A 72,089-nucleotide genomic window follows, 5' to 3' on the forward strand; every position below is an offset into this window, starting at 1 on the left:
CATCGCAGTGGGTGCTGTGTCTACTGTGGGGGAGCTATTGCCGCAGTGACATCCCAGTGGGAGCTATGTCTATTGGGGTGGAGCTATTACTGCAGTAACATCACAGCGGGAGCTGTGTCTACTGTGGTGAAGCTATTACTACAGTGAGATCGCAATGGGAGCTGTGTCTACTGCGGTGGAGCTATTACTGCAGTGACATCGCAGTGGGAGCTGTGTCTACTGCGGTGGAGTTATTACTGCAGTTACATCGCAATGGGAGCTGTGTCTACTGTGGGGGAGCTATTGCCGCAGTGACATCCCAGTGGGAGCTATGGCTATTGGGGTGGAGCTATTACTGCAGTAACATCACAGCGGGAGCTGTGTCTACTGTGGTGAAGCTATTACTACAGTGAGATTGCAATGGGAGCTGTGTCTACTGCGGTGGAGCTATTACTGCAGTGACATCATAGTGGGAGCTGTGTCTACTGCGGTGAAACTATTACTGCAGTGACATCGCAGTGAGAGCTGTGTCTATTGCGGTGAAACTATTACTGCAGTGATATCGCAGTGGGAGCTGTATCAAGGGGGAGCTGTGTCTACTGCGGTGAAGTTATTACTGGAGTGACATCGCAGCAGCAGCTGTGTCTACTGCGGCGAAGTTATTACTGCAGTGATATTGCAGTAGCAGTTAACTTATTGAAATGACATGGCAGTGGGAGCTGTATCTACTGCGGTGAAGTTATTACTGCAGTGACATCACAGTGGGAGCTGTGTCTACTGCGGTGGAGCTATTACTGCAGTGACATCGCAGTGGGAGCTGTGCCTCCTGCCGTGGAGTTATTACTGCAGTAACATTGCAGTGGGAGCTGTATCTAGTGGGAGCTGTGTCTACTGTGGAGACGTTATTACTGCAGTAACATCGCAGCGGTAGCTGTGTCTACTGCGGTGAAGATATTACTGCAGTGACATTGCAGTAAGAGTTAACTTATTGAAATGACATGACAGTGAGAGTAATTATCATTGCAGTGACTTCATAGTAGGAGCTGTGTCTACTGCGGTGAAGTTATTACTGAAGTGACATCGCAATGGGAGCTACGTCTACTGAGTTGGAGCTATTACTGCAGTGACATTGCAGCGGGAGCTATGTCTACTGGGGTGGAGCTACTACTGCAGTCACATTGTAGTGGGAGCTGTATCTACTGCGGTGGAGCTATTACTACAGTGACATGGCTGTGGGAGCTGTGTCTACTGCAGTGAAGCTATCACTGCAGTGACATCGCAGTGAGAGCTGTGTCTACTGCGGTGAAACTATTACTGCAGTGACATCGCAATGGGAGCTGTGTTTATTGCGGTGAAGTATTAATGCAGTGACATTGCAGTGGGAGCTGTATCTAGTGGGAGATGTGTCTACTGCGGTGAAGTTATTACTGCAGTGACATCGCAGCAGTAGCTGTGTCTACTGCGGTGAAGTTATAACTACAGTGCCATCGCAGTGGGAGCTGTGTCTATTGCGGTGAAGTTATTGCTGCAGTGACATCGCAGTGGGAGCTGTGTCTATTGCGGTGTAGTTATTACTGCAGTGACATTGAAGTGGGAGTTAGCTTATTGGAATGACATGGCAGTGAGAGCAGTTATCATTGCAGTGACATCACAGTGAGTATGCATTTTCTTCAGTGATATACTGAGAACTACTGCAGTGATATCACAGTGTCACTACTATATCTACCTTTATTTACTGCAGAGACAACCTAGACAACCTCAGTGATCCGAACACCACCGCCCTCCTTGAGAACTTCACCAACATATGACTGAAGCAACTTGTCTCCACCCCCACACGGCAGAACACACATTCGACCCCATCTTCGTCAGAGGAAACAACATTTGCTTCAGCCGCACCACGGAACCGCTCTGGACAGACCACAATTGCATCCATTTCTCTTACTCGGAACCCACTGCACACAAGCGCACGCCCCGCCTCCCATGCAGAAACTGGAACAAAGGCTCCCAAGTACACCTCACCTCTATCCTCAGCTGCAATCCTCCCCACTACGAAAGACGCCAACACAGCTGCAAGTAACCTCCACCATTGGATCGCCAATTGCGCCAACACTCTTTCCCCTCTCCAGAACACCACCAGAAGACACAACACAACAGCCACCTGGGTCACCAGGGACCTCCAAGAATCCAAGCGCTCTTGCCGACGACTGGAGAAAACATGGAGAAACAGCAAAACCCCGGAAGCACGCTCCGCCTTTAAGGCCGCCACCATGGCACTCCACCATCTCATCAAATGAACAAAGAAAAACTTCATCGAAGAAAGAATCCTCTCCAACTTCCACAACTCCAAGGAACTCTTTGCCATCATACAAGAATTCACCATACCCAACAGTGAAACAATAAACAGCTCCTTCTTCCACCGCAAGATCAAGACGCTCTATGACAACTTCAACGACCAAAACCATGGCACCGCCCCAACACCCCCCTCCCCCCAGTGACGACATCCAACAGACCCTCCTCAACTGGACCCCGGTCACCACAGAAGACACTGCAAAGACAATGAAAAGCATCCACTCTGGAGCACCTACTGACCCCTGCATGCCACACATCTTCTACAGGGCCGCCACCACTATTTCACCCAAACTATGCCGAACTATCAACTGCTCCCTCGAGACCGCCACATTTCCTGATGACTTTCAATGTGCCGAAGCCAACCCCCTCCTCAAGAAGCCCTTTGCAGCCCGATGGATCTCAAGAACTTCAGGCCTATCTCACTACTCCCTTTCGTCACCAAAGTCATTGAGCAAGTCGACAACACCCAGCTATCACACTTCATAGAAACCAACAACATCATAGACAGCTCTCAATCTGGATTCCGCAGCAACCACAGCACCGAGACTGCCCTCATAACTGCCAAAGACAAAATCTGCACCCTCCTCAACCATGGCCACACTGCAGCTCTCATCCTCCTGGACCTTTCAGCAGCCTTCGACACTCACTCCCACACACACTAGCCGCCAGACTCCATGACGCCGGCATTCAGGGAACAGCCTTAGACTGGACTCGATCTTTTCTCTCAGGCAGGACACAAAGAATAAGACTCCTGCCCTTCCTTTCTGAACTAGCAGAGATCAGGTGCGGATCCTCCCTCAGCCCCACCCTCTTCAATGTCTACATGTCCCCCCTCACAACCATCGTCACTAAACACTAAACACGGACTCAGCACGGTCTCATTCGACGATGACACCAAGCTCATGCCAGGAAGACCATCACCCACACACTGATCACCCGCAGAATGGACTACAGAAACGCTCTCTGCTCTAATCAATAAAAAACTCATCCGCAATCTCCAGACCGTCCAGAACGCCGCAGCCAGACTTATCCTTGACATCCCACAACATGACCACATCACCCAGCACCTCTGTGACCTCTACTGGCACCCCGTCGAAAGAATAACCTTCAAACTGCTGACACACGCTTACAAAGCCCTCCATAACACCTCCATAACACCGGACCCCAATACCTCAACTAACAAATCTCCTTCCACGCCCCCAAGAGTGACCTCCGCTCTGCTGACCTCGTCCTAGCCACTTTCCCTCATTTCTACAGGACCAAAGCAGGTGGAAGATCCTTCTCCTACGTCACAGCCAAGACCTAGAGCAAACTCCCCGTCACCTCCGATGGAGCTGAACCAATCTATTATGCACCACAACTGTGCCAGGCATATCTCCTCCTTCCAGGTGTTCACAGTTCACAGCAGGACTGCAGTCCTACAGGCAACCACCAGAGGGCAGCAAGCGTCTGAAGCGAACCTCCAAAGTTAGTCCAACGCAGAGCAGCGATTCTTCACTCCAGGCCTTTCAACTGGCAGGCAGCGCCCCCTGTGTGAGCCCAGGCGAGCGGGCCGCCACTCAACACCTTCCTGGCTCTTGACCTTTGCGGTGAGTGTAGCCGCCGCCCTGTCTGCTGGTGTTAATGTGTTATATTACTGCCTGTTACTTTATTTCTGCAGTGTGTGCATCGACACCGGGATTACAGCGCTTTACAAGGAAGATGATAACATCGCAAGGTAAGTAAGAGATGCCGCGGTGGCACAATGGACAGCACGGCGAGTACACTGAGCCGAAAGGCGGCCACGCAGTTGTGAACGTCAGCAGCACAACACATTGTGGAAATGGCCAATGACAGGACAGCTCCAAATATCTGAGCACCCTTGCACGGCATGAGGTTCATACACTGGGGGCTGGGGGTCCAGAAGAGCTGGTGAACAGAGGGAGGGGGTCCGGATAATGGTACCCCAGAGAGGGACAGCGCCAAGAGGCAGCAGAGGGATTATGGAACAGGCGGAGGGCAGAATCTGATCAATAGGTTGATTGAAAACCTGTTGGGAGGGGGAGGAGTCCTTGAAAGAGGAGGAGGAGTTTAGGCGCTGATTTATAATTTGGCGGACAGATTGTAATCCGTTGGGGCGATGGAGTAAATTACTCCGTCACCCTGAAGGAGTACCTACCTGCCAACATTAGAAATGGCCGTCAGCTTGGTGGACATGTCTCTCTTTCACTGGAACTGCCGTCCCGGCGGTCTGTCTATGAGAATGCATTGGAACTTTGCCTACGGTTCCATCAAGCATGACAGAGCTGTATGGGAAACTTTCGATTTTTAAAAATGAAACCCCAAAGTCGGAGTTGTTTTTGAAAATAAAAAAACAATACCCCTGTCACCATGGGAGTCAACCCCCATGGGGTGCCCCTTCACCCCATGGGTGAGGGGGCACCCCATTTTTTCATTTCATTTTTTATTGCCCATTATGGCCAGGGTTTTCCTGGTGGTGACGGCAGTAAAAAAACAGCTATATATCCGCAATTCTAAGTTGGGGGGTTAGACATATAGTCATTTTACAGACATATAGCCATTCCTCCGACAGCGCTTACTCTGTCGGGTTGTTGGAGAAGTTCGGCCATGCCAAATATAAAGCATTTTCTTCCATTCCTAAATTATGGTCCACTCGCATTTAAATTCAGCGGGTGGACCATTATATAGGCATTAAGGATACTCCGTCGCGGTGGAGCATGCTTACCGCCAATATATAAATCAGGCCCTAAAGCTGTTTCTTAAAGGTGTCTAGCGAGGCAGTGGGGGAGACTAGAAGACTAGGGGGCATATTATCAAGCATGGCGTTAAAATTATCGACGCTTTAGCGCCAGAAAATGGGCTTGATAATATGCCACAGAGAGTTCCAATAGAAGCCCCTGTTGACACCAGAACATGGGCTTCTATGGGAATTCTCATGGGCATATTATCAAGCCCATTATCGCCGCTTTGGCGTCAGTTTTCTGCTGCTAAAGCGGCGATAATATTAACGCCGTTTCTTGATAATATGCCCCCTGGTGAGAAAGAATGAGGATTCTGCTAAGCATGACCTGAGAAGCTAGGTTGATTTAAAGACATGGAGGCTAGCTTTATGCATAAATCTTCAATGACACACCCCAGCCCCGCCTTTACAGATTAGTACTTGAAACTAAATAATCTTATAACTCCGGGGTATCTCTTCTATCAAGCCTCCCTTCCTTCCACCTCCGTTCCGCTTGAACGACTCCTCGACCATCGTCACCTCTTGTTTCATCTGAAATGAAACCTCTTCTTTACAGGTGCGGCGCCTCAGCGAAGACAGAGGAGCATCGCCCCGCTGCTCTCAGAGCAGTGGAAAAGGGAAAAATAAAAAGATTATAACAACGTTATGATCATTTTATTTTTTGTTGCTGCGGGGCTGGGTTAGGGCGGGGCTGGTGTCACAGGCAGGAGGAGCGGTTCATGCTCTTAAGTGCACAGGACGGTTTGACTGCATTAGAGCCTGGGAAGCAAACATGCACAGTCTCTCTGTCCCCGTTTGAGGACCGAACCACGGCGCTCAGACCAATCACAACGCTGCATTGCAGTGTTGTGATTGGCTTAGGGGAGCCGGTGTGCTTCCTGCTTCTTCCGGACTTGGAGTCAGAGAAGAGAAGCAGAGAGACGACGGGGGAGGTAAGTGTTGTTTTTTTTATATTTTTCAGCTCCTCTGCCCCGCCACCCCAATTCCCTACCAGCCGCCACTGCTTCTTCATGTATACTTTTCTGTTGATCTTTTCTATGATCCCTCTCCTAGCATGATAAAATATTAATCATTCATATATATCTTACTGCATCATAATTAAACTCTTGCTCACCCTCTATCTTTTTTAAGACAACCACTTCCATGCATCACATATCTTCCAAACCTAACTCACTTCAGTTCACCATGAAATAATTCTTTCTTTCCACTTTCATACTGGTGCACAGGACAGGCCTCCGTGTCTTTAATAAAGTCTTGATTCTTGTGTCATGCTTAAGAGAATTGTCATTTTATGGCAAGATCGGAGGCTTTCATTATGCATGTTTAAAGTCCCTCAAGGCCATGTTAACCTCATGCGCCACCCTCCTCAAATAAATAATTGCGGTCACACTTGCATTTGACCTCAGCCTTCATTGCCATCCAAGTTTCCCCTGCCAGAAAAACTTTACTCACTGTAAGTCCCCTTGAAATGGTGCCCCAAACCTTGCCATACCTACTCCATCACCTTCTTTATCTACCTAGCAAACTTTGATGTAGAAACTTCTTTGTAAGGCTTCACATACCACTTGATGGTCTGAAATCACGCATAGACCCCTCCTACACCCGCAGGCACCTCACCATGTTTTGTTTCTGGTGATCACCTAAATGTGTATAAAATGTTGACGCCCTCGTAGTCTTAGTTCTTCTGGCCACCAGAAAAAACTTCCCAACCGGGTTATAAAATACAGTACTGACCTGACTTGAAGCAGACATGCAAGCGTTGCCAATTTCCCAGTCAACTGTTTCAAACTCAAATTCCTATTAGACGTTCTAGCTGTTATTGATGTAAGCAAGATCACGGATGATAGATCTTTCTGTCAATAATATCCTGCCCGTCCACCACATTGTCAGTTATACCACATACAGACGATGTAGGCTTATGGTGGTGAAACAAACACTGTGGATGTCGGCTCTTCCATTTGAGCGAAGGAGCGTCAGCCCACTAAGGACGGGGCGGGGCCAGTGCTGATGAGTGGCAGCAGGGAGCTGTTGGGTTATGTTTAAAATGTGCATGTCCCTTTGGCCAGCCGTCTTGTGATGGCCGGCCAGGCATAGGCATTTTAAACGTCTCTAACCTGGCTGGCTTAGACAGCTGGGTTAGAGAAAGCAGAGGCCTCCAGTACTCTTGAGAGCGCTGAGTGAGGCCGCTCCCTGTAATCCTGGTGTTACTTTCATGCTGGTGAGAGCAGCGCCAGGGTTTGTTCGGGGAGTTGGCTGGGTCCTACGTTGAAGCCTGCCATCAAAGGCCGCAGGAGGAGGATGCCACGTTGAGTCACAGAGGAAGGTAAGTCTATTTTATTTGTATTTTTTTGTCACCCGCCACCACCCTTGGTACATGCCAGCCGCCACTGAACAAAGGACTCCTAAGTGGAGTCTCTACATACCTTTTCCATTATTCGCAGTCCTGCGTAGGTTACAATGGTCTGTGTTTGATGCAATCTGTCATCTGACGCGTACATGTATGTTGACACAATATTCCATCGCATTGGGATACACAGTTTTAGGGCCATTTTGTCACTTGCCTCACTTGCAGACCTCCTCAGCAGTTTGTGCTCATTTTCTGCTACTGGAGCCCACTATGGCTGAAGGATCGGGTGACAGGGCACCCAACTTCATTCCAGAGGAACTGTAAATACTTGTACAGGGGGCCCTGACCAACTACAGACAGCTATATGGTCCAGAAAACATTCATGTATGGACCATTTATTCAATTACATAAATATGTTGACTTCACAAACTAATAACCACTGTAAAAGTACTGCCATCCACCGTAATCGATGCTTATCATAAACAATTTTGGATTTAATATACATTGTAATCCGAGGTATGAGTAAAATCACATGTAATGCTGACCTTGTGTGTCTTTAATATAAAATATCTGTCTTACTAGAACTCAAATTACGCTTAAAAATGTTAAGAACCATATCACCCAGGGAAAACGCAAAGCTTCCCTTTGTAAAATCTAATGCATGAATTAAAAATGCTGTAAAAAAGCAAAAACAAGAAAGATTTATGTGTATGACATTATTTAGTTTAGATATCACTGATTTTTAAATGAAGAACATTATTAAGGTGACATTATTTTTCCCCATTATCATTCAATTAAAAAAATCTTACATTTAAAAATATTAAAAATTACGCTTTCCATCAAGATTTCTTATATTAGCAAATCCAAATACATTGCATTTTTAGGACATGCAGGCATACTTTTTGGCATGGGCAAGCAATGTGATAAACCATGCCAACTAATATTCCAGTGAACCAAATAATAGCATACTTGGTGTCACTAAGCACTTCATGTTTAAGGGGTTATGGTTTTACCATGGCTTATACGTTTTAGGACAAGGCAGTATGAGAGGCAAGGAAGTCCTTGCTTATTGTGCTTAATTTAAAACATAATATTGAAACTGCCTTTAAAAAATGTACAGTCAAGTTTACTTTCACAAGGGCCTTAAATGTTTTAACTTGTTGACTGTGTGCTTCTTGAGTTTTTGCAAATAGACATTTGTAAATAGAAGACAGTTCTCTAGAGGACTTTTTAGGCAGAATGACTACTTCATCACAATGTGACATTAAGCCCACAATTCTCAAAATAATTTCAAGTACTGAACAATACATTATTGGTATGGTGTTGTACCCAAGCATCACATTCCCATGGAGCATCATTGATTAAAAAAAACATATCTGAATATATCAAAAAATAACTTCAGACCACATTGATATATTGGCAACATGAATCCTGATTTAGAGTTTGGGGGACACGACTCCATCATAGATTGTACACTCATCCCATCTGCTTTATTACAATCCCATAGGATATAAGGTACTTGTAATAAAGTTAACAATATATCCGTCAGGTCTGTGATGGACTACCCATCCAATAAATCCTAAATCAGGCACACACATTTCTTTTTAAACAACACAATATGGTTGTCATTATTATAGCCTTATAGCCCGCCGTAGCGTGCTATACCGGCTATTAAAGGCCCGCTGCACCGTTAAAGGCCCGAGCCGAAGGCGAGGGACTTTAACAAAAGCAGCGGGACTTTAATAGCGGTATAGCCCTGCTACGAAGGGCTATAAGGCTATTAGAACATTCTGCCACTAGAGGGCAGAATGTTCTCACAAATTAAACAAAGCCTTCAGGGAGCGCGAGGGGATTCAAATCCCCTCAGGCTCCCTGAAGTTTTTGTTCACAGCCAGAGCTGTGAACAAAGAAGCATTGGAATGTTGGCGCTCCGGGCTTATACCAGCCATTATAAGCCCGGAGCGCTCCATTGTTTTCAATGGAGCTGCCAGCATTCCAATGTTCTAATTTAAATTATTCCACATTTGTTTGACTGAAAAGGTAACAGGTAATCAAGGCAACATTTAAAAGACAACATTGTGATCTGCATGATCTGCTTAGAATAAAGTGTATGGTATTTCTGTTACTGTAGTGAGTCATTAACACCACAAAAGGAAGAGAGAAATAATTGAACATATAGAGATGATCTATTTCTTGTGTGGTTTCAATCTCATACGTTATCTTTTTTTTTCTTTGTACTCTCACTGTGTGTAGGTCAGCCGCCATCCGATGATAAAAATCTAGCAGCCCATTGCCATTTGCCACTGCATGCACTTTAAGAAAGATAGGAGGACCTTCGGCGGTGGACATGCCTTATCACCCTAAATAAACTTGAATGTCCTCCTCACAAAAAACTGTTTGTGGCGCTCTCTGACCCCTATGACTGGTGCATTGTGGCCGTGGCCTACCCTGACCAGCATAGGGAAACAAAAGTCATGGATCAGCAAAAAGAGGGTAAGTGTATTAAAATGTAGCAATACATATGTTATTTCATATAAATGTTTTTAATAATTCAGGTTTTATTTTTAACAGATAAAATATCAGGAAATAATTTCAGCCATGATGTAGAGGTTTGCAGAAGGTTAACTCCATCACAAGCATAAGGAATATCCCAACGCCTTATTAGAAGTGCCATCGCATATAATGCAGATGCAAAAAAGACTGAACGCACATGCAACACATTTGTGAAGTTATTACCCACCAGCAATTTTTTTTAGGAATTTCAATTTTTGCAAATTGCTTTTTTTGTAAACAACTAGAGTTAGAATATATTCTTCTGCTGGTTATTTTTAAAGAAAAGCTATGTGACAAGTATTCCATTAACCATAAAATGTGAAAAGAGATATTTGACTCTAAATTGCAATAAGGGAGACAGGATACCTGTCACAGTTGTTTAAAAAAACCTAAGCTTCAAAGTTTAAAACCATCACTGTCAAAATCCTACAATTGTAAGTTTACAAAATCAATTCTGTCACAGATGTATTATGACAGTGTACACACACAAAGCTGTTTCTTTCTGCAAGTGGTTGATGAGACTCAAACTCCTTTGTTTCACGTAAAAAGTGTTGCAGCTGCACCTATGTATATTAGACATGATGTCTTCCAATGGGGGTACTTGAGTTTAATAAGTGTAACAGGTTTAGGATTTCTTGGCTATAGCTTGAACAAGAAAAATGTAATTAGCCCTCTAAGTCCAGGGCAAATATATGAACACACCGTTTACAAAAAGATCGCCATGCCCTATATAAAAAATGTTTTACAAACAGGATTTATCCATGTAGTTGTAGAAATCTAAGATCCAATATGTGTAAAGGTTAATGTTGGCCATGGCGTAACAGCATCCATCACGCGAAGGACCCTTTTCTCAATATCATTTGTATTACATAATGATAAATAATGCATATTTTCCATTTTGACAGACAGGAAATTTGTTCATAAAATGATAAAAATACCTATATGTTTTATAAATAAAAAGCCATCATTTTTCAATATCTTTATAACTTTTAAAAACGGTAACACCCAGATTTATAGATTGTTTAACTGGTTAATTCATTACAACTGTGAAGTAAATGACAACACTCTTATTGCAAATGTTGCATAATTTTAAAAACTTGTACCAAGGCAGACAGAATATAATTGACATTTCATAAGATGCAGTGGGTATAAAACTATTTATATGACTCTTGGTGATGTCCCTTTGTGTGGTGATGCAGGAAAGTGAATTATTATTTGCGGTGGACGATTGCCAATCTTAAGGAATAATATTACTATCCTGTCAGAATGAAGCACAAAAATTAAAATTATAAATAAACCAGAGTTCAACCCTTTTATAGCCATGGCACAGAGCAGACATGGTTAGCTAAGGGCAATCTGTAAAGTATTTATGCACTACCAAAGTAGTAATAAAGTTAAACAACCAATCAATAAAAATCAAACACAGAATTAGAAAAATATAGTAAATTCTTATAAACAAAATTCCACCAAAAAGAGAAACATCGAATAAGGGGAACCTGAGAACTAAGTTTTCAAAGTACGTTTAGCCTATCCTGTTTTAGGTTTAAACATATAATAACTGATAAAACCCCACCCAAGGGGAAATAACCCTCAACAGTGTAAACATACATATAAACACTGATAAGCACCTGTGCAACCACAACCTACATGCCACTCATAGAAAGGAAAAGGAGAGTGAAAGAGTCATTTTCATTTCTTCCTGAAGAGGCCAATACAATGTAACTTTGCTGTAAAAGGTAGCAGCAAGAAAGACTGGCCATTATTCTGCTTGAGTTTTGTTGTTTGGGATGTCACTAAAATATTGTTCCTTATTCCTTTTGCTTTTTTCAGTTTTGTGGTCTTTGGGTTAAAGATGCAGGGTTTAGAAGCATGTTTTAGGTCTTATTTAATTATTTTATAAACTGTAGAGAATCCGGAAATATCAAAATCATATTTGATATTTTGACTATGTTTGATTCTTTCACTGATAGGTAAAATGGCTGGTTTCATAAGAATCTTTCCCAGTATGTATCATTACTGTGACCCACAGACAGAGAATGGGTGAAACCCTTTGATACACCAGCCCCCTTTTCTATCGAGTTAGTGTTGATAGTAGGTGAATTGCCAAACATCCCTGGCGTTAAACATTCAATGCAAGATGTAGTGACAGGTATATGTGAAAAAAGTGCTGCCACCAAGCAGCTGGGATAGTGGTGAAAACCTGACACTGAAGTTTGGAAAACATAGAATGCAGTGTTACTTGAAATGCTGCTGCAGAAAGTTCATACCTAGTTCAACAAAGATTGGAGCGATATTGTTTGTATTTGCGGTGACTCAACTACATGTATGAAAAGGTTGTGTGCTGACCAGTCAAAATCGATACCTGAGCTGAAGTGCTTCCCTGTAAGACATCCTTGCCACTTGCTAGGTGGTATGCTGAAAGCATCTTAACAATCTTCAGAGTTAATGAAGAATGCTATTGACTTTGTAGTCCATTCTGGTGCACTGTTTCATTATTGGAGGTGTAGGAAAGTAGGATCTGCTTTCATGGTTACCCCCATTTTTTGCTGGTGTATGCTTTTCTTTACTAGTCTTTGCTAATCAGGACCCCAGTCACTGTGCTCTCTCCCTAAATTTGATTTTGTAAGTACTTCTGTACCTCCAGAATTGGCTACTGGTGTACCCCTGTAAGTCCCTAGTATATGGTACTAAGGTACCCATGGCATAGGTACACCAGGGGTCTCCCATGGGCTGCAGCATGTATTATGCCACTCATGAGAGACCACTCAAACTGTGACTAAATTCATGCCATTGCAGCCTGTGTTAGATGGACTAGCACCGCTTATGAGAGATATATAGTTTCTTTATATCTTAGGTCACTACACTTAAAACCTATGAGTCACCCCTAAGGCAGGCCTTTCAATCCTGAAGGTTACATGTGTGAGGGTGCCCTGCATGTGCAGGACGCCCTTACAAACCCCGTAGTCAATTCTCCAGGCTTTGTAAGTGTGGTCAGCCATTTTGATACATATTGTCGCCATGCGTCATTATGCAATGGCTAACTATATAGTGGCTGTGCTGAACCTGGGCATGTTTGGTATTAAACATGTTGGAATCATACCCCAACACTGGTAACAGTGTTGGGGTATGATTCCAATCACTGGGAAGCTTCTCTGGGAAGCCCACAGTACCCTCAGTAACAGCCTTCCAGGGTCTGCCAGCAAGCTAGTGCTGTTGCCGACCCCAGACACGGTTCTGCCCTCCTGGTGCTGAGCTGAGCTCGAGCAGGGGAAGGTAGAACAATAGTTTCCTGTCACAGGGAGATATGACCATTTCCCAGACAGGACTACTTTGAAGGGTACATTTGGTGCCCTCCAGGCATACTCCAGTTGGAACCAGTTCTGGGAGCCCTTGGCACCTGATCTGGCATGAAAGTGGACAAAGTACATGGGAGTATCCTCCCTTCTGTCTAGCCCCTTCTCTGGGAGGGACCCCAAGTCCTTCTAACCCACCTCCTAGGGTATTAAAGGGCTTACCTGTGGGTGGATCCTCAGATTCATCATGGGACAAGACTCAAGCCTGAAACCAATCACTCTTCGACCGTCTGGACACTTGGACCTCACTGGACTTTACCTGGAACCGAGACTGCATCATGGAAGACTCCTGGTGCTTCTCGTCTCGCTGTCCTGTAAGTCTTCTTAGTCGTCTGTGTCTGTGCTTCTACCAGGATCTTCAACAGACCAGTGGGCATCAAGGACACCTAAAGTATTCTCCCTTGGAGTGAAGGAGTCACTCCCCTGCATGTGCAGACACCGCAACAAAGCTGACTAGTCTGCTGCTCCTGACGTCCCACGGACTTCAAAAGGCTCAGCAACACAGGTGGTGGTTCTGCAACTTCCTTGAGGCCTGATCTGTCCTCTCTGCAATTTTGAGGCCAGCATCCATCTTCTGAAGCACTGGGACCAAACCCCTGTGCGCTGCGACAACTTGCCATTGCCTAGGCTTGTTGGATCTGCACTCCAGAGTTCTTCAGGCGACAAGAAGTTCCAATCTCCAGCATTTTTTCCTGCTAAGAACAGCATCTTCACCACATACTCTGCACCGTGGGCCTTCTTCGTTGGTGAGCTGCTCAAGGTCCTCTTCCCCCTCCTGTGCCTTTGGCTTGTGGGTCCTCTCGAGGGTCTTCTCTTGCTTCAGTGGGCTCTCAGCTTACTTCGGGCCTGCTCTGACTCTCCTGCACTTGATGCATCCCTTGGACCTTGCTGGTCCCAACATTGCTCCTTCATAATTTTCTACTTCTGTTGCTGCTGCCAAGGCTTGTTGTTGCTCCTGCAGGACACCGCCCCCCTGGTTCGCAAGTTCCGACATGGGACAGCTCGTGAACAGCTCCTGGTGTTTCTCAGCATCGCCTAGTCCTCACAGCTGCAGCGACAAGGTTACCATCATCACTCCTGCATCTTCCATCATCGGTGGGCTTTGCTCTTCCGTGCCTCCTGGTCACCTCCTAGTGGCATAGACTCTGTCCCCTATGCTTGCACGTTCTTCTCTTCAAGAATCCACCCTTGGATTCCACTGCACTCTTGCACAGTCTTTTGCCAGCGGCATCTTTACTGAAGTCCTCCATTGTGATCTACGGCGCTTTTCGGCGTCACTTCGCACCTTTGCCTCCAGGTTCTCTGGTGTAGGTATCCTGGTTCCTGGGGTATCCACGGGTGGGGTGACTCTCCAATCTGCTCTCTTTCACATACTTTCTTCAGGGTCCACTGGGAAGGCCCTTCTTATTCAAAACTGCAACCGCTACTTTCCTGTTGACTTCTATTGAGTACACAGCTGTGTTTCCACTTTGCACACAGCCTCCGTTGGGTTCCTGGGTACTTACCTTGGGTGTCTCCTTGTGTTCCCAGCTATTCTGAGTCTCCTGGTCCAAGTCTTGACTTTGGTCGCATTTATCATTTCACTTTCATAGTGTATGGCTTGGGCTCCCCCTGGAGACCACTGTGTATTGTGCTTTCTTACCTGTTTGCAATTGAAGCATTGTGTGCATTTGTGTTGATATCTCCAGGTAGGAGATATACTAATTGATATAGTAATGTATTAGAGAGTGTTGTGTAATATATAGACATATTTTTATAACTACACTGTGTGGTTCTTTTTGGTTTAACCTACACTACATGATAAGATTTGGTAATACAAGCTGCTTAACACTCCTTCTGGACTAAGCCTGAAGGAAATTCTCTATAGCTACCACTTAGAGAGCTTTCTATGGTTGTCTAAGACCTCTTAAATCACAAGACACAAAAAACGAAGCTATTGCAGCACAACCATTCAACCTAAAATGTTTAAATAACCAACAACAGTGTTGGTCATAGGTCAAAGTAATCCCATAATGTAGTTTTGAATCTCTGCACAACGAGGACGATGAAGAAACACAAATCAGTTCAAAATAATCCAATCAGATCATCAAAAGAGTTTTCTTGTCTCCTTTATTGAAGTCCAAAAATTAAAATTCCCAGCACATGATTAGCCAACACGTGTTTCGTCTGATACACAGACTTTTTCAAGGCAAAAATTGAGAATATTGGCGAACTGTAATATGTGGACAATCCGTCACTGCAGTGCATCAAATGAGAGTAGAACCAGGATCCAAATAAGGATACCGAGATACGCGTGATCAAAACATAGATATAAATACCAATACCAGCGCTGGCATTCAGCCACTTAGTAAAATCCCACACCCGCAGAGCTGTACTGGAACCCAAAATGGCCCAACACTAATGTCCCAATCCTTCCAATATAAGAAACGACACAAGTATAGTATTGATGGTCACTGTAGCAATAATGAGCATAGAAGTCTACGATATTACCGGTCCTGGGTGGATGAATATCACCTGGACACTAAGAGGTACCACCCTGGTAAGTTGACCCCTCCAAGCACAGAAGACTCCTCCGCAAACACAGTCGTGTGGGTAACAGCGAAAAAAATGAAGGCTCCTCTTAAATCACCATAAGGGTTATCCGGATTAGTGGAAGATGCTTCACTTAAATAAGTGTGCACGATATACTTAGCCAGCCTCCTACAGGCGGGTCCTAAAATGCAAATATTTCTAATTTTGTGCTTTGTGTGGCATCAAAGAAAGAGTCATCCCAACTGTGTCACTTAGCTGATGGTTCTCAATCCTAGAGGCAGTGAATGCTATATTATCCATGTGGCGACCGTTTACAAATTCTTGCTGTGTGATGATGCCAAAGGCAAGAAATGTGAGGGTCTTTGGTCGCATATTGATAGTGATGTTATAAAAAGAGTACACTCTGCTGCATTCTTAGATTTTTACATGAAAGCATGACTGATGTAGTGGATATAATCAAAACAACTAGAGTCTGGAAAAACCAAGTGTTCAGCATTAGTGAAGATGTGAAACATCTCCTTGAGAGTTGGATGGGCAATACTTTTAATGACCTTGGCACTGCAACATGTTCCATGTTAGAGTATTGCCACTTGGTAAGCGAAGAAATGTTGATGAGCAATTCAGGAAATTTTATTTTACAGTGCATGGGAAATGGCTTGCATGATGCATAGAAATGTCTCTTCACCAACCATGGCATTTGAAGTCAATAAAGCTTCAGTGTGGTTTTCTGCACATGTTCTAGTTCCCTTCAGTAAAGGGGAATTTTCTCTGGACTTTGAAAAGTACTACTTCATTTTAGACCGCTTCAATAACTCTGAGGACATATGCACTCAGTCCACGCATATGTTGCAAAAGCTGTCCCAGAGAATCGCAATCCTCAGGTGCACCATTGCCATGGAAAGCTATGTCAGTAGCCAGAGTTAGCAAATTGTGTCCTGGCTGTTTTAGCATTGCCCGTCTTAAGTCCCAATGTTGAGAGGGTCTTTTTACAGATAAAAGTTTACATAGGAAGGAAAGAGCGATCGCGCATGACCAAAGACTCACTGAAGAAGTATTGTATGGTTTACTCCAATAAGTTTGAATTGTAAAAATGTATTTGGACCTCATATATACTTTACGTTCAATGACTATATACCATGCACTATCACTGCAGAAAGAAAGGTATATTAAAAGCACAACCTTCCATAAACACGTGAAAAACACTGTTTCTGCTGTTTTCAATGGTGTGAAAATGTGTAACCACTGATAACCACTTTTTTTTTAAGGTATTGAAATCACTGGAAAACACTGAACCCCCCCACCCCCCACAAGAATTTACCCCAAAAAAACCTGAAAACAGGAAAGCATAATTACGTTTTACATGAAAATGGTGCCAAAAAGTGCTAAGCACAAGTGATAGTCTGTGTCATGGCAGACCAGGACATAGGCGTGATTTCAGTTTGACTAAGATAGAGCACAGATCGGATACTCCAAGCAGGTTCATCCCGATCAAATATTTTACCTTGGGCATAATCTCTTAAATGGAAGTCTAAATCATCCAGCAGGGCAAGGTTGCAGACTGTATCCAAGTAAGAGTTTCACAAGGTGCAGGAAAGTGGCTCTTTTGACATGGTGAGCCCCCCACTTTCAGCCTGATGTCTGATGGAATTTTGAACTATAAGTGCACTGAGTCCCTGTTTCCGAGTGCCAGATCTCCTTTCCCCAAAACTGTACCCCAATTGGCACAATGTTTGTTGCCTCTGTAAGCCCCAGTAAATGGTACCCTCAGAACAGGAGGACAGAAAGACTCTAGGTACCCCTCACCCGGAACTGATGGTGCTGCTGTCGCAAGCCACATGTCCAGGGGCAGGACAAACTGAAGAGTCAACATGACACACAGCTCCGTTTGCCATGCCAACCACGCACTGCATAACATATAGGTAAGCCACCCCAACATCAGGCCTTTAGCCCTAAGGGTGGGTGCACTATACCCTGCGTGATGGCCCATCAGCATGAGCAGATGGGTCCTTGTAATATCCAGTCCATTCTGGATGTTGTAAGTGAACATCAAAGCCATAGAGAGTGCATGGGCTGGATACTCGTACACTTGAGTTTCCTAGCTTTGTGATGATTTCTAAGATTTTTGGTACCAAACATTTTGTCTTATATCCTTGCTGATGCCAGTGCTGGATTTATTAATACATTCACACAGGAGACCCTTTTAGAGGGTCCCCTGAAATCTTATCAACCACTGGTGTGGTTCCTGTCTAGATTCAATCAGCCTGCCATCACTAGACATGTTTCTGGACCCCTGGGTAGAGATCCAGAGCTCTCCGGATCCCGAAAACAATGCCTGATCTGGATGAAGGTGGCCACACTAGCCCCCCCTGCAGGATCTGTCTCGTCAGAAGCAGGAACTTCAAAGGCCATGCCGCCTTTGAACCCTGCTCCCAATCTTTACTGTTAGAAGCAGATGGCGACTGTGGTAATGGAGTTTCTCAAAGTAAGATATGAGTAGAATGTGGGTGTAGAATTAGAAGGGTGTTTCCATTCCATGCAGTTAAGAGGTTGATTAAAATGTTTTTTAGGCGGGTATGCTGTACTTCCCCTGAGCTGGGACAGGTTCATGAAGCTGTATGAGATTGCTCAAATAAAGTACTTCTCAACTTAACTGGTGTCCTGGAAGATTACTACAGAATTTGGCAACGATCTGAGCAATCTCGTCGTACCCACGTATTTATTTGGGCTGCACTCGTGGAATGAAAGGACTCTTGGGTTACCTTTATTTTCTCAGCTTTTGGATTGTGTCTTAATGGTGGAAGATCGTGTGACTATTACCCGGACTGCGGTGATCTTATCAAGTGTTGCCACCAACTGCCCTAAATGCAGTGATTTTTTAGGGAATCTACATCTACATTGGCATTGGCAAATGGCAGTTGGCATTGGCAGTTGAAGTGTGCTCGAGGTTCCGTGAGCACGTCATACCTTTGCAAGTTGGTTGCGGCGCTGTGCGTTCAAGAGCTTTGTGAGCGGGCTGGACTGTCTGGAATGTTTGGAAATGTCGGCACCTACAATTACCGCCTTTTGAAACAAGGGCTTTGCTTGCAAAGCAAGCCCTAATTCCTTTAGAAATTCGTTCTTGGTTTTCTCATTGTGCTGAAGGCATTGGTCGCCGGGCAACCCAAGAAGGTTCCCCCGGAAGCCGTTCAAGCCCGGCCGGTACAGGCTGAGTGCTACGCGACAGGCAGTGTGCCCCTCCTACTTTATCAGCGAATGCGTGTCTGCAGTGACACGCTCACCAGTTTTGGCTGCCGGTGCACAGTGTTTCTCAAACGTCTGCAGAGGGCCCTGTAGCAGAAGGTTTGCACTGCTTTGACTGTACCGGAGAACGCGTGTCTGCTGTGACACGCTCACCAGTTTGGATCGTGAATGAAAGAATTAACTAAAATGCATTTGGATCCACGGTGATACACTCAACAATTTTCCCAAATGTTTTGTCATATTTTTATTTGCTGTTTATTCTCCAGTTTTAATAGTAGTGACAGCATACCTTTATTAATACTCTCACCTTTATCATTCATTTTTATCTAATTCAACTGCATTATTTGTTATACTATCCCAGACCCCTCCTTTGATGCAACTTGTTTTTTGGGTGGTGTTTCCTTTCAATTTATATGCGCATTTCATAGTTGTAGTGATATAATAGAGATATGTCTATGTCAACGTCTGAACCACCCCCAGCAGCAAGTCCTGGTCTGCCTTTAAGTTCCTCTAAAGAATTCTTGTCTTTGCCACCAGGAGAGCCAGCTATACAGAGGAATGAGTGGAAGGAGTATTCTTTCAATTTCATAGCCAATTTGGATGATTGTAGTGGAACGTTTGCACCGGAAAGGAAGATAATAATTTTAATGTATTGTCTGGGACCGGAAGGTTTGAGAATGTATAACCAACCGCAGAAGCGTGAAAGCAGCTCTGGGGATAATGATATTTTCAAATGAGCTTTAATAGATTTGGATGAGCACTTCTCACCCACAGTATGTGCTGCTGTTATGCGACATGCTTTCTTTCAAAGAAAACAGGAAAAACACGAATCAGTGGAGGATTATGTATCAGCACTCAAAAAACTTGCTATTACTTGTTGGTTTAGTTGTCTTAGAGATGTATTAAAGTCATGTTAGCTCAGGATAAAACAAATGGGGTTGACACTGTGGGTAAAATATCCGATGGAAAGAATACGTTTGCGCAAAACCCAGGACAGTCTAGCATAAAATAAGACAAAGATAAAAAGATGACAGAAAAGTCTTCTGTCTTCAAGAATGCAAATTAGGAGTGCCAACTGGTGTGGTAATAGTTCTCATTCTGCTAGGTATGACAAATGTCCTGCTAAATCAGCTAAATGTATGGAATGTGGTTTGACAGGATATTTTGCAGGGGTATGCAAATGCAAAGAAAAGTAAAGAGTAAAGGTAGTAAAGTAGCATTTGCTAAGGACAGCGATGAAGAAGATTCCACGCCGGAAGATAGTTTATTTATTTTATTTGTAGAGTTTACTATAGCGCAAACAAGACCCTGAGTAGGGTATCAGAGTGCTTTACAATACAAAGCAGAGCAGAGAAAGTATAAAACATTTTTAAGTATAAAACATCTTTAACAAGGTTCAGGAAACAGCAGAGACGATAATAGAGATGATTTGTTCGGTTCAGTTGGAACAAGTTCGAGTAAGAGTCACAGAGGCGAGGGTGTCATCAAGGGAAGTATAGAAAACAAGTTTGAAGTAGTAGACTAGTTCAATGCATTGCAAGTCGGTGAGATAGCTGGTGTGATAGTATGGCCCCAGAGGGTGAGCAATTTGATGAATAAGAGAGGAATTTGCTTATCAGGAATGATTTGGCTTTCTTTTTGGATAATGGTGTTGAGGAGATTTTTGTGAGGCACAGAGGTAGCGAGTTCCATATTCTTGGAGCAGCTCAGGAAAATGCTCTGTGTTAGACCTGGCACCATTAGCGTGGGTCTCCCTTCAATTTTTTCACTGTTGCCTCCTATGTTTTTGCTATGTTTTTGCTGGTCTAGATGCTTTGGGCACTTTGCCACTGCTGTTCAGTGCCAAAGTGCAAGTGCTCCCTGTTGTAAATTGTTGAATTGGATTAGTGACTCCATGATTGGCTTATTAGATTTACTTGTCAGACCCTAGTGCAGTGCACCATGAGTGCCCAGGGCCTTTAAATCAAATGCTGCTGGTGGGCTTGCAGCACTAATTGTGCCACCCACAGAAGCAGCTTGTAAAATATGGCTCAGGCTTGCCATTGCAGAGCCTGTGTGCAGTCTGGGACTGCCAAGTCGACTTGGCAAGTGCACGCACTTGCCAGTCCCTAAACCTTCCTTAGTCTACATGTTAGACACCCCTAAGGTAGGCTCAAGGTACACCTATGGTCAGGGTGCATTGTATGTGAAAGGTAGGACATGCCAATTTCGTTTTTTCACAATTGCAAGGCTATCTGTTCCTATATGCCAGAATGGGAAGTTAGTTCATAACACATTATAAACTCCAACTGACCCTAGGAACAAGATAGGAAAATAAAGTTTAGTATGCCTGAACTCAGAATGTTAAAATACATCTTTTAGTGTGGATGATTTTTACATTCTGTGTTTGAAAATACTTTTAGGAAGTATGTATTTTCTTGCATAACCATCCAGTATGCCTCTGCTAGGTTTGTGTATTCCATGTCTGGTTTGTGAGTGACAGGGCTGGAGAGGGCTTTGGCTCCAGCAGTCTGATGAGTCAGGGCTGGATTGAATAGGACCTGGGTTGATTAGAGAGTAGGGGGAGGAGATTTCCTTTCACATGCCTGAGCCTACATAGAATAGAGAGTAAGGGGAGGAGATTTCTTGTCAGCTACCTGGGCCAGGTCTGATTTCAACAATGCTGTCTCCACCTCCTGCCAGGAAGCTGCATCAGGGAGGACAGAACTGGTTTTGGCTGGGTACAGACACTCTCTGCCTTCAGAGAACAAAGGATTTTGTAGTATAAATATTGGGGCCCAGACCCCAGAACTTTAGATCACTTCTGGGAATCAAGACAAACATTTGCCTAGGAGAGAAACCAAGGAACTGAAGGAGGAGACTGCCCCTGCGCTGGTGACTGTTCGGGGTTGGCCTGCAGTGGTTACTTATTGCCAAGGACAGGAGAAAAGGAACTTTGTGTGTACTTTAATCATCTTGAGGAAGATCTCCAAGGGCTTGAAGCTGAGCTTGCCTCCTGTTCTGAAATCTCAGGACTTCACCCCCCGCTCCACCTGAATTTCCTTGCTGGGAATTCTGCCTGCAGAGAGGTGCCTACTGTTGTTTAAGAACCTCTAGAGACTGCGTGTCGCTGGGAGCTGGAAGTGCGACGCAACAAGGAAGAAGCGTGTCGCCACCGCAGCTGTTGCCGTCGCATCACCGGAGAAGCGCGTCGCAGGGCCTGTCGCGGCTCAAGAAACCATCGATGTCTCCGCACGGCCATCGGGCGTGCACGCATCACATCCAGGTTGTCGCATCGCATCAAAGATGCCATCTTATCGGATCGCACCGGATCGTTGCAACGCATTGAGGCGCCATCTTGTCGCATCGTAACTGGAACGCAGTAAGAAACCGACGCATCCCCTCCTCTCAGGAACGGACGCATCACCTCCCCTGCGCTGCAGTAAGGAACCGACGCATCACCTCCTCCGAAGCAAGGAACTGATGCATCATCTTCCTTGCGACCCTTTTGTTTATATTGCATTACGCATCCAAGGTACTTTGAGAGTAAAGTGTTGCATTTACCATCTACATTGAACTAAGCTATTTCTACCATCTGAAAGTCTTATTTTTTAATACTGTATTGTGGATTTTTTGTTGTTTGGTCTTGTGTTAAGTCTAGATAAAGATGACTTATTTTTCTAAACTGGTGTGGTGTCCATTTGTAGTGTTTTCACTGTATTACTGTATGTGTTCACAAATGCTTTACACACTGCCTCTTAGATAAGCCTGCCTGCTCGTGCCAAGCTACCAAGGGGGGGGAGCTGGGGTTATTTTAGGAGTGTAGTCGCCTTACCCTGACTAGAAGCAAGGGCCCCTACTTGGTCAAAGGTACCTACCTCTGCCAACTAGAGACCCACATTTCTAACATTGGTGGACAGCGGTGAGGTTTCTGGACTTGCATTTGTGATTCATATACAGTAATTGGTGTACACTACTAGTGAGTGCAGATCATTACACAACCACATACATTTTGATAGAATTTTTTCCTTGGGACTTCTATTTATGCTAAGAACTGCCAATCCTTGTTACCATGAGCAAAACCGCATCCAATGCATCTATGGATCTACAATTTGAAAAAGAGAGGGTGGATACCTACACTGTGCCACAGCTTAACGCCCTCGGTCAAAAAGGCGCTGAGGGCCTGGTTGGAATCAAGAAATGCGACTGAGCATCCTGAAGAGTCTAGGGAGGAGGCAGAGAATACAGATGGGCAGCTAGATGGGCCATTGGGCCTGACCGGGGAGAAAGTACCTTCCAGGGCAGGCAGCAGTGTTTCTTCAAAGGGCCGGTCCCCAGGAGAGCTGGAGGACAGGGAGAGGGATAGAATGCATAAGATGGAGCTAGCCAAACGCAAACTGGGTGGTCAGATAGAATTAGAAAGTAAGAAGTTAGCCTTGGAAGAAAAGAGAATGCATTTAGAGCATGAAAGAATGTTGAGGGAGTTGGAGTTGAATGCCAAGAGCTTGGGGATTACTCCCTCTAATGGCAGCACGCCATCCGTGCCTGTAGAAGCAAGAAAATGTATCCCCAAAGATGTAATTAAGGAGTTCCACAAGCATGAAGATATTGGGCAATGGGTTAAGGCCTATGAAGTGGCCATGTCCTCCCACCAGGTCCCTGAGAAGGATTGGGGAGCGGGGTTGTGGGGGCGGTTTCTCAGTGATGGGTGGGACACCTTGTTAGACTTGCCCTCTGAGGACCAGAATTCCTATGTCCACATGAAGTAAGCCTTAATGACCAGGTATGGGTTGACCCCAGAGCTTTATAGACAAGGGTTTAGAAATTGTAGGAAGCTGGAGTCAAGTACTTGGGTGGAATATGTGATTTTATTTTTGCAGAGCATTGGATGGTTGGGTGAAGGGTAGCAAAGTGAATGATTTTGAAGCGCTCCATGATTTGATTGCATGGGAGCACTTGTCCAGTGATTGTTTTCCAGAGCTACACCAGCACCTGATTGATAGTAAGCTGACTAACCCTAGGAAGCTTGCTGAGGAGGCGGACCGCTGGGTTAGCATCCGGGTCCACAAGGGTCATGTGGGAGACTTCGCCAAAGGTGGGCAGGGTCCCCAGCAGAAGAGTGGGGGGACAAGGGTAAACAGAGGGAGTTCCAGAAAGGGCCCCAAAGTAATCCCCAAGGGAACCAAGGGAAGGGTTCCCAGCCTCCCCCTGAGAAGTCAGGGGCCCTGACAGATACGCCTATTTAAAAGATGCCCAGGAAATGTTATAATTGTGGGCAGGTGGGCCACTGCTACTGGGATCCTAAGTGTCCCATGAGAGCAAATGCAGCACCCACTGGTGCACCGCCCCGGCAGATGGCTAGTGTAGCCCTGGGGGAGGAGTTAGGTGTCCAAGGTGGGTGGGGTCCGGCAGATATGTCCCTAGTCTCTCTAGGAGACAATTAGATGGTCCCTAGGACCCAGCTGCCTGATAACACTAAGAAATACAGTCAGTGGGTGATCATCAGTTTGCCAAAGGGTGGATGCTTCGAGAGACACCGGAGCCAGTGTGACAGCTGTCAGTTATCAGCTGGTGTCTGGAGAGCAGGTGATCCTCAATGCATTTTACCCTGTAGTTACTGCTGACAAGTCAGAGAGCCACTGAAAGGTGGCCCAGGTTCCCCTTGAGTAGGGGGGAGTCTCAGGTACCTTTCAAGTAGCTGTGAGGCCAGCCATGCCTATTGACTGTCTGCTAGGCAATGATTTAAGCTCCCCTTGGGCTAAGGTGGCGCGAAGGGCTCATTTGGAGATGTTGGGTCTGCCTGAGGGGGCGTGTGTGACCACTCGGTCCACGGTAGCCAGTAAGGGTATTCAAGAGGACCTGGAGCCTAATAAAGTGGCCCAGGTGCCTGCCTTAAAGGGAAGAGGCAGGGGGCACTGGAAACCGGCTCCTGAAGTTCCAACGGTCCAGGAAGAGGCAGACCTTGAGGGAGATGCCCTGGAACCTACAGGGGAACAAGTGGCTCAACTGGGGGACCTGCCTGAGCTGACCCATTGGCAGCAGGAAGGAGGTCCCTCCAGGGAAGAGTTCTGCAAGGAGTAGAAGGAGTGCCCTTCTCTTGTGGGTTTGCGGCAACAAGCCACAAACGAGGCAGCAGGTGACCAGTCTGGATCACATTGGATCTACTGTGAGAATGGTCTCCTGTATAGTGAGCCTAAGGTTGCTGAGCCTGGGTCAGCCCATTTGCTGGTGGTACCCCAGCGCTTCCGAGCCTTCCTACTGGGTCTGGCTCATGATGTGTCTTTAGCAGGACATTTGGGGCAAGACAAGACCTTTGAATGGCTTGTCACCCACTTTTATTGGCCCCAAATGCACAACAGTTCAGATACTCACTGCAGGACGGACCTGTCAGACTTGCCAGGCAAGTGTTAAGTGTGGGAGGAAGCAAAAGGCTCCTCTAAAACAGTTCCCTATGGTCAGCACCCCCTTTGAAAGGTTGGGCATTGACATTGTGGGGCCTCTGGATCCCAAGACAGCCATGGGCAACAGGTTCATCCTGGTCTTGGTGGACCATGCCACCCGGTACCCCGAAGCCATCCCTCTCCGGACTGTGACGACCCCCGTGGTGGGACGTGCATTGATGGGGATTTTCTCACGTGTGGGGTTCCCCAGAGAGGTGGTGTCAGACCGTGATACCAACTTCATATCTAAATATATGAAGTCCCTGTGGCAGGAGTGCGGTGTAACCTACAAGTTCACCACTCCTTACCACCCCCAAGGTAATGGGCTGGTTAAGAGATTCAACCGGACCCTAAAGGGTATGATTATGGGTCTTGAGGAACCCATGAGGTGTAAGTGGGACGTCCTCTTGCCATGCCTTCTGTTTGCATACAGAGAGGTGCCACAGAAGTCCTTAGGGTTCAGTCCCTTTGAACTGCTGTATGGTCACCCAGTAAGAGGACCTCTGAGTTTGGTAAAAGAAGGCTGGGAGAAAGATCCCACTAAACCTCCCCAGAATGTATATAGGTACATGCTGCCCTTCAGGAACCAAACCAGGCATTTCAGACAACTCGCTCAGGCGAATCTGGAAGCCAGCCAGGACGAGATGAAACGGTGGCATGATCAGAATGCCACTCTGATCGAGTTTCAGCCTGGACAGAAAGTTTGGGTCATGGCCCCAGGGGAGCCTTGTGCGCTGCAGGATAAGTGGACCGGATGATTTGAGGTGGTGGAGTGCAAGAGTAATGTCACCTACTTGGTGGACTTGTGGTCTCCTAGGAACCCTTTGCGGGTCCTGCATGTCAACCACCTGAAGTCCCACTCAGAGAGGTCCAAAGTGGGCATGCTCTTAGCGACAGATGATGGAATGGAGGAGGAGACTGAGCCTCTTCCTGACCTCCTGTCTGCAAAAGAGCAAGATAGGTCAGTAGACAGTGTGAACCTCTCTTCCGCCCTGACCCCTGAGCAGCAAGATGACTGTCGCCAATTGTTGGGACAGTTTCCTGATCTTTTCTCCCTGTCACTGAGTGGTGCGTCCATGATATGGACACTGGGGACAGTCCTCCTGTAAAACATAAAACTTACTGACCGACAGGGTGAGACCTTGCATCAAGGAGGAGGTCTCCAAGATGTTTGCGTTAGGGATGATTGAATTCTCTAACAGCCTTTGGGCCAGCCCAGTGGTGTTGGTCCCAAAGGCTGCCGCGCCTGGTGCCACACCCGAACTCCGGTTCTGTGTGGACTACCGAGGACTCAATTCAGTCACCAGGACTGATGCGCGTCTCATCCCCAGAGCTGATGAGCTCATTGATCGGTTAGGAGCTGCCCGGTACCTCAGTACATTTGACTTAACATCTGGGTACTGGCAGATCGCCTTAACTGATGGAGCCAAGGAGAGGTCAGCATTCTCCACACCAGATGGGCACTACCAATTCCGGGCTATGCCCTTTGGGATGAAGAATGCCCCTGCCACCTTTCAGAGGTTGGTCAACCATGTGTTGGCTAAACTGGAAGATTTCAGTGCCCCCTACCTGGATGACATCGCAGTGTTCAGCGCCAGTTGGGAAGAACATTTGCGCCACCTCTGGGAAGTGTTGATGGCGCTGCGGAGGGCAGGTCTCATGATCAAGGCGAGTAAGTGCCAGATCGGGCAGGGTTCTGTGGTGCACTTGGGACACCCGGTTGGGAGCAGCCAGGTGGCGCCCCTACAGCCCAAGATTGATACCATCCTGGCTTGGGAACCCCCCAAGACCCAGACAGAGGTGAGAGCCTTTTTAGGACTCACAGGGCACTACAGTAGGTTTGTCAAGGGGTATGGCAGCATTGTTGCACCCTTGACAGAGCTGAATTCCAGGAAACAGCCCAAGAAAGTGAACTGGACTGACACCTGTCATAAAGCTTTTGATGCCCTGAAGACTGCCATGTGCACGCCGACCGTGCTTCAGGCGCCCAACTTCTCTAAATAATTCATTGTGCAGACAGACGCTTCAGAGCATGGTGTGGGGGTTGTACTTTCACAAATGAATGAGGAGGGCCTAAACCATCCTGTAGACTTCATCAGTAGGAGGTTACTACCACGGGAACAGAGGTGGAGTGCAATTGAGAGTGAGGCATTTGCTGAGGTCTGGACACTGAAGAAGTTGAGACCATATTTGTTTGGGACTCACTTACGGGTTCAGACCGACCACAGGCCCCTCAGATGGCTGATGCAGATGAGGGGTGAGAATCCAAAGCTGTTGAGGTGGTCCATTTCCCTACAGGGGATGGACTTCACGGTGGAACACAGCCCTGGTACAGAACACGCCAATGCTGATGGTCTGTCCAGATATTTACGCCTTAGTGAAGAGAACTCCCTAGAGGGTGAGTAGTTCTCCCCACATTTAAGCTGGAGGGGACACGTGTTAGACCTGGCACCATTGGCGTGGGTCTCCCTTCCATTTTTTCGCTGTTACCTCCTATGTTTTTGCTATGTTTTTGCTGTTCTGGATGCTTTGGGCACTTTGCCACTGCTGTTCAGTGCCAAAGTGCAAGTGCTCCCTGTTGTAAATTGTTGTAATGGATTAGTGACTCCATGATTGGCTTATTAGATTTACTTGTCAGACCCTAGTACAGTGCACCATGAGTGCCCAGGGCCTGTAAATCAAATGCTGCTGGTGGGCTTGCAGCACTGATTGTGCCACCCACAGAAGCAGCTTGTAAAATATGTCTCAGGCCTGCCATTGCAGAGCCTGTGTGTAGTCTGGGACTGCCATGTCGACTTGGCAAGTGCAACCACTTGCCAGTCCCTAAACCTTCCCTTTTCTACATGTTAGTCACCCCTAAGGTAGGCCCAAGGTACACCTATGGGCAGGGTGCATTGTATGTGAAAGGTAGGACATGCCCTGGTGTGCGTGGCATGTCCGGATAGTGAATTACAGACAATATTGTTTTTTCACTATTGCAAGGCTATCTGTTCTCATAGGCCAGAATGTGCAGTTATTTTATAACACCTTATAAACATAACTGACCCTAGGAACAAGATAGGAAAATAAAGTTTACCATGCCTGAACTCAGAATGTTAAAATACATCTTTTAGTGTGGGTGATTTTTACATTCTGTGTTTGAAAATACCACTTTTAGAAAGTAGGTATTTTCTTGCCTTACCATCCAGTATGCCTCTGCTATGTTTGTGTATTCCATGTCTGGTTTGTGAGTGACAGAGGGCTGGAGAGGGCTTTGGCTCTAGTAGTCTGATGAGTCAGGGCTGGGCTGAATAGGACCTGGCTTGAATAGAGAATAGGGGGAGGAGATTTCCTTTCACATGCCTGAGCCTAAATAGAATAGAGAGTAGGGGGAGGAGATTTCTTTTCAGCTACCTGGGTCAGGTCTGCTTTCAACAATGCTGTCTCCACCTCCTGCCAGGAAGCCACACCAGAGAGGACAGAACTGGTTTTGGCTGGGTACAGACACTCTCTGCCTTCAGAGAACAAAGGATTTTGTAGTATAAATATTGGGGCCCAGACCCCAGAACTTTAGATCACTTCTGGGTATCAAGACAAACCTTTGCCAAGGAGAGAAACCAAGGAAGCTGAAGGAGATTGCCCCTGCGCTGGTGACTGTTTGGGGTTGGCCTGCAGTGGTTACTTATTGCCAAGGAAAGGAGAAAAGGAACTTTGTGTGTACTTTAATCATCTTGAGGAAGATCTCCAGGGCTTGAGGCTGAGCTTGCCTCCTGTTCTGAAGTCTCAGGGACACAAAGACTTCACCCCCAGCTCCCCCTGAATTTCCTTGCTGGGAATTCTGCCTGCAGAGAGGTTCCTGCTGTTGTTTAAGGACCTCTAGAGACTGCGTGTCGCTGGGAGCGCAACTCAGCGAGGAAGAAGCGTGTTGCCGCCGCAGCTGTTGCCATCGCATCACCGAAGAAGTGTGCCGCCGCCGCAGCTGTTCGTCGTCGCATCGGCGAAGAAGTGTGTTGCATCACTGGAGAAGCATGCCGCCGCCACAGAGGTTGCCATTGCATAACCAGAGAAGCGTGCCGCAGGGCCTGTCGCGGCTCAAGAAACCATTGATTCCACTGCACGGCCGTCGGGCGTGCACGCATTGCATCCAAGTTGTCGCATCGCATCAAAGACGCCATCTTGTCGCATCGCACCAGATTGTCGCAACGCATCGAGGCGCCATCTTGTCGCATCGTAACCGTAACGCAGTGAGAAACTGACGCATCCCGTCTTCTCCAGTAAGGAACCGACGCATCACCTTCTCTGCGCTGCAGTAAGGAACCGACGCGTCACCTCCTCCGAAGCAAGGAACTGACGCATCACCTTCCCTGCGACCCTTTTGTTTATATTGCGTTACACATCCAAGGTACTTTGAGAGTAAAGTGTTGCATTTACCATCTACATTGAACTAAGCTATTTCTACCATTTGAAAGGCTTATTTTTTAATGCTGTATTGTGGATTTTTTTTTTTTGAAAAACCTATTTTATTTGTCGATTGCATATAAATTACAGCACCCTGGATATCAGGGTAATCGGTGAAATCACATTGCATTACGTCACTAAAGCAATCTATTTTTATGCCTGCCATCCAGCAATGCCACAAAATTATATCCCAAACAGTAACAAACCCCCCCGACACCCCCCACCATGTCCCCTGCGTCGCACCATGTCCATATATTCCCCACCACAGCCTTAAAGTCCTGCTGCCACATCATATCTCGATAAGATAAATCCCCCCGTCTTCCCCCCCGGCCTGGCGCCCCCCCAGCCTGACCCGTCTCAAAGATTAACCTCATAAATGATCCTCTTCCTCCACTGGTTGCTCCAGCCACAGCCCCCGGTAATCCGCCCATCTTTTCCATATTTTATAGTGTTTGCGTGGACACCCACGAGCCACAAATATGGGCTGTTCCAGGCCCATACAGAAGTCTATGCCGTTTTCCCACGCGGTCACCGATGGAGCTTGCGGTGCCTTCCACACTCTAGCGATGTCCCGCTTTGCTAGTGTAAGGCCAAGCCGCATTAGATGCCGCTTATATATATTACCCCCAATGCCCTCCATGACATGCAGCAGTGCAATTCGTGGCGTTCGTGGGATTGCCCACCCCAGTACCTCGGACAGGCAGGTAATTACCCCCCTCCAGAACCGGTCTAAGGCAGGGCAGTGCCAAGTGGTATTGGGAAATGTTCCTTCCTCCTGGCCACACCTGAGGCAATCCGGAGCGGCAATCATACCCGCTCGGAACAGTCTGGCCCGGGTGAAGTAAACCCTATGCAGATATTTGAATTGTATGAGGGGGAAGGCGCATTGCTATAGCCGCTTTCCTAGGAGCCGCCAGGGCCTCCCTCCAGTCTTCCTCGTCAAGGGCAACCACGTCAGACTCCCAATCTCCCCGCAACTTCCGGAGCTTTGTAGAGCAATCGATAACTAGGGCCTGATAGATCCTGGATATCTTTTTGGTCTCCAGGTCCCCCATAAAGAGTCTCGCTTCCAACGGACTAAACTCGGGGAGGGATGTCAGGCCCTCCAGACTAGGCGATAGTGCATGGCGCAGCTGGAGATAGCTATAGAACTGTGATTTGGGCATAGAGAATTCCCTTTGTAGGTCCTGGAATGATTTAAGCGTTGTGCCACTCATAACGTCTTCCAACATCGAGATGCCAATGTCATCCCATCCGCGGAAGCCCCTTAGCGCCACCAGGTCTGGGAAGCGCCCATTGTTCCAGAGGGGGGTCTCTTCGGTCAAGACATTCCACCATCCCATCCGACGCAGTGCCTGCCGCCAGATCAGGAAAAGTACTCGCGTAGCCGACGGCATGCTGCTGCGCACTTGCGCCGAGTACAGGATGGTGTGTAGTGTGTTAGATCCCATAAGCAGCCGCTCCAATGCGTACGCCGGGTCACTCCTATCCCCATACCACCACTCGTTGAGAACGAGGAGATGCGAGGCCTGGTAATAAGACAGGACCTCTGAGGACGCAATTCCCCCGCAGGACGAGGAGAGAAAACATGTTCTAAGGGCCACTCGCACTTTACCCCCCTCCCAGAGAAACTGCCCCAACACTGAATTCACCTGCCGGAACCATCGAGGCGGGATCGGATGTGGGTAGTTTTGCAGTTGGAATAGTAGCCTAGGCAGCGCCACCATCTTAAATATTGCCGACCTGCCATACCGCGTCAGTGGCATTCGAGCCCAGGTTTTGAGATCCAAGTGGATCCTCTCCCACACCGGCGTTATGTTGCGGTCCCAAGAAAGCGCCGGATCCTCCGAAAGGAACACCCCCAAGTATTTCAGCCCTCCCGCAGCCAGCTGAATATCCTTCGCCCACGCACCAGGCCTCGAGCGGTCCCCCAGAATCCACAAGGTAGATTTGCGAGCATTCATGTAAAGTCCCGACGTCTCCACAAAGATCTTCATAATCCGTAGAAGTCGCGGTCCTGACACATCTAGCTCCGTAAGGAAAAACAGGACGTCATCTGCATATAATGCGATTCTGTCCGACACCTCTGGAGACCACTCAAAACCTCGGACCTGCGCATCCATATACACCCACGCCACCAGCGGTTCCATCGCCAGCGCAAACAGGTATGGGGACAGGGGGCATCCCTGCCGCGTACCCCGCTGTATGGGAAAGACATTAGATGCTGCCCCCGCCACCCACACCGTCGCCGTCAAGTCTGTATAGAAGAGCCGATGATAGGAAAGAAAGCGCGGGCCCAGATTGAGTCGGCGCAGTAAGGCAAGCCGGTATACCCAACTCAAAGAATCAAAGGCCCTATCCATGTCTGCCAACAGGAGCACCGACTGCTCCCCGGTTTGTCGAACCGCCGCCACCGCCACGTGCGCCCGCCTGATATTGTGTCTGGTGGCCCTCTTGGGCATGAACCCTGCCTGATCAGGGTGTATAAGAGCCGATATGTGGGGCAGAAGGCAATTGGCCAATGCCTTGGCCAGGATCTTTGCCTCCACATTAAGGAGGGAGATAGGGCGATACGAGGCCCGTTGATCCGGGGGCCGGCCGGGTTTGAGAAATACCACCACTTCTGCGTGTCTCCAATCTGGGGGGAGCATGCCCCTCTCCCTGGCCTCCTCCACCACGGCCCGATAATATGGGGCCAATTGTGTGTTATAGCGTTTGAAAAATTCGCTCTGGAACCCATTGGGCCCAGGCACCTTCCCTGAATTAAGTTCCCCCAAGGCTGTGCCGAGCTCCTCCTCCGTTAACGGGAGCTCCAAGCGATCCCGCACTTCATCAGATACCAGTTTAGGGGGTAGATCAGCTAAGAATTGATCAACGGTGGCCGCTGGCAGGCATTCCCGGGGGGCATAAAGATCTGCATAATAGGCAGCAAAACATTTGGCTATAAGGAGTTGGTCTGTAATCGGTGCCCCTTTGTCATTCAATAAGCCCGGGAGGGCCTGGGCATGGAAGACGCCCTGGCAGAGCCGATAGATAATTTTCCCGGACTTGTCCCCCCACTGGTATATTCTGCTACGTGTCGCCAGCCAAGTCTGGCGAGCTTCATCCATAAGAAGGGCTGCGCAAGACTGTTGGGCCTGGAGCAGTTGCCTCACCAGCAGTCCTCCCCCCTCTTCCCTGGCCTGTCGTTCGAGTGCCTCAATGGAGGCCTCCGCTCGCGTCAGCTCTTCCCTGCGCTTGCTGCGGGCCGCCGAACACCAGGAGATATCCACACCTCGTAGAGTGGGTTTCAAGGCCTCCCACAAGGACCCAACACTAGATGTTGATCCCTCATTTGAAGTGAAGTAATGGGCAATGGCTTCCCTCATATGTGTATTGTAGGCCGCATTCTGCAGGTGCCACGGCGATAGGCGCCACCGAAAGGGCTGCCGCCCTCTGCCCATAGCTAACTCAAGGGCCACTGGAGAATGATCAGATAGGCCGCGGGGCAGGATCTCTGCCAGCATCACTCCACTAGCCCTCGCCCGGGGGATAAAGAGGTAGTCCAGCCTCGAGAAGGTGGCGTGAACCGCCGAAAGTTATGTGTATTCCCGCCCATCGCCGTGGGTCCACTGCCAGACATCCATCCAGTCAAGACTAGCCACCAGGGAGCTTAGTTTCGTGGGGCCACTCCTCCTCAAACCACCCTCCCCCCCACTCCGGTCCCTGGCCAGGTCCATAAAATCGTTCCAGTCCCCTCCCACTACAGAGAGCATATCAGGCATATCCGCCCAAAGGGCCAATACCTTCTCCAGAAAAGACCACTGCAAGGGGGGGGGGGGGGCATACACACTACCCAAAATCAGGGGGACCTCCCCAATCATACCCCGAATAAATAGATAGCGGCCCTGCGGGTCTATCCATTGCTGCGCGTGTATATAGGGGACCCTAAGAAGGACCAGTATTGCTACCCCTCTGGAACCCCTTGCAAATCCTGCGTGAAAGATCTGTTGGTACCCATATCGCTGCAGACATGGGGTCTTCGTACCCAAGAGGTGCGACTCCTCCAGCATGAGGATATCCGCCCGAGCCCTTTTTACCTGATGCAAAATTGCTCAACGTTTAATTTTGTCAAGGGCCCCTCTCACGTTCCAGCTTATAATTCGGAGGGTACCTGGGATGCCAGTGTCCCTTAATATTGCGCTAGCCATAGGGAAGGGACCCCCATCTCCCTCACCAGTAGAGGACTGCTGCTGGATGTAAGAATAGTGTCAGGAACCCTCAATGGAAGTGCGACGTGGAACCTATAACAACTCCCCCCAACAAACCCCCCACCCCATACCTCAATAACTCTGAAGCATCTGTCGCGGTGGGGCGAATACCCAGATCACAATGGGGGAAGTGCCACTGCCCCATCCAATGGATCCCCAGCTCACAGCCCATGGTCCTTGGGCCAAATCTTGACCAGGACAAGCCTGGCAGAGAACCAGCCCACACCTTAACTCCCCCGACCATTACATCTCACGGACTACGCTAAGCACATTGGGGGCTAGGGAGACCACCCCCGCCCCTTACCATCCCCAAGCGTCAGTGTACCAAAAATCAGTGTCCATGCTCCGGGCCTCCCCCGCGGAAACCCCACCAGATACAGAGCGCCTCCTGGATCGTGACCGCCTGTGACCCAGCCGTTGCCGTCTTTTCGGATCTTTCCTGGCCACCTCTCCGGAGGAGGAGTCCGACTCCCTGCCCGGCGGCGTAGGCACTTGCATCCGCACAGTCTCGTCGGTCCACTTGAATACCTCCTCCGGGGTGTCGAAGAAGTGAGTACGGGATTGATACACCACCCGCAGGCGAGCCGGGAACAGCAGGGCATACGGTAACTTAAGGTCTCTCAGCCAGGCCTTCGCTGCCATGAAGGATTGGCGCTGTTGCTGTACTAGTCGAGTGTAGTCGGGGAATATTGATATGCGCTCATTGTCATAGAGCAGGGATTCTTTAGCCCGGGCTTGTTTCAAAACAGTATCACGATCTAAATAGTTCAGGAATCTTGCTATCACAGGCCGCGAGTGTGCCCCCGGCGGCGGCTTCTGCATCAGTGCCCGGTGGGCCCTCTCCACCACAAAGCAGCGAGACATTGCATCCGGCGGGAGCCAACTTTCCAGCCACTGCGTGAGGAAGCGTTCCATATTGCCTGCCTCGCAGCCCTCCGGAAGCCCCACGAATCTCAAGTTGTTCCGCCGGGCCCGTCCTTCTGCATCTTCCACCCGAAGCGCCAATCCCCGTTGAATCTTCTCCATGGATGCCATTTTGTGCTTCAATGTGGTAACATCGTCCTCCACCCCTGAGATCCGGGTCTCCGCCTCTGTGATGCGAGACATAGCATTGCGCAGATCTTGGCGCAGCAACGTGACATCCGACCCAACCGCCCCAATCTTGGCATCGAGCATGTCCCTGGATTTGGTTATGGCTGCCATGAGGGGCGCATTGTCCGAGATAGTCTCCGGCGGTCCCCCGGTTGCGCCAGCCGTCGCCCCCGGGCCAGTGAATTTATCGATGGGGCCATGGCGAGCGGAGCCCCCGCCTTTGTCTCTTGTCATGGCCTCCTCCGGGGACCCCCCACAGGGCCAATCACAGCTAAGCCAATCGCTTGAATGGCGGCACCAGGCCCAATGAATCCCCTCAAGGGGTCGGATCCCTCCGGACCCCACGCAGAACAAGCTCCACTGAAACAATCCAATCCCGCCGATTGCCGGACGGCCCCCCTATTCACCGTAAGCGCTGACCATCCAGGAGCTTCGGGTCTGATAGCCCTCAATGCAGCGGTCCACCGGGCCCAGAGCCAAGAGTCCCCATCTCCCCACACGCGGCCCGACCGTGCTGCCGATTTCACACTGCTAGGGAGTTCCGCTGAGTCTCAGATGCTGCCTCGCACGTGTCGGGGCCCGGCGCAGTCTCACTCCGCTCCTCCGTCAAGGAGCTGCCCTCCGGTCCGCCGTAAGCATCACACCTCCTCTCTCCTCACCTCTGCGGCCCGGCCGCCGCGTCGTCAAGCGTCGCCTCGCCCAGGCCGCCCCTCGAGTCCAGAAGGGGGCCTCGGCCCCCGGCCCGCAGTGTGTATTAGCACGCGCGTGGTCGGTCTCCTCCATGCAGATGGGGGTCTGGACCCGCCAGTCACCGCCGCCGTGGCCCACAACTCCAGGGGGGCCGCTGTTGTCGTCACCCAGAGCCGTCACTCTTCCACTCCCTGCGCCTGGCCGATGATGAGGGGACGGGGCGGGGCGGGGCTCTGAGGAAGAAGACCCTAGTCCTTTCTGCAGCTGTGGCCCCCAGTACTCTCCCACCGCCAGCCCTCAGTGCATCCTCGCAGGTTTCAAGGGCAAGTCCCCTCTGTTGGGCCCTCCTCTTACTGCCGCCACTCTCTCCGGTCACCGGGCGGGCCCCACGCAGCTCCGTCGGGCCCCCGGTGGCGGGGTCAGCTCCACTATGCCCCTGCAGTGTCCCGCCGGCTGCCAGTCTTCAGCGCCGCTCCAAGAACCTTCTGTCCGGCCCAGCACCAACAATTCCGCCCGAGTCCGGGCTCACCGCGACCCGCTACCCCCAGGGGTCTCCCGGAAGCAGTACGCGACTCCCCGGCTGCAGCAACGCCCCAAGGCCCCGACTCGCGCGTGGCGTGATTCCGCCGCTGATCGCGCGCTCGGGCACCCCAGAGCTCTGTCGGGTGTCCGCTCGGGGGGCGGCGTCTCTACACCCCCTTCTGGATATATAGATGGTCGGGGGACCCAGGATACGGTAGGATTTTTTGGCGGGCTGGACGGAGCTTGCCTAACTCGCGTCCGCCATTACGGCTCGCTTGGCCACGCCCGTATTGTGGATTTTTTGTCGTTTGGTCTTGTGTTAAGTCTAGATAAAGATTACTTATTTTTCTAAACTGGTGTGGTGTCCATTTGTAGTGTTTTCACTGTATTACTGTGTGTGTTCACAAATGCTTTACACACTGCCTCTGAGATAAGCCTGCCTGCTCGTGCCAAGCTACCAAGGGGGTGAGCTGGGGTTAATTTAGGAGTGTAGCCCCCTTACCCTGACTAGAAACAAGGGCACCTACTTGGTCAATGGTACCTACCTCTGCCAACTAGAGACCCCCATTTCTAACACTCTGTCAGAAGTTTTTTTCTTGCTGAAGCGTGAGGGTTTCAGGAGTAGATTGTCAGAGTTCCTAGAGTGTCTGTTTCCTCCAGATAAAGTACGTTTCTGGGAAAGGTACTGGGGGGTATTATGGTGTAGAGCTTTATGAGTTATGCAGGCCATCTTTAGGTGGATTCTGGCTTCATAGGGTAGCCAGTTAAGTGCCTTCAGGTGTGGCGATATGTGGTCAAGTTTCCTAAATCCTGTTAGGAGTCTTGCGGCTGCGTTGAGAGGGTAGTACATCCGTACTCCAACCTTGATATGACTAGAGCCTGAACTGCAGATTTGAGGTCAGGGTACCTGATAAATGGTTTCATTTTTCTGAGATAGCTGAGGTGGAAGCGGGCATTTTTAGCCAACAGGTTGATGTATGTTTGCATGTTAAGGTTCTTATCCAGTGTGATTCCAAGCGATTTGGTGGAGTCCACCAGAATCGGCATGCAATTTAGAGCAGTGATCATCTCGGTCTATTCTTTTATCTCCAGAGAATTTTTAGGGGGGGAGATTAAAAGAAATTCATTTTTTTTTTAGTTTAGCTTGAGGAAGTTGGTTGTTAGCCAGTGGACGGTCTTTTCGAGAACTTGATTCATCATCTTTATCTCTTCAATGGAAGTTATCTTGATGTAAAGTTGAGTGTCATCCGTGTACATGTGGTAGGAGATATTCGCCTGCTGTAGTAGTGCTGAAGATAACAGCTCTAAGTCGGAGTACAAAAAAAGAGTGGTGCTAAAAATCTATGGGGAGGTAGATAATTAACCCCTGTGTTGGATCTCCTTTGGTGGAATAGTGATAGAAGTGGTGGCAGACTCAGGTTCTCCGTACACCGTTGTTCCGAAGAGTGTGTTGCAGAACCATTTCATTAGAGTTGTTGGGGACCATTTGGAACCTGTGGATATTAATTCGGAGAGTTATACTGGAGAGAAGAATGATATGCTAGGCATGAGACAGTTAGTATTCAGAATTAAGAAAAGACATGCTATGTTTAATTTGTATGTGGCTAAAGAAGGTCCATTGGTTTTAGGATCCAAGGAACAGAGAAAGCTCAGAATTATCTTAGATCCAAATAGTCCGGAGCAATGTTGGTTGCGTGTGAGGACACTAGAAAATGGGTGTTGAATGAGTTCCCAGCTGTGTTCAGTGGGCTAATTGGAAAAATAAGGGGGTTTGGGCATAAAATAGGATTGAAACGTGATGCCATTCCTAAAATACATAAACCACGCAACATACCATTTATTGTGAGAGAGGAAGTAAAGTTTGAGTGGGACAACTTATTGGACCTCACATTATTGAGCCTGTGGAGGCTTCCGAATGGATTTCGCTCTTAGTGGTAGCCAGGCGAGTAAATGGCAAAGTTCATTTCGTGAGGACTTAAGGGGGCTTAATACGGCCATATTTGAGGACTAATTTCTGTTACCACGCATTGACGAAATGTTGTGGCTCAATAGAAATGGCAAGTGGTTTTCGACCATGGATCTGTCTGCTGCGTACCACCAGGTGGTACTGGATCCTGGCAGTAAACACTGTGCAGTGTTCTACACGCCATTTGGATGCTTCCAATTCCAATGCATGCCGTTTGGTGTTGCATCAGCAGCGGCGGTTTTTCAGGGGCTCATTACGCAATTATTTGGACATATTAGTGTTGTAAAATGTTTCCAGGATGCCATACTTAGAATGTATGATGTTACAACACAAACATTTACAACGCATGCCTTTACAACGCAGTTTTTACATTGCAACATCCATTATAACTCATGTTTTTACAACGCATGCCATTACAACGCATACCATTACAACGCATACCATTACATCGCAAAATTTTGGGGGGTAACAGTAGGGTAAGTGTTGGATAGTGTAGGGGTAAAAATTACTATTCCCACTCCAGAAAGTGCAACAGTAGGGTAAGTGTTGGATAATGTAGGGGTAAAAATTACTATTCCCACTCCAGTGAGTGCAACAGTAGGGTAAGTGTTGGATAGAGTAGGGGTAAAAACTATGCGTTGTAATGGTATGCGTTGTAGTGACATGCGTTGTAATGGCATGCAATGTAAGGGATATTGCGATGTAATGACTGCGTTGTAAAAGTAGTGCATTGTAATGAGTGCGTTGTAAAGGTTGTTTCCCCATACTTATCATGGATAAGAGTAGAAAACATCATGATGAAGTCCAGAGAAAGGTGTTGAGCATTTTAAAGGAGAAAGGGCTTACTGCAGAAATCAATACATGCAAATTTGCAGAGCACAGTGTCACGTATGTGGGTCATAAAATTATCAATAGAGGTATTACACCTAAAGGGAAATTGCTAGAGGCTATGCATAAAGCACCTTCACCAAAAAACAAAGATGAACTTTGTTAATTTTTGGCATTAGTGAAGTTCTACTTCAAATTTGTGGAAACATTTTCAGAATAAAACCCATGAGATGCAGATGTTGCTTAAGAATAAAGCAAGTTTGAGTGGTCTCCTCAATGCAAGAAATCTTTTATGGCAATAAAACAAGCAGTTGGCAGTGCACCCACGTTGCAAGGTTTCAATCCTCCCGCGGACACGCTTGTCGCTACAGATGCTAGTGGGAAACGTTTAGGGAGTGCGCTTACTCAAAACATGAAGAATGGATGTGAAGTGGTTATTGCCTTTGCGTCTAGGTCATTGACACCCACAGAGGAAACGTTGGCGTGTGTGGGCACTCGTAAATTCTTGTGGGGTAGAAAATTCATGGTCCTCTCTGATCATAAACCATTGACGAAGTTGTTGACTATGCAGGGTTTATCTAGAGACTCTGCATGTATTGCTAGGCTCTCCATGAAGTTACAAGATTTCTTATATGAAGTACAATATGTTCTGGGAAGGAAAAATGTTACCGCATATTTCTTGAGCAGGCTATCCTTACCTTTTAGGGAAGTGGATAACAACCCTTGGATTGATGTATGTGTGGCTGGAATTTTTAATACTGGAGAAGTCAAAAGTTTGCAAAAAGATGAATGGATAGCAGCGTATAAGGAAGATGATGTGTTGAATTTAGTCAGGAATAAAATTGTGAGTGGTTGCGAAGACAGAACTCCTTGGTGAAATTAAAGCATTTTTGGAGGTTAGAGATGAATTGAGAGTAGAAGGTGTGTTTGTGGTAAGGGGTGACAAAGTTATACCCTTGTGCAATATCAGGAAAAAGATTATGTCATTGTGCCATGAAGGACATGCTGGTATTACACGTACCAAACAGAACATTAAAGCTTTGTATTGGTGGCCTAAGGTTGATGCTGAAATAGAGAAATTTGTAAGGCCATGCATGGAATGTGAAAAAGCTGATAAGTCTCTGAAGACATTCAACCCTCCTTTGAGTTTGTTGGGGTGTCCCAGTTTGCCCTAGGAGGAGGTTGCGCTGGATATCAAGGGTCCAATAGTGTGGAGTGACGGATTAAGCAAATATATTTTGGTGTTAATGGATTTATTCTCTAAGTCGCTTAAATTAGATGTGGTCGAAAAAGTGGATACTAAATTCGTTATTAAGTTAGAAATATTTTTGAGAGAGGGTTTACCTTCACCTGTGCTTACGGACAATGGTGTCCAGTAAATCGGAAGAAATGAAGATGTTCATGGAAGTTGCTGGTATTACACAGAAATCGAGGGCGCTTTCTCACCCTAGGGGTAATGCTGTTGTGGAGAGGGCTAACAGAAATATAAAAGGTATTTTGTAGTTAGCTAGTCAAGGAAGGAAAAATTGGTAGAATGAATTAAGGAAAATGGTATGGACACATAGAGTCACCATTCACGAGTCAGTAGGAGAAAGTCCTTTTGTCATTATGAGATGACGCAGGCCACAAACTAAAGCTAATCTTGGGTGGATGAGAAGAGGTAAAAAAGTGTCTTGGAATGTTGAGGGTGTTAGAAAGTGTTTTCTGGCACCCCAGAAAAGGAATAGGATGTACTTCAATACTAAACATGGAGTGCGTAGTGTTGACTTGACAGTGGGTCAAAGGGTACATGTGAAATCTGCTAATAAGGTGCCTAAGGGGCAAAGTAAGTTTCGTACTCCAGTTAAGGTTGTGAAAGTAATGAAAAACACAATGAAATTGGAGGATGGCAGTATTTGTCACATGAGTAGGTTGGCTAGGGTTAGAGAAAGTGGGTATGGTGGCATCAACCAGACCTAGGTGGAACAAACTCTTTTTGTAATAGGTACTGGTGGATTGGTAGTGTTGCTGGTGGTGGTGTTGAGGAAAATGTCACAAATCAAGAATTGTAAGAAGAAGGGGGTGTGGTGGTGAGCAAGGAGAAGAGGCAGGAAGTATCAAGAGACTGTGGAGATGAAACAGGTGTGAATAGTGAAGCCGTGGATGGTGGTGATCAGAGTGATTGTTCAGTTGGCGGAAAGGCAAGAGCCCTTGGCAGAAGTATAGAGAAACCTAACAAGTTAGAAGATTACATTTGCAGTGTGTAGATGTGTTATTTTGTAGCTGGTGTAGAATATGTATCTGTGGGCCAGATGTACGACCATTTGTGAATCGCAAACTGCAAAAAATTGTGAGTCGCAAAAGCAAATGTACAAGTGTCAGAGACACTGTTAACGATTCCCAATGGGGTCGCAAAATGCGAGGCTCATGAATATTAATGAGCCACTCGCATTTTGAGACCCCATTGGGAAAGGCTGGCCCTCCCAGTGATGGTGGCCTGCTGGGCTCAGCAGACCTCCATGTCTGGGACTGCTTTTATATAAAGCAGTTTTTTTATGCTGCTCGTTTTCCTTAAAGGAAAACGGGAAGCATTTTTTAAAAAAATGAAACGTTTTTGTTTCATTTTTTGAAAGGCAGGCATTCCCAAAGGGGAAGGGGTCCCCTGGGGACCCCTTCACATTTGCGAATGTTTTACCACCTACTTGAAGTAGGTGGTAAATTGTGACTGTTTTAAACAGTCATACATAGGGCCCAGGCTCGCTATTAGGTAGGGCGTTTCAAGGGCGTCCCTCCCTAATAGCGAGTCGCAAATCCTAATTAGCGACTCACAAATAGATGCGACTCGCTAATTAGGGTTTGTACATGGCCCTTGGGTATTTTTGCTTGTGCATACGGGTCGCAAACCCGTTTGTGCATGTAAAAATACTTTGTACATCTGGCCCTGTATCCTTAAAGTGTAATATAGTTATTTTATTGTTTATTATTTTGTTATGTGTAAAGAGAAGGGATGTGTAGTAATGGCGTTTCTCATAGTATGATTTGAGTAGATTGTGGGGGTAGAATTAGAAGGGTGTTTCCATCCCATGTACTTAAGAGGTTGATTAAAATGTTTTGTAGGAGAGGACGCTGTACTTCCCCAGAGCTGGGACAGGTTCATGAAGCTGTGTGAGATTGCTCAAATAAAGTACTTCTTAACTTAACTGGTGTTCTGGAAGATTACTAAAGCGAGCCCCCCAGTCCTGCTCCAGATTTGGTCTACCTCCCACCTCTAGCACCCCTCAGGCGGGGCAGACAATGTAGTCACCACTTTTCACTATCTGCCATCTTGAGGATGGGGATAGTAGCCAATTAGACGTCAAGGTATGACCACCCCCCCACGTGGGGTAAGCATAAAGAGGTTGTAGACCCCCTGCAGGTAGATAGCCCATTGGCTACTACCTGGCCTCCCCTAAAAATGCCCCTAAATTCAGTATTTAGATGGCTCCCTGAGAACCTGACTTCAAATTCGACGGACCTAAAGAATACGATGGAGGAAGACCGCCTGCGGACCAGGAACTGAGTCCTGCTGCACAAGAAACTGGTGCAAACCCTGCCTACTGCAACCATACTCAACAACTGGGACCTGCTGTCCTTCCTGAAACCTGCAAGTCCTCCAAGAAACCCTGAGGCCCCCGCAGACTTTGCCAATTGCCAAGAAATCTCCCGTTGGGCAAGAGGCTCTAGTTCCCAGCATCTGCCGGTAAAGTAAACGCCGTGGTTGAGGACCGGCACCCTCCGTGTCGCCATAACTCATGACTGAAAAGAAACGTTGCCGCTTCCCAGGCCTGTTGGTTTGTCAATCCGGTGGAATCGACCCCTGCCTGCATCCATCACCTTGAGGGATCCTCTCAGCATAACGACCAATGCTGGAAACAGACCCGTTCCTGAGAGCCCGCACCCTCTTGCAGGTGAATCCCATTGCAAAAGGAACATTGAAAACAGACAATAAAAATTAAAATGACGCTTATCATAACGCCAGGTGCCCCACCTCTGGGACACTAGATTCAGACTACCAATAGGGAGAGTCTTGCATAGCACTGGCCACAGCCCCTCTGAGGATTTGTTAGTATGCCAGCACTTCCTCATACAATTAACAGATTGTGTCCCGCTAAGGGACATAACACGTGAGTGTTCGTAACCCTGTGACGCTTTCTGCAAGTGTCACCCAGTTTTTGGTTCTCCCAGTCGCACCGGCGCACATAAATTGCATTTTATGATAAACGAATGTATTGCATCCTCTAGCATGAAACCCTGCTTCCTGAAAACATGCATTGGTCAGTACACAAGTACAAATAGTCAACCCATGCAAACGCTCTGGGACCCACTCACCAGCACTCCGCAACATTTGTGACGCCCACCTGCCTGCAATCTGTGGCCCCTTTCCACTTCCCCATCTGGAAAGCTGTCAAGGGTGCTTCCCTCCCTTTTCTTCAAAATTGTCAAAAGTCTGCCAAAACACAAAATTGGACCACTACCACTGCACCGGTGTGGCTCATATACAGAGCAAAAGGAGTCTGTACGTGGCCCCACGTGGATGTTTGCGCTCCTCAAGGGAGCATAAGATGTGACTGTGTTTTCGCCTGCGAAACTTGTTCAATTTAAATGTTAAAGCGCGAACCCGGCCCAAGGGTATTGGCGCGCGTTACCCAAGCACCAGCTAAATTACACTAGGACACGTTCATGTACCTGTGTTAATATGCACAGAGAGATTTGCCCATTCTCACAGGATGTGGACGCTGCACCGAAGCTTGAACCCTGGTTTCCAACACCAAAATCGGCAGCTCTATCTACCAAACGACATTCTCTCCTTTATCGCGGCATATTTGCCATAAAATCATATAAAACATCCAAGGACAGACAATACTGCTTTGTTAACATTGATCGTCACATCATAACATCAATAAACCGAATCGTGTGATAACAACCTAAAAGTTGCTCCTCATAACAAAAATGTAATTTCACATTGAACATTAAATGTCCATTAGAGGGCGACAAACTCATACGTTGTCTGATTTGCAGCGCACGCCTAATAAAGCAACCTTCTCAGACCCTAACCATTACGCTACAGTGACTCTTGTGGAGCGCAGCCTACTGCAGTTCCCACCTTGCGTGCGGCTTAAAAAATTGCCCAGGCACTACTGGCAGAGCTATACTACAATCGAGATTAAATCCGACTGAGCTACACAATATTCCAGTAATTCTGCCCTTAAATGCGCAATGCAAATATCCGCCCGATTAGTTGTATGTGATTCTATGGAAAAGTGAGGCACGAACTGACAACCTCTGCGTGGCTCCCTGCATGAACTGCTGCACAAGAACACGCGCTAACCGATCGCGCCACCGGAGCTCACGCCTTCCTCTTCAGTGAAGCGCAACTGCCCCGCTGCCCCCACACCGGATGAAACAACAAACTCGAAGCACGGTCGAATCGAAATACCCTTAAATGAAATCGTAGCCATACTGCATTGCGCCAGAACATGTTGCATTTGTATCGCCCTTGTACCCGCTGCCATTTGTAACATTTTCCTAATTCCAGAGCCCCCGCCATTACAAATTACGCTGTCACCCTGCGCGTGCTCACCATCCTTATCAAAAAAGGCGGGGGTGGGCATCCGCCGCTCGCACCGCAGCCGACCGACACAGCTGTTCCTCTCGAGCTCGATCGACTCTTCGCTGCCGCCCAACACCAGCACTGGTCACACGCCAAGCCTAGCTGCTCTTCTCATCACGCGGATCTCGAGAAGGCACCCTCCACGCTCGTCCGGCGATGCAGCACGCATCCCCCACCGGGCGCTTCACATCCTCCGCCAGGCGCTGAACAGACCCGCTTAGTCGGCGAGAAAACTGGACTCCACCGCAGCTCGACGATCTGAAATACAAAGAAGAAACTAAAATTACAGCCTCCTAGCGAGGCTGTTGCCTACAACGCGCCTGAAAGGAAACACAAACAAATTAATTTGCAGCCTCCCAGGAGCTGCGTCCGCTTAGTTGCGAGAAAACTTGGCCCCCACTCTGATCGACGATCTGAAAAAACAAACAAACAAATAGTTAGCAGCCTCCCAGGGGCTGCATCCGAATACGTGCGAGCGCGGGACCAAGAGACCGCGTCTCGCGCTCCCCGACCTTTTATGCTAACACTGGGGGCAGGCCAGTTCTAACTGGCCTGCCCCCCGCCGCCCCCTTGACCCGGTAGCACTTTAATTGCTTCCGGGCCAAGGGTACCCTGCCGCCACCCAATCCCGGCCGAGGCGCGCCCACCGCGTCACACTGACGCGGTAAACGCGCCGGGCCGAGTGGACAGGCGAGGGGGGGGGGGAGGGGGTCGGTGCCCCGCCATATCCGCAGCGGGGCCGATACCGGCCCCGCCTTTCTAAGACAACAGCATACTACAGCAATGGTGGTACGACCGCCTACTCCATGACGGTCTGCCCTGCATCACACCTGTGGCCTGCCCACTGCCAGTGAACTTTGAAACTCCTTGGCGAATTCCTCCTTCCACTGACCGTGAGGATATTAGAGTCGGCGGTCATTTGTGATCCAAATCTACACCAGCCGTCCAGCAACCGTGACCGCTGGGTTTTGCCATCCATAGACCTAAAGTGACCTGCTGCCGGCGACCACAACAGTAACTGTATTGATGGTCTACTGAACTCCATTCAAGCCCTTCATTACCATTGCTTTCTCTGACGACCGCAATGGTAAATATCTGATGGTATCAGCCGCCGAGTGCCTAGATACTAAAAGTACTGCATACTTTGAACATCACTGCATTTTCTCTCCATAATTCCAAGTCTATGAAGTATTTATTTATGTATAAATTATATTTCTGATTTGAAGTCTTGGAGCCCAAAATATATATTAAGATAATTGTTATTTTTATACAACATTGGTCTTGGATTTATTTTTTAGTGTGTGTCTCATTTATTGCCACTGTGAGTACAACAAATGTTCAACACTGTCCTCTGATAAGCCTGACTGGTCGGACACACTACCACAAAAAGACACTTACTATTATCTACTTGTTGCCTCTGTCTTCCTCTGGAGATTTCTCGCAATCTCTACATAGTGTACTTCATTTTAGTACACTGTACGAAGAGGTGGTATCTTACACAAGGCCGGATACCTTCTCCCTGAGGGCCACCGAAACCAACTTGCTGCTGTGGAGCAGCTCCAAGCAGGAGAAAGCTGTTTCTTTAGCGCATTGAAGTACAGCCTTGGTCAGATTGGTTTAGCTGGCTAGTCCTGGTGCTCAGGAAGTCTTGAATTCCACAGATTTTCCAAGTCCCAACTTCTCAGAGTTCTTAGAAGTCAAGTTATGCGCAGTGATATGCCCCAGGACATCAGGAACAGCATTCGGGATTTAAGATTCACTTCAGCAGAGACCACCAGCAGGGTCCAGTCCAGGTCAAGTTGCACCTGCTTAGCTGGGCACTCCAGGGGCTGTTGCTGCTTGTTGTGCCCCTATGACTACACAGGAGGTCAACGAACTGACCCTTGGAGTCCAGCTGGACACAAATGGGAGCTGGTATAGCCCTTCAGGTCTCCTCACAGGTGTCAAACATCAGGCGCAGTCCTTCTTTTCTTCCACAGGTTTAGACAGTGTTCGGAAGAGGTTTCCTTGGGGTGCCATATTTATGGTTAGCACTAGCTACTGGGTGGGTGTGAATACCTGCTCCTTCCTTTCCCTTATTGGGTAAAAGTACCCAAAGGCAATCTTACCCACTTTAGCAGCAGTTGTTTTGCCCTGCTGCAAACAACCTCACAGTGAGCATTGCTCCTAAAATGATACCTTGGTAAACCCTTCTTCCCTTGTGCAGAGTCTGTGTGCCCACCCATGAGTGCGGCTATGGAAATGAGTAGTCCTCTCCTCTGTGCTCACTCAAAACAAGTTCTGGGATAGCTCCCCTCCCACTGGGTTTGCTGGCAATATGGCTGGGAGGACAAAGGGTTTCCTTCTCCAGGTCTTACATTAAATTTAATTGTGGAAGGACAGGCCGTTTTACAAGTTAATGAAGTTCCTGGGTCTACCCTAAATGGTCTTCCTGCAAGGAGAAGAAAAATACCTCCCCACACCCAGTGAATTGCCTCTGCTCGGGGAGCAGTTTTCACACCTCATTAAGGGCAGTGTTGGCAGACCAGCTGTAAAATTAGCCTACTGGAGGTTCAGGCAGGTAAAAGGTAACTTTCTAAAAGTTACTTTTCCCAAATATTAACTAAAAATCATACTTTGCCATTTAATGGGATTTTTTTTAGAATGTTTTTTTGAATGACTTGTGTAGTTATTTCCTGTAGAAAGTTACAGATGAAATTATAATCTTTACTTTGACATTTTGTACGATTAAGCTACAGCCTACCAATGACAATAGCTTTTGGAACTTAGTCACTGAAAAAACAAGGGAGTTTTAATTTTGCATATGTTTCACTGTTAAATATAAGACACTCTTTCTTGTGGGCAGCAATGTGTACTTAGGACTGAGTTATTTAAATTTAAAAGCAGGGATTCCCGTCAGTGAAAGCAGGCTTATCTAGACAGGTTAGACAGCAGGGTTTTAGGCTGCTCCAGTAAGGTTACATGTGGTAGGCCTGAAGCCATGAGTTTTAGGCCCACTCCGTGGATGGCACAATAGGTACTGCTCTCCACAGGCGGCATTTAACTGCTAGGGATTTGATGAATCTACTAGCCCATATAATAAGGACTTACAGGCAAGGTAAGTACGTTAATAGAGGATAAGCCAATGTATAAAGGTGGAGCAAAGGCGCTTTACTCCTGTTTAGCAGAGTTCCAATTCCCGCACTACCGCAGGTAAAAAATGGGTAGAAATCAATTAAACATGCTCATTTCCTACAGAAGGTAATTGAAATGCGTATTGTAAAAGGTTTTAAGTTTTGGCCTCTTTGATGTTTGTATTTTTTTAATTTTCACCTCTGTAGAATGTTACTGATGCATACATGTATGTTTTCAGCTTCCTCTGGAACAAGCGGAGGAGTTGTTGGCCATACTTCAATGGAGACACAGAAGAGCCACTGGGAGTCAGAAGGTGGAGCAATTATGACCAAGGGGCCAAGTGGCACTGAGGATGATGGGGCTTGCCAGGAGACCAGGAGAACATCTCAAGGCTTCTGACTCAGGCCACCCTCTGGTGGTGTTGGATGTTCTTTCTATTTCTGTGTCCACCACCTCGACAACCATCTCCACCTTTCACTATTGCAGCCCGGGAAAACCATCCAGGCGTTAACGGGCTGCAGTCTCTCGGGCAGCCCCCCGCCCTCACCCTGCAGAGTGGCAGAAGGCATTGTTGCATGATGTCGAGGGTGTCAGACAGCAACTGGGTCAAGTTATTGACTTCCTGGGTAGGATGTGCACTGCCCCGGTTGTCTTACAGAGAGGCTCTCTGTCTCCAAGTGCTGTGACTAACACCAGTGCTTCTGGCACACCTGCGACCAATCCAACTGTCGCCCTCATTGCAACACTTGACCTCATTTCAACACCTGACCCCATTCCACAGCCCACCCTGTTTCCCCTTGTAACTGTATCACCATCACCCATACCACCTGTCCCAACCACCTCAAACCTGTAAGCTATCTGTTCTTAGAAACCTTCCCATAGCCCAAAACCCCACCATTCCTGTCACCTTCCCTTGCCAGAACCACCTCACCCAACCGCCCCCAAAACCACTGAACCTGCCCATTGCCAAAAACCTTCCCATCCCCCACAACCCCACCATTCTCTTACCCTTCTTCCCCAGAACCACCTGGTTCAACCACCCTCAAGTCCTCTAAATCTACCAATTCCCAGAAACCTTCCCATACATCAAAATCCCACCATTCCCTTTACTCTCCCTCCCCTGAACAGCCTGGCTCTGCCCCTCCAAAAATATTGAAACCCTCCACCAAACCTAAGCAGTACGTGCCCAAATGACCATTAGATCCTGGTAGACGCCCCCTGCGCACGACACTGCTGATAACGGTGGGATGGCAAGAGCACTGCCCGGAGGGACAATTGGCTGTGATAGGATACTAGTTACTGCAAACCACCCCTGACTTTGACTTTTACTATTTTTATTGAAATGCATGAAAGTACCAAAGTGTGTCGGATATTTCCTTGAAGCTATATTGTGTTGTAAAAATATAATATAAATGAATTTGGACAAATGAGTTTTAAATATTGAGTTACAGAAATAGCGGATATAAAATATTGTGATACAAACATTTTGTGATGCAGAACTATAGTTGGCAAGAATATTGATTTTTTCAGGTAAGTAGTATCCCTATCAAGAATATCCTTGTTAATACCGTTTTTAATAATATTGTTGTAACAATATTGCTGTTCAATTATCTTTATCATCAATAAACTTTATTCGGTCGTCAGACCATAAAAGTACAGAATGCATATATACAACCCAATTTAATTTAAAAATGTTAACTGGTCATCATAAAGCATAAAATACAATGATTTCATCAGTCTAAGCCTTACAAACAATGCAGTAGATGCTGTAAAAACCAAAAGCTTGGTAGTTCAGGGAGCCCTATGCATGTGGGGGACCGATTAATTGTGTCTTTAAAATGGGGTGGTACAGATGAGATGTTGGGTGATGTACTTCCACTAGCTTAGGGTTGAGTTGGGGTTGGGCTCTGGGCCTTCCTTCTTATTCCCCACATTTGGTCCGGAAACTTTGCGGTTGCGCACACGAGTACTGGTCTAGTGTGCGATTTCAATAAGCGCAAAGCTGAACCGGAGTCGGGGGTTCCGAGCTGCTTGCAAATGGGAGATAACCATTTTGCCCTGGGTCTAGAATAGGCAGAACAGGAAAAGAAGATGTGACCGATTGATTCGTTCGGGGTGGAACAGCTGGGGCAGCTTTTGGTCTGGGCAGCGGTACACGACCAGGAGCTAGTGAATGAATTGACCGCTGAGGATCCATGCCTAAATTGCATGTGTAGTTTCCTATCTGCCGGCACCTTGATGAGGTCGAGATAGTCTTCCAATGAGCAGCTTGATTTAAAGTCTGTAAATTCCTCAGTTAATCTGCCCCGCTTACTAGCCCTTAGGTTGTTATGTGCCAGCCAGTCCCAGTACGGAGCTTTTAATTGTCCCTTGGTGAATGGCGCTGGGCGGTTGATGCTGTGCCCAGTTAGCCCAATGCTGGTGATGAGGTTCCTGATGTTTTTGATCCATCCTATTTTGTTTGAAGTGTCTAATGAGCAAACCTCGTCAAAAGCAGCCGCGTACTTGGACAGCTCCGGGGTGAATACAAGCCTCTGCCAGAATAGAAGCGGGCAGAGCTTGGCTACATCCTTAATTGGTTTTTATACCCATGTCCAGTTTTAAGGGGCAGAGTGGTGTGTTCAATCAAAGGGACACTAACTTCCAAAGGAATTTATTCTCGGTCGCTGTTAGGTCGCTCAATTTATCAAAACCCCAAAGCTCAGCCCCATAAAGGGCACTGCTTACAGCCTTGCATTTGTATAGCTCCAGGGCTGGTGTGACTGGGTTTGAATAAGAGCGACAGTGTTCCTTCCTTAGGGCTCCAGTTAGAACTTGAGATGGGCCCTATTTAGGTGCTGCTTCCAAGCCAATCCTTCCGACATTCTGATCCCCAGATATTCAAAGCCACTCACTCTTCCTAGAGGAATGTTGTTTAAAGTTAGGCGCCCCTTGAAGGATTTGTGAGGATTCAACATCAACAGTTTCATCTTACTGGTGTTTATTTAGAGCCCCCTCTTATCGCAGGAGATCTTAAATCGATTTAGTAAGATGTGCCGCCCCATTGGTGTTTTGGAAAAGAGGAGGGTATCGTCTGCGAACTGCAAGGTTGCGATTTTCTGTTTCTCTAGGGAAGGCACATCCACAGGAATCGCTGCTAGAAATACGACCACTTGGTTGATGTACAGCGAAAACAATGTTGGGGCCAAGACACTGCCCTGAAGGACCCCACGCATGGTTTTAACCGGGCCGGTGACTTGGTTCTGGCCTCCCCATCTTATTCTAGCAAAGTTCTCTGCATGCAAGCTTATGAGTAGGTACAGGATTTCTATGGGCATCCCCATCTCCTTAAGAACCTGACAGAGATTGCACCTGGGCACAAGATTGAACGCCGACTTCAGGTTTATGAATGCTATGTTAGGACTTCCCTTTCCCAATATTACCACCTTCCAGTAGAGCAGAAGAAAGCGGAAGACCTGATCGATTGTTCCTGTTGTCTGGCGGAACCCTGCTTGCAGTGGGGACAAGATGTAATTGTCCGCCATCCAGCCTTGGCTCTTCACTAGAAGGGTGTGACCGAAAACATTTTGGATACAATCAATCAAGCTAATGGGCAGATAGTTGGCTGGATTGCTCCTGTCACCCTTTTTGAAAATGGGGATCACTTCGGCTGCCTTCCAGGATGCGGGAATAGGGCTCCCCCAGCAATGTCATTGGCAAGTGCCATTATATATAAAGCCCAGTTATCTCTGTCAGAATGTAAGAGATCTCCCTGGATCCCATCCGGACCAGATGCCTTCGCAGGAACGATGGCCTCTTAGAGGCCAGAATTTCCTCCTTAGAAAACAAGAGGCTTGGTATGGGTTGGGGTAAATCAAGAGAAGATAGGCCTAAGATGGGGATAAAGGTGTCCTTATACAGGGCATCAAAGTGCTTGCACCAAAGGTTGGCCACGATGTTATTGGCCAGGGGGAGGTGAGTTTTCAAGATTAATCTTCGCCTCAGGGGCCCAAAATTTCCTAGTGTTTGGTTGGGAACAGGAGTCCCTGAGTTCAGTCCAGCTCTTCTCATCCCAATCTCACTTGGCCCTTGCTTGAGATGATTTATAGAGTCTCCTTGTCAGGGGTATATTCTTAGTTCAGATGGCTGTGGCCAAGCGTCTCCAGAGGGACCTGCATTCCTGTGTGAACCATGAGTTTACCTTGTTTGCATCTCTCTGTTTTGGGCTAGGGTTATGGCGGTGGACAGTAAAATGTAAAGCTAATTGAGTGAAGAACTTTTCATGCATGGCACTGACATTCGCTGCTGAGCTCGGCTCTCCTGGTAGAAATCGAATCGCAGCCAAGTGTGCCTAAAGTTTCCTTTTCATGATCAGTTTGGATTCTTCCTTCATAACCCATGGCCATTTAAGTAGGCCCTTGTCTTTTGACGGTACTACCTCCTTAGTGAGTAAGTGGTTTTTGCCTATGATACTGTGTTCACCCCAAGGGTGCCCTAATGACTGGCATAGCGGGTTGTAATCTCCTTCACAGTTTTTGATTATGGCCATATCGATGACGGCTGCCCATAACCTGAGGTCCACAAGGATATAGTCTTTGCGGCTGGCGCTGGATGGGCCAATGAAAGTCAGCCCCCCTTCTCTGTCAGAGCACATTCTTCCGTTGGAAGTCCACAACCTGTACTCTAGCGTCAGTGCGTTCATTTGTAGAGCAGAATGTGACTATTTCTTTATGGGTGGGAGGTCGAGAGATGGAACTGACCACAGATTGCCTTCCTCTGTGATGTCTTGAATATCCTCACTGTCGAGGGACTGAAAGGTTACCTTAAAGTTTCCACCTATAATCAATGGGTGTAAGACCCCCTTTGCTCCCAGCAGCTCGTCTAGGGTAAGCAGAGTGGTTGATTTGCCACCTCTTGTGCCTCTCGCGTAGACCTTATAGATGTCTATACTTGTGCCTGAGGTGCTCCTTGACTAACCGCAAGGATGTCTGGGCTGTCAGTGGGAAGTTCTTTGGTGTCACAGGTTAATGCAATGCTAATCAGGGTTAGAAGGCCTCCTGATGAGCAGCCCTGCTTTGAAGCTATTGCAGGCTTATAGAGGGTCACAAATCCTAGTGCTAAACTCCAGGTTTCCTGAAATATACAGATGTCATGCGAGTTGATAAATTCGGCCCAATGTGGTAGGCGCAGCTTGCTTTGTATTCCAGCCACGATCCATGACGCTATTTTGAGCTGGCACTCACCTGTAAGCAGTGTTTGGTTGTGGTTAGCGGGGCACTATATGGCTCAGCTTTCTGGGCCGTGGAGTCATTATAAGCGTCTGTGGCAGTATTTACGGCATAGGTGGCATCTCCATCATCTGGTGACCTGTGTGGGGTGTAATTAGTAAATTCTGAGCCGGTCTGAGGTTTGGGATCTAGTAGACTCCCCTCGGGTGGTAAAGAGGCTGTGTGAGGAGAGGAATCAGAGATGCTGGGTGCAGCAAGTTTAGGAGAAGACCCTAGTTACAGTCAATCGTTTGGAGCCAGGGGCGAAAACCAAGATGGCCTCATCGGCATTATGTTAGACATAGACTGAATGGAATTGCTAAACATCTGGATTTTGGGTTGAATATTCAATGTGGATGGAGGGCATGTCTTGGCTTCTAGGGCAATTAAGTTATGCACTAGGCTTTCATCAACTAATGTGAGTTCTATTGTGTCTGTGGGACTGTTCGTCAGGACACATCGTCTAGCTCTCAGAATATCACGCATTTTCATGGACCTGCAACCCCTTACATGCCTGATCCAGTGTATGGACTTGTTTTTGATGGACTCTTGGTTCTTGTGATTGACAAGTTTGCTGCCTTTGGGAACATTTGTCATGTAGATGATATGGCTGTGTCACCTGGACGAGTTTGGGGAAGCTCGTAGCTGATGGTATAACTCCTCACCTCTTCCGATAGGGGGAAGTGTGCACTGTGCAAAAGCCCTCGTGTGTAATACGTGTCCCCCAGTGGACCCCCACCACCATCCTGCTGTTTCGCCCAAGGTGGTGGTATGTTGTATCGCACTGGTCTGGGTTACATGTCGTGAGTGTGTGGGGAGTGAGTGGAGCAGTATATGCGGGTTGCGAGGGTTGTGTCAAATTAGCATCTGCCCTTGAGATTTCAGTCGTGGGTAATCTATCTGGGTTGCCCTGCCCTTCTAGTCTTTCCAGCAGTTTGCGAATAAGCCCAGCCAAGGTCCCAACAGCATTTTTCAAAGTGGAGATTTCCCTGCAGAGATCAGTTTTGGATGCTAAGGGTTCACAATCCTCCGTTGCGCCCAACCTTGAGCTGATTAATATTGTCTGTCGTACCGGACTCTGCATCTTCCCCAACCGTCTGGTCCCCTGAGATAGGAATAATGTTCAGTGGTTCTGGTGAGTCTGCAAGGGGTGAGAACCTATTACTGCATGGGAAATCGACTGTGATCGCAGATGGGGTGTAATCTGTGCTGGTCAGATACGTAAGTGGCACATCCGTGGCGTCAAGGAGTTGAGTCCTGGTGGGTGGCATCCTGAACATAGAGAGGTGTGGCTCACTGGTTAGAGGCGGCAGACCCGTAAGCAGAGAATCGGCCAGGGACCAGGGTTCATTTCCCGACGCGGCAGGGTCGTGGACCAGGGTCAAAACGGACTCGATAATTCTCGCCTCGGTACCTACTCTAACCAGGAACACACTCGGCAACTCTGGGCATTAAGCTTGCCTCATCTCTACAACGGCCCCCCACAGACGCCGGGGATGCCTGGTTTCACCTTGGAGATACCCAGAAAGGGCCCATCTCACAGGGATAGCCAGGACGGGTTCCCCAGCGGTCTACAGCGCCGGGACGCCCCGTTGCTGGGGTAGCTGTGCGCTTTACAAGTCTACAACATTTACATAAATGTAATTAAGTTTACATGCTCGGGATGCGCATAGTTTTGGTGGGGCAGGGGTGTGCGCATGAGGTGTCAGGCTTTGGCTCACTAACGATAGCAGTCGGGACCATTAGCTCCTCACACTCAGACACTCTTCTTCAGTCTTTTCATTTTGGCACCTCTCAACCCTTCCTCGGTTATTTTCCTCTTTCCCATATCACCTCAATTTCACTCTAATATCCAATATCCAAAAAGGGGGGGGGGGGAAGACGGCCAGCCGAGGTAGAAGGGCAGAAGGGAAGGGAGTGGAGAGGTCCCGTGTTACCTGAGGGTGATTTGGAAAAGAAATGGCTCACAGTACCTTTTTGGAGGTAGGGAGAAGGCAGACCTCTGGGATGAAGTTTCAGGGGGGTGGGCCAGCCTCTTCTGGGCTATGACTGTTGCAGATGTGCCCGCCCGAGCCCGTCCCGCGCAGTGGGGCCTCGCGGTCACCTTTATGCGCCTCCGGGTGCAGAGAAGGTGATGCAGCCAAAATGCAGTGGAGCCTTGGGGCTGTGGTCCGTGCCCGCTCGTATGGTGATGGCTAATTATCTTTATGTGTTTTAGTCACATATTAATTTTATGTGTTATTATTGTTTATATAATTGTTAATAATATTTTTAAATATAGTGTGTCATTTTAAGTGATTTATAATTTTAAATTCAATTGCTAATAGTAATTTATAGTATTGCGGGTTGCTAGGTTTGTAGGGGTATAGAATAGGACGTTAATTAATTATTAATTATTTAATTTGGTATTAATTATGTAATTTGTGTAATAATATTTCTTACGTTATATAATAGATGGAGGCTGCTGGATTATTATATTAATTGTTAACAATTGCTTGTCAATGTATTATTCATTATTATTCAATTGATTATTAATTATGTCAGTTGTGTAATAATTTATTTTTTTAAGTTATATATTAGGTGCAGGCTGCTGGATTTATAGGGGTAGAGGGTGGGAAGTTAATTAAGTCATAATTAATTCACAATTAAGGTTACATGAGAAGTAGACACAATGCTCCAGATATGGCACACAGAGTTGAACACTTGCTTTACTTATAGCATTAGTAGTTTGCTTGGGGACTCAAGGATCACCATCTGTAAACAATAACCCATACCATCTCTTTTGTGGTGCCATTTGAAGGCGTGAGTACAGTGGGACATTATAGTATGGAGTCTGTTGTTCCACAGTGTTGGTATAGTGGAGCATTGAATAATGAATTGTCCTCTTAGGTTCTTGTGGGCAGGTGGTGAACACACAAGAGGGTCTTCGTAGGAAAAGCCTGACGTTCTTTGGTCCAAGTAAGTTCAAGTGTTTGTGTTTTCAAGCTGATGGCTCTCCCCACAGTGCTGGTTTGTAGGGAGGGGGCACCTCTTGCTACTCCCTGAGCAGTGACCTTCAGGATGGGAGCATGATGGGGAGTGAGGAATGAGGAGTAAGAAGGAGCGAATGAGAAATGCAGGATGAGGGATTTGGAGTGAGAAATAAGGATAAATAATTCAGGCGAGAGGAGTTGGCCCAACGGCTAGTGCGGTGACCTCAAATCTGGGGAACCGGGTTCGAGTCTCGGCAATGACGCTGAACATCCTGTGATTCTGGGCAAATCACTTAATCTCCCGTGACCTAGTAAAAATGAATGTGTCCTCATGTAAAGCACTCCGATACCCGATACCGGGTCAAGTTTGCGCTATATAAAACTCCGTAAAAAAAAAAGGATATCCTAAAAGGGATGTTGTACTAGGGTGGACCAGCTATGGGATTCAGACTCATTCCTATGTCTAGAACCCCTGGGAAAGGGGCCTGCAGGTATAGTTAGACAATATTGCCCCCTCTGTGACCAACTCAACCCTCCTTTCCAGCCTTTCTCCTGCAAATGTCTTAAGAACTCTGCAACCTTTCCCAATCCCTCGCTTTCATTCTTGCTCTCCTGTACTCCCTCCCTTTGCTAAATCTATTAGGTTAATGAACACATTTGTGCCTTATTAGCATCCATTGGGCTCTCTGCCACGTCCTCAATCACACTGGGAGATCTGACTGTTTGAGGTAAATTGGCAGTGGGAACAATGTGTCCTTGAACGTGCATGCTCCTACAAACTGCTGCAGTCAATCACATGCCGTAAAGGAGTTATTGAGATGCGGGGTGCCATAGAAACAGCCTGGTGTTCTGACTTGAACCCTATCACTCTTTCAGGTGCAGCAACCTGAGGGCAAATCTCCCAGTGACCGTCCTGACCAGCTTTTTCCTGCACAGAAACATTATATTCTATGTTACTGTTTTTAGAGTTAGTATGTACTGCACCCTCTGCACCCAATACTACTCATCAAGACTCATATTTTGGTTGTTAGTAATTATAATTAATTGTGATTACAATGGTTTGATTTTGTGTAACAAAATGTTCGTGAAATTACCAAAATCACGCCACATCGTGTGATTTTGGGGAGAAATTTTAACGCAAGATGTACTTTTCAGGTGATTTTTTTTATGTGAGCAGCATTTCAGCTAGATTTTTTACCAAAAAGGACTGTTTGAGTCATTTTTGAGTGTTAGATGCATTTCACGTAATTATGTGTAATTTTTCATCATTTTGTGGAAATTTCACAAATCACACTACAGCGAGTTACGTGAGTTTCACACACTCCTAGTTATTAGTTGAAGGAGGTTAACTACCTGCTTCAAGTAATAACCACAATCCTTGCCAGAGTGAACAACTAAAGGCGCTAAACAAACCTGAACTTAACCACCTGGTAGTTACGGCACAGAGCAGACAGGTTTAATTTAGAAGCAATGTGTGAAGAATTTATGCAATACTAAAACATTGATAAAGTTGAAATGCAAAAAATACCCAAAAGAATTAAAACATAGATTAACATTTAATAAATAAAATGACAAAAATCCAATAAAGGGAACAGAGATATGATCTTTTTAAATGTAAGTAGAGGTAGCGCCAAGAAGCACCTAGTGCCAATGATAGTCAATGGTCCTGGTAGAACAGAACCTAAGCATAATTCGATACTGACCATGATGGAGCGGATAGACTAACCAGATTTGTCCTGGTCAAAGATTTTACCTTTGAACTTCAGTCCTTTAAGTCCCAATCCACCACAGGTGTGCACCTCTAAAAGTGTTTGGGACCTCAGGGGAGGCACTTAAAGACTCACAGGGTGGCAGGTAGAAGCCAACAGGAGAGTCCGGTCCAGGCCCGCTTGCAAGTGGTCAGCTGGACAGTTTCAGGAAAAGGTCTCTTGTGGCTTGTTATGACCCTGTAACTTTAACAGGTGATCATCTTTATGACCCTTGGAGTCTACCTCTTTGTCGTGGGTACAGGATAGAGAACAGGACTAGTTCCCCAGGGCTCTTCTCAGGTTGCAGAAAGCAGGTTTAGTCCTCGTCTGATCTTCCTCAGGTCCAGGACTGTTCTAAAGTGGGTTCCTGAAGTTACCACATTTATGCCTCGCACAAGCTAGTGTGTGGGAATGACCGCTGTTGGCGCCCTAACCAATGGGGTAAAGACAGCCGGCCCTAACCCTACTCACTTTGAGTATTTTCAAGATGGCCGATGTCTTCAGCCACACTAAACTTAGGCTCTTAGGGCTTCGGCGCCTGGGGACCATTCTAGGGTAATCCCAATGTCCTCCAACATCTAACACCAAATTCCATGTTTATGAAGCCCCTGTACCCACTAAAACCACAGTAAAAGAAGTTTGTGAGTACAAAGCTGTGGTGTCAGAAACTAGAAAATGAATACACACAAATTGTTTTGGCATTCTGTTTCCTGACTTTGAAGTATGCCCCAAATGTCAAATGAAAAACCCAGCAGACTTGTCAAGCAGGTCCTGATAATACAGTAGAATCTGACACTGTGTTGTCAACAAGAGGCCTCCTGCAATGGAGGTCAGTCTGGCTGGGAGGACAATAGACGGGGACAGGGCTGAGTGTTAGCTACATCTGCTTGTAACAGGGTAGGGCTCTTGGAAATTAATCAAGTCCTTGGACCAGCCAACAGGCAATCCTGTCAAGGGCACAACAAAACCTGCCCACACCCTGGGCCTTTTGTCTCTATCCTTGAGCAATTTCACACATCATTCACCTCATTCTCGCCCATTGAAATGCTTATTACAGGCCAGAAGAAGTGAGACAGCAAATTGTAGATTTAGCTTTCAGGGACGTCTGGCTGGGCAAAGGTGACTGTAAAAAAGTTACTGTCCCAAAATATTGGCAACAAATACAACTTCAACATTGAATTGTATTTTAATAACCATTACAAATAGTTGTTTATTACTTTTGTAGCTAGTCCCATTACTCAGATACAGTATTAGGGCCTCTTTTACAAGAAACTGATGCATTGGCATTGATGCGTCAGTTTCCTTGCACCTGCGCCACATGTCCTTGTGACGCCATGGATTCGCTGTATATACAATACAGGGCTCCAAGGTGCAAGGATTAAAAGATGCGTCAGAAATTCTGACACATCTGTTGGCGCAAAGTGACGAACTGCTGGGGTTGGTTGTAAAATGGACACAACTGCAGCAATGTCTCAGAACACATAGGCGAGTCCCATCGTACAAGTCCTGCATTATTCCTTACACCTGCTCTGAGCAGGCATACGTATTTTGACGTAGTGAAGTCACAAAGTGACACAGTGAAATGTAAATTTCACTCTATCAGTTCCACATGGCTTTTTTGCGTGGGAACGCCGACCCTGCATCCATTATACCTGGTGCAGGTATGATGTGATGCAGGGCTCTACAAACCGATGCATTGGACCCAATGCTGTCAGTTTGCAGATATGGCGCAGTGTGGCTACTGATTGCAAAGCCGCTGCATCAAAAAAGTGATGCAGCGGCGGAGAAAGGGGCTTTTAAATAAGGCCCTGAGTATTTAATATTGCATCCCAGTGCTTTCCTATGGAACAGCCAACCCTGCTACCGTGAACATAGCTTTAAGGTGCTAGTCACTGTCAGGATGTATTTAACATTAACCTCTACATGTCCTACTTTTAAATACCATTCACCCTGCCCTAATGGGGGAGTAGGATTACTTAGGGGTGACTTCTAAATATTTGAAAAGCGGGTTTTAGAACTGCCAGAAGGGGTTATCTTTACAGGTCCAATTTGCAGTTGAATCCTGCACAGCCAGGCTACTGGTGGCAGCCCTACAGTCATGTGTGCATTGTCGCTACAGTGGGTGGCACAATGAGTGCTGCATCCCACTGGTGACATTTAACTTACTGTCCCTGTTTGGCACCACACACTAGGTACTTATAGGTAAGTTAAATATGCCAATTAGAGGTTTGCCAATATCACCATTATGAAAGGAGAAGCACAAGCTCTGTATCACAGATTAATAGGGTAAAGTGCACAGAGTACTATAGCCAGTAAAAATAGGGTTCAGCAAAAAGGCAAAAGAAAATTGGGGCGGGCCCCTCTAGAAAGGACACATCTCCAACAGTGCCCCTCTGGTGTGATGCTGAATGAGTCTTGTGTTGGATTGTTGACTCCTGTGTTAAATGCTTGGTAATTGTGCATGGTTGGTCTTGTGCCTGATAGCATGACTTTGTGTTAGATGACAGGCTCATGGTGTAATGCTGGAGAGCAGGGTCTTGTGTCGGATGATGGATTTTGTTTCGGATGATGGGTTTTTGTATTGGATGATGGGTTCTTGAATTGTGCGGTGGGTTTTCATTTTGGATGGGGGTCTCTTGTATTGGGTCTGGGCTCTTGTGTTGGATGTTGGCTGAAACTTGTGTCGGATGGCTGTGAGTTGGGTTGGCTGTTGGGTGTTTGTGGTGGATGGTATCTCTTTTGTGGTATGTAGTGTGCACTTATTTTAGGTGGTGGGCTCTTGTGTTATACAGCAGACTTTTGTGTTGTATAGTACGGTCTTGGGTTGGGTGGTATGGTCTTGTGTTGTATGGACAGCTACTGCATTTGGATTGTGGACAGTGCGTTGTGTTGGATTGCAGATTCTTGTAATGGATGGTGGGTTCTTGCATTGGATGCCAGGTTCTTGTGTTGGATGCCAGGTTCTTGTGTTGGATAGTAGGTTCTTGTGTTGGATGTCAGGTTCTTACATTGGATGCCAGGTTCTTGTGTTGGATAGTAGGTTCTTGTGTTGGACGCCAAGGCCATATGTTGGGTGGTGGGAGTCTTGTGTCAGATGATTGGCTCTTGTGGTAGGTATTGAGCTTCTGTTCAGGAAAGCACAGTTTTGTGCTGAATGATAGAGTCATGTATTGGAAGATGGGTTCTTGTGTTATACAGCAGACTTTGGGTTGTATAGCACGGTCTTGGGTTGGGTGGTATGGTCTTGTGTTGAATGGACAGCTACTGCATTGGACAGCAGTTGGTTGTGTTGGATTGCAGATTCTTGTAACGGATGGTGGGTTCTTGCGTTGGATGTCAGGTTCTTACATTGGATGCCAGGTTATTGTGTTGGACGCCAAGGCCATATCTCGGGTGGTGGTAGTCTTGTGTCAGATGATTGGCTCTTGTGGTAGGTATTGAGCTTCTGTGCAGGAAAGCACAGTTTTGTGCTGAATGACAGAGTCATGTATTGGAAGATGTGTTCTTGTGTTTGGTGACAGTATCATATGTTGGATGGTTGTCTCCCATTTTGGATGGCACAGTGTTGTGCTGGATAGCAGAATCTTGGCATGGGCGTGTTTTGTGTTTAAAGGCAGGCCCCTCTGCACAGGCATCACCTTCTCTGTCTGCTCCTCAGTCCCAGGCTGTCCAATCATAAACCAATATGAAGGCTATGAACATCCTTTTTGGTCATAACCCGGGACAGGAATGGCGCAAATGGTGGCTTCAAAACTTGTCCCACCCAGCAAGTCCAGTCATCACCGTAAAAAACCTTGGAGTTAAACTGGACGCTGATATGTCCATGAAGTCCCAAGTGCAAACTGTGGCTGGCACCTGTTTTGGTCTTCTGAAAATGATGAGGAACTTCCTCCCCCTACTTTCAGTTGAGCACAGAAAAACAGTGGATCAAGCCCTGGTCACGTCAAGGCTGGACTATGCTAACGTTTTGTACCTCAGCCTCCCTAATTATTTATTAGGACGCCTGCAGGTGGTACAAAACGCGGCAACCAGGCCCGTCCTAATGGTCGGCCCCAGGACACATATGACTCCTCACTTAAAGTCCCTGCACTGGCTTCCGGTGCAGAAGAGGGTTGACTTTAAAGCCTGGTGCTGGCCTTCAAGGCCTTTCACAACATAGGGGCCCCTAACATTAGCAACAGAATTAAGCACTATGCCCCATCCAGAACCTTGAGGTCTTCAACCCTCCAACTGTCGATCGTGCTGAAGTTCAATCGTTCTCGCATGGGGGGGTCACTCCTGTCAAGTAGTGGCCAGCAAACTATGGAACAGCCTACCGTCTTCTATGAGACAGATACAGGATCTCCTCAGCTTCAGGAGAAGTCTTAAAACTTGGCTTTTCCAACACTAACGGAGTCGTAAAGGCGGGTGCAGTCAGTGCTGTGTTAAAAGGGTCTACTAGCGCCGGGACACTCTTTAGAGTAGCCGTGCGCTTTACAAATACCCAGTAACATAACATAACATAACATAACTGTGTTTTGTAGTACATTTGGAAGTACTACAATAATACTACTCACGTTCTACAAAATTCGATTCCCCTACCTCTATATGGAGGTCTGCACCTCCAGCTCTCCTATCTTTTATATCTGGAGATCTCCGTCCCAAATGTGTATACATTTTTGTTGTAAATGTAGGAGGGACGGGGAGTGGCTAGACAATAGGGAATTCTTATGACTAGGTGGGGTTTAGGAAGGAGTAAGGAGGGGTTTCAAAAGGGCTAACAAGGGATTTAGGGTGAGACATGTACCGACCCAAAAAAAGAGTAAGCCCATACCTATTCACAAACTGTAGTTCTAAGGCTAATACAGTCAAAAATATCACGAAACATCAAATGAACTTTTGCTCACACCTGGAGTAATTCCAACACCGAACACACAAAAAGTGATGGGAGAAATGCTTGCAATTTGTCTAACCACTGGCAATCACTTGGGGTAGCATCCAAACCCGTTGTTCTTTTGCTCATCACACCACCTCAGGTTGGACCCAGCCATATCCTTCTTGAACCTGTTCCTCATGGGAACAATCCAGCCTGAAATGCCAGGCCAGGTCCTCCCTGAACCGGAACACATGCAGCCCAAGAAGTGGTTTCACCCTGATTAGGTATCATTCATTCGGGTATAGTTAGTTTCCAGTGACACAGTAGGCAAGGGACCCACATCTGGGCATCCCCATGCACTTAGAGGGTACATCAAACATTCTTTCAATTTGTCTAATCACTGGTAATCGCTCACGGTAGTATTGCAAACCATCATTCTTTTCCTCACCAAGCCACCTCAGTTTGGCTCCTGCCATATGCAAATCAGTCTTGACCCTGCGAGCACTAGCCTTTAGCCGGGAGGATGGGGGTCGCTCCCCCCCTCAAAACCTACTCTATGGTGGCTAGAGGGTGCATACTGTTTGGAGATCACCCTGATGCGCCAATCCCCAAACAAGTACTCATTAGGGAGTGATACCATTGGAAAGGGTAGATTTCCCCCTTTATAACGGTATCCCCCCCATTAAAATCAGGGCTCTAGGGCTAAGACATACCCCGAGCACTGATGTGGTGAAAGTGAAATGTGAATTTGGCTCATTTTACTTTAACTTTCAGTCAATTTTTTTAAGTGCACTATGCGTGCTGATTGTCATCTCACAAGAAAAAATAATGACTTAGACTGCTGGGGAAGCCCTTCCGACCTAAAAATTGGAAAAATGAAATCGGAGGTTGCTGTAACGTCCTCCGCGGACGCATCGGTCAACGGCTGATGGGTGCACTAGGGAGGGAAGAGGTTAAGGAGTGTAATTAGGTAAGTTGTTCAATAGTTTGAAGGAATAGCAACAAGATTTCCCATCTCTGCTTAGTTTGAATTCTTTATTTCTTGTGTTTGTAGGTAATTTATTGAAACTGGTTTCTCAGTATCACAGAGTACATAGATTGATTGTGATAGCATAAGTAAAACAAACAATGCATCTCCTTACACTGTCAATGCATGTTTCACCCCTGAAATCTGTGGGCTTGGAGCTTTCTCAAGGCTGAAAAAGTTAATAGGCAGGTTTTAATGCACAAACATAAACTGATTATTAAGTGGGCACAAGTGTCCGTGACACTGCAAGACGCGAAGTACACAGATGGGAACTAGCGGCGATGCAGAGGAGTAAGATGAAACGTGTAGTAGAAAAAAAGGAAAAAGAAAGACGTAAATTGTTGGAAATAAAATTTGAAGATAAAATAAAGTCCAATAGGGCTCACAAATAAAGGGAGGCAGGTTTATAAAGTAAAAATGATCTATAGTAATTGGCAGAAATACCAGGAATCGGTCTTGCACATTTAGAGCCTAATGACTAGAGTGCATATTCTTTTTTCTCATATTTAGCTCTGACGTGGTTTAAAAGTTCATAGCAAGTTACACTTTATTTGTTAGGCAGCAGTACATGTATTAGGGGTATGTTATTGATATGATCTGTGTGAATGGTGGACGGGACATTTTGAAATTGAAATTACTGTCCATCATTCATGTTTCACATTGGCTTAGTCTTTCCAGTTGCAAACATGATTATACTTCTGCTTTGCTGCAGTTCGGGCTGGACTGTTCCCATGGGGAACAGGGTCAAGACTGATTTGCATATGGCCAGGTCTAAACTGGGGTGGCAAAGTGAGCTAAAGAAGGATGGATTTAACCCAGATCTCTTGACTGGACGGGAATGTTTTCATTTGTTCTGCATTCCGTCCATCATTTGTGTGTCTTTTGCGCACATAGAAACAGCAAAAACTAGGAGAAATAAGGCATTTCTCCTCGTTTCGGTATGTTAAGACCAGGTTATTTTTATCTTAATTTTGGCGCCATCCCATATTTACGCCACCTTTGTAAATATGGGGCAGGGTCAAAATCAATGGGTGTTGCGGGGGAACGCTCACTGCAGCACCCATTGCCCACCCCTTTCACGCTAGGTATAGCGTGAAAGGGTGCCTTATGTACAAAGCAGCGTTTAGCCACGTTAAGTGGCTTAACAGTGCCTTGTAAATAAGGCGAAGCAAACAAAAGGAGATGATGGATGGAGTGCCGAAACATTTCAAACACTCACCCCCAGTCACATATCTGGGTTGAATCCATCATCATTCTTTAACTCACTTTGCAACCCCAGTTCAGACACAGCTATATGCAAATCACTCTTGACCCTGTGACTCATTGGAACAGTCCAGACCGAACTGCCAAGCCATGGACTGGAAACAAGCATCCTGGGACCGGTTTGGGGCTAACAGTCCTCATCAGCCAGGCTAGCTTGAATCTAGTGGCAGAGTGAGCAAGGGACCCACGTCTGGGCATACCCTGCCAACTTAGGGCAATCAAAGCAAACACAAGGAGATGATGGATGGAGTGCCGAAACTTTACAAACACTCACCCCCAGTCACAGATCTGGGTTGAATTCATCATCATTCTTTAGCTCAGTATGCCACCCCAGTTCAGACATTGTTCTGCATTCTGTCCATCAATTGTTCTTTTTGCGTTTGTCACCCCGAGTGGGACGGGTATGCCCAGACGTGGGTCCCGTGCTCTCCATGCCACTGGAACCAAGCTATCCTGGCTGATGAGGGCTGAACGCCCGAAACCGGTCCTAGGATGCTTGTCTCCAGTCCAGGGAGGACCTGGCTTGGCAGTTCGGGCTGGACTTTTCCCATTGGGCGCAGGGTGAAGACTGATTTGCATGTGGCTGGGTCCAAACTGGAATGACATGGTGAGCAAAAAAACCAATGGATTTAGGCCCAGATCTCTGTACTGGGGTGAATTTATGACATTGTTCCGCATTCTGTCCATCAATTGTTTTTTTTGCATTTGTAAATAAGGCGAAGCGCGTATCAAAAAAAGTGACATTCCTGTGGGACTTGTAAATATGCCCCAATGTGTTTTAAAGTATGAATTGCTGGTAGCTGACCTGTACTGTGCTCAGGCACTTTGGGAAGTATTTATTTTCAGATCTGAGTAGTGGGTGCTTTGGAACTGGTACTTGCCTCTTTTAAATCTTGAAGTACATGCCTTACTTCTATCTCTGTTACATTTGTGGGAGGGGTTTGTGTTCTAAGACATTAACTACAATATTGTTTTTGGTTGCAGCCCTCTTATAACAAGTGTTTGAATAATATTTAGTACATTTCCAATTCACATGCTCAATGCTTGTGCTTGTGCTTTCCTGGTAGGTATGGGTATCCCATGAGCAAAATCAATTGTTTGCCTTTCTGTGATGTGATATATGTGGCTCTGAAAGTAGCATAATTTGACAAGCATTAGAAATGCAATAGGTCTTGCATTTTTTTGAGTTATAGCTATTGGCATAGCTCAACAGCTACCCGATAGAAATTGCCACTTTGCAGGTGCCGAACAGAACACTGCTCCGTGAAACGACCTGAAAACCTAAAACGATGTTGATAGCCTACAAAATAAAAAGGCAGATCAGGATGACCAGGAGGAACCGGGGATGTATTGGGATGGCCAACGCAAGCAAACAATGAGTGAAATCGCCTGGGCGTGACCCAAGCACGCAAAGGCGGGAGAATCTGACCCAATGCACCAATAAAAACCCTGTATTTCTAAATGGCATAACAACGAACAAATGGCAATTCATGGGCATGCCAAAAGCCGATAGAGGAGATAATAACAGGTCTTGCAAACAGCACATACGCGCTGCCTAGGCTCGACCTAAAAATCAATTATTATATGAAAACATTTATTTTGTTTGCTAATATAATTTGAACATGCTTTTGAATGTTTTACATTTTATACTTACGTATTTGCTGTTGCTTTAATTTGCACTTGGTTTTCTTCCACGCTGTTGAGATTTGGGTCAGATGGGCTTTTCTTTTCTGCTGATGAGGAAATGATTATTTTTGTTACTTGTTACGAAAACAGATTTGGTTAGTTTTGGGGGATGGCAGGATTTTATTTTTTATTTTTAACGTATAGGGGTTGATTTATTTTTATCACTTCGAAAGTCCAGGTGTACGAATGTGAATTTTGAGTTTTTGGTGCGCAGTGCTTTGTTTTTGATGAAGTCGTTTTACATATCAATGGGGTAATATACTTAATAAAAGTAAGAGTTTAGTCCTTTATTTATAGATTTCCCTTTTAAAATTATGTCAGGTTACATTGTTGGATAAAATTAGATCTTTTTTTGGGAAATATTTTTGTCATCGATATTTGTATTATTTTTAATTAAATATAGGATAGCAATATTTTTGTAAACAATGTTATTTTGAGTATCTTTTGATGAGTCTATACTGTTTTTCCCGATATTCTGTCATGGAACGCTATGTGGAAGACCTGAACGGCCTGCAGCACCCAGGGATCTGATGTGATCTCTTTACTTTGGAAAGAAATCCCCAACCTCCCCCCTAAGTTTAGAAGAGACAAAAAGGGACAATCCTTCACACAGCTACCTCCAGGGGTGTTCAGTACTCCTTTAGCGCCACCTCTATTTCATCTGGCCCTTATGCTTCCTTAGAAGGAAGAATCATCTATTATCCTGCCATCCATTATTGTTCCTGTACCCCTGTCCTCTCTGGGGAACGTTCTGGTTGATCCGGGATGATGAGCGATCCTTGCCATGTCCAGCCCCTTTGATAACCTTTCCACTGAAGATTTTCATTAAGGGTGCTGGGTTTAATCCAGAGAGGTGACAGTTTCTACAAATTTGCTACGTTCCTCACTTAAAGGGTCCTCGGAGAGACATCCCTGTGCCACTGCTGTGGCCAAAACCCCCAGATCTACTTCATTTAGCAAAGAACTGCACCTTTCCATTGAGCGCCCACAATTCGGTGTCCATGGACATGACACCACTAGAAGCCTTTGCCATCTCCACCAAGTCAAGGATTTTTGTGAGTGCGACTACAACATCTAGGAGCTGTCCCACCAGGAACAATCTATCCCTTTCTTGGAATTATTCATATACTTTGCCTGAAGGTAGATAGCTTTGTATCAATTTTCAGCATGAGATTTACTTAAGTCTTTTAAGGAATGGCAGGCACCTTGACCCTCAGGCGTACCCTAACTCTCTTCTCCAAGGGCTGGTGGATCTTTCACTACAGTCCAATGCAGCAAAATATTTGGAAGGTGATGAGACAACATCCAAAGGCACATTACTCAGCATACCACTGCAGTAAAATGCATTTTGGTAAAATAATTCAATCTCTTTTTTGTTTTATTTGATCTTTTCTTTCCCTCTTTTTCTTTACATTTTCCTCTTGTCTTTTTCTTTCTCTTCTCCTCTTTCACAGTTCTTTCTCTTCCTCTTTCCTTCTGTCTTGGTCCCTCTCCTCCTCTCCTCCTTTCTTATTTTTGTTTGTCTTTCCTTATTTCTTTCGTTCTCTCCTCTCCTACAGTACTTCTTTCATGTTCATCCCTCTTCTCACCTATGTTTCTTCTTTTCTTTCATTTAATTCTTTCCTTTCTTCCTTGTCTGTTTCACTCATATTACTTCTTTCCTTTCCATCTCTTTTCTAGTCCTTTGTTGCCTTTCCTACTTCTCAGCTTCCTCTTGTTTTTCTTTCTCCCTCTTCTATTATTTCTTATTTACTTTCCTTATCTCCTTCTCTGCTTCCTTCCTTATTTCCATCTCTCTTTTGATCCTTTCCATCCTTCCTTTTTTCCTTCCCTTCTTTGTTCCTTCTTTTCTCTTTCTGTTCATTCATTGTTTCCTTCTTTCCTTTACTTCTGTCCTTCATTCCTTCTCTTTTCTTTTGTCCTTCCTTCCTTTATTCTCTCCATCTTTCTTTCCTTTAGTTTTGCCATTCCTCCTTTTCCTTTCGTTCCTTTCATTCAGACCTTTTTCCATTTTTGCTCTTCTTTAGTCCTCTTATTCTGCCCTTCCTCCATTCCCCCTACTTTCTTCCTTTTCTTCATGTCTTTTCTTGCTTCCATTCTGGCTGTTCTCCGAATCGTTTTATTTATTTCTGTCTCCCCTTTTTCATCCCCTCCTTTATTTAAAATCACCTCCATTCTTTAAATTGGGTTTAATCATTGCCTCACAGGGATATCCACAGACAAGAGAATGGCTGCATATATACGTTCGCTTGTTGAGTGGTACCTAGTCCTATTACTAATGGTGCTAGTTAAAGTGTGCAAGGTTTATGTTAAAAACACATCTTTATGGTGCAGCTGAATATGAATTTGTGAATGTTGGGGAGTGCTTTCTCCTAGGGACCCAGAGGTTCTAGGACTGGTCTTGCTGATACTCCCAACAAGCCAGGCAAGTTTCTGGTCATCGACCAATGGACTTTAGGACAGTTTGGTAGATTACAGAAGTTTTTAGGCCCTAGATCTTATACAGAGAGAAATGTCATCCCATGTATTGCATGATCAAGAGACCACACCCCACAGAAAGACACTCACCTTTCAGAGGGGATTCAGAAACAAGAATCCAGGGGCTCAAACAGTGCCTGGAAACCCCACAGATACACTGCATATTCCATTAATGCTGGGCACTCCCTGCCGCAGAGTTTGTCACTTTGCCTTTATGCACTCTTAATTATTCTAAATATTAGGCCGATCGAGGTGTTTTTCATTGATCATAAGTAGCTTCTCTTATTGAAAAGGTTGGAGATCCCTGATGTATACCATCTTTAAAACGTTTTATGACCACAGTATCTGGCTGACCACAGAACAGCCTCACAGCTGGAAAAATGCTCTTTAATAAAGATGCTTAGTCTGAATTCTCCCTTTCCCAGTCTCAGCCAAATTTGGTGCCTGGCCAAACCACTCCTGCTGCCGCCACGAGGAAGGTCCAATCCTATCACACACTGGCTGGAAGAAATCTAAATTGTAAATCCATATGAGCTTGCATCTCTGAACCGTCCTCTCCTTCCTGCTTCACTGTTGCTAAATCATCAAAGTTTTTAACAGAGATTGTGCAGTGTGAGCATAAATTCTCTCTTGAATGAGATGAAACTTGGCCCAGCTCTTCCCTTCTCACAAGCTTTCCCTGAGGCGAAGGACTTGCCTCTTCTGGGGAAGAGGAACAGGAGTAGGAAGATTCATCTCACTGTGGTTGTGATGATGCTCAACCCTTCTCTTCTCTTTCTGCTTCCAATGCCGCAGATACTGCTTCAACAGCCAGATGTTGCACGCTCTGCCTTGTCGTAGTTCATCTTGGCCGGGTGAACCCATCTATCGGATGAGGATCTCCTAGTTCTGCTGCGTCCCCTGGGTTTTTCTTCCTATCAGGAAAACATCTCCTGGTGTTTGAGCATGCATGCTCTCTTCCTCTAGATGAACAGTGGACACACCAACCACCATGAAAAGATAAGGTTCCTCTTATATATCTGTAGCAAATGGGTTCTGCCCATTTAGTCCATTGGTTTTTTCCCCCACAATTGACTCCTGCTTTTTGGACTTTTACTGTGAGTGAGTCACACTCCCTGAGTCTTACTCACAGTAAATTCACTGTAATTGGACGGAATGTGTTAAGTGAGGTACTTCAAGGGAATGTTAGGAGTGAGACTGCATTGTTATTCATTATGAGATCAGGGAGAGTCAGAGCAGAGGCCAAACCAAACCCCCCCCCCCCAAAAAAAATGAACATAACAGTAACAAGATGAGCGAAGGAACAAGTGCTTCCCCTGAAGAAGTTAAAGCGCTGGAGACCAATGGCAATATTGTCACGACACCATTAAAAAATCAGCAGTCGCGAAATCAAAGATCACAGATTTTTTAATCTGGTACCATCAGCGCTACGAGGTCAGAAACCTTCAATTGCAATCAGCACCCAGGACATTAAAGAAAGGTGTCTTACTCAGTTGGCTCTATGTCCAACTTGCTGCAGACACAGATTGGTTTCCCATTAGAGAACAGGCGAAGCTCCCCGAAGATCCCCAAAACAATTACCAACAGAATAACCGTGACAGCCCAAATAAATGCCAGCGAAGCAGTAAACATTGGACAATCAAATCCGCTTAAAACCCTATCAGAGGCATCAGAGGGAAAAAGAAAGCGACGGTCAAAAAGCCTTGGGTCATTCTTTTGTGCTCAGGGGATCAAGCTTGGGGGCGGCCTGTTGTCAACCTCAAGTATGGATATAAGGGACATTGAATTAAAAAATAAAGAAACTCCAGTAAACGACATAGCGGTCCAGCCCAAAAACACTGCCAATCCAATTTCAGTAATACAGAAGGCACAGGAGTGTTTAACGAGCAGCCAGGAGCCCACACAGGAAGTTCAAAGTACAACATCAGCTTCTGAAACACAAGAAGCACAGGATTGCTTAATAAGTTCATTAAGTTGCTATGAGTCAAACGAAATTCCACTAATTCTACCAGCAGGGCTTCCCCATGATTCTAAAACCATCCTTTCACCAATCAAGGAACAGCTGGGGGAAAGGAGCTGCTGAGGATCCTGGATGGCTTCCCTAGGACTTTTGTAGATTGACCCTGAACTCCACTGCCACCCTGGTGCCTTTCAAGAGGCCAGGAGGCTCTGTAGCCAGGGGAGTGAGGCAGGGAGGGTGGTTTGTTGGCTGGTTGCAGTATATATACTCTGGGACCATCCCTCTTTACTGTTCTACACCCAGGTCCCATTGATTCTTGGGTTTACCCTTTTTTCTAACTGGTTGCAACGGGGCAGCTGAAGATGCCCCCAGCAACAGGAGAAAGGCACCAGGAGCCATGCAGAGGACAGGTCTGGTGCAGAGAGCAGTAAAAATCCACCCCCCTGGCAAAGCGACCTTTACAGGCTAGGAGGCCTGAAGAAAAGGTTCCTGGTCGCTAGGGATATGTACCAGCAGCAAAACAACCGAAAGATGATGAAAATGGGCCCAACAAGGCCAGAGATATGACGCGTTAAATGTTTGCCTTTTTAAAACAAGATCATGAAAACAAATGGGTTTATAGCTCTCCGCCTTACTTTCTGTTAATTATCCCAGTGCTAAGCCAGGTCCTAGGGGTCAGTGCAGTGATCATCACCCCGGCTACTGGACAGGGGGGCATGTGTGCTACCCCTTCCCTGTGCTCTGACACAGCCACATCCTCCAGGGCCTGATGCAATTACAAGTGTCCTGGAGGACCTCATCCTCTTGGGACAAG

The 72,089-nt window shown here is 46.7% G+C and overlaps 1 long non-coding RNA gene across 1 annotated transcript; it reads left to right on the forward strand.

Annotated features, from left to right (window-relative positions):
- The first annotated feature begins 3,825 nt into the window (after window positions 1-3,825).
- Window positions 3,826-49,689, forward strand: LOC146782986 (uncharacterized). Its single transcript, XR_014972025.1, has 3 exons — window positions 3,826-3,917; window positions 9,669-9,908; window positions 48,279-49,689. It is a non-coding gene; the product is annotated as an uncharacterized LOC146782986 (long non-coding RNA).
- Window positions 49,690-72,089: the final 22,400 nt, after the last annotated feature.

Source organism: Triturus cristatus, chromosome 12 (assembly GCF_964204655.1).
Source record: "Triturus cristatus chromosome 12, aTriCri1.1, whole genome shotgun sequence".
NCBI classification, from domain to species: Eukaryota; Metazoa; Chordata; class Amphibia; order Caudata; family Salamandridae; genus Triturus; species Triturus cristatus.